This window comes from Armigeres subalbatus, chromosome 1 (assembly GCF_024139115.2).
Source record: "Armigeres subalbatus isolate Guangzhou_Male chromosome 1, GZ_Asu_2, whole genome shotgun sequence".
NCBI lineage: Eukaryota > Metazoa > Arthropoda > Insecta > Diptera > Culicidae > Armigeres > Armigeres subalbatus.
The window spans coordinates 184,312,977-184,385,065 of NC_085139.1; the positions used below are offsets into that span (position 1 = coordinate 184,312,977).

Consider the following 72,089-nt stretch of genomic DNA (forward strand, 5'->3'; position numbering starts at 1 on the left):
GTTTCGCGGCTATAATGCAAGACCATGCTGAGGGTGGTTGGGTTCGATTCCCGGTGCCGGTCTAGACAATTTTCGGTATGAAAATTGTCTTGACTTCCCTGGGCATAAAAGTACCATCGTGTTAGCCTCATGATATACGAATGCAAAAATGGTAACTTGGTTTAGAAACCTCGTGGTAATTAACTGTGGAAGTGCTGAATAAACACTAAGCAGCGAGGTGGCAATGTCCCAGTGGGGAATGTAATTCCAATACTACTTGATACTTGATACTTGATGGGCTACAGCTCTTCGATGAACCTACGCCGAATGGAGTATCCTTCTCCACTGGACTCGATCCTCGGCCAATCGCTTCCAGTCGCCCTGAACATTGAGCGCCCTCAGGTCCTCTTCAACTGCAAAAAGCCATCGTGTACGCGGCCTTCCACGAAACCTGCGGCCTCTTCGGGGTTCTCTACTAAATATTATCTTCGATCGACGTTCTCCGGCATACGAACAACGTGACCAGCCCACCGTAGTCTGCCGTGTTGTATAAGCTTAATAATATCCAGCCCTTTGTACACCTGGTACAATTCGTGATTCATGCGACGCCGCCAGATACCGTTCTCCTGTTTACCGTCGAGTATTGTCCGCAGCATCTTACCCTCAAACACTCCGAAAGCTCTCCGATCAGCCTCCTTTAACGTCCATGTCTCATGGCCGTATAAAGCCACCGGAAGAATCAGAATAGTCTACAGCGCGAGTTTTGTTTTCGTTTGCAGACTACGGGACTTAAGCTGGTTACGAAGTCCGTAATAAGCCCTATTTGCAGCTGCAATACGCCTTTTCACCTCGCGGGTAACATTATTATCGCACGTCACTAATGTTGCAAGATACACAAATTCTTCCACCACTTCGCTACCACTACCACTAATGAATTCACGTTGATTGCCAGCGACCATGTACTTCGTTTTGCTGGTATTGATCGTGAGTCCAATCCTCGCTGTCTCCCTCTTAAAAGGCGCAAAAGCCTTTTCCACGGCACGGCGATCAATTCCGATAATATCGATATCGTTCGCAAATCCCAGGAGCATATGTGATTTTGTGATAATGGTACCACTTCTTTGCACGCCAGCTCTCCTAATCGCTCCCTCGAGCGCTATATTGAACAGTAGATTTGAGAGAGCATCCCCCTTCTTTAATCCATCTAAGGTAACAAATGACGTCGATATTTCATCCGCAACCCTTACACTTGATTTCGATCCGTCCAACGTTATACGAATCAGCCGTATCAGTTTCGCCGGAAAACCATGTTCAAGCATAATTTGCCATAATGCATTCCGTTTCACTGAATCGTACGCCGCCTTGAAATCAATAAACAGATTATGTCTTAGGGTAAACATTTGATCCGTCGTTGATCGACCCTCACGAGTACCTGCTTGGTATTCACCGACGAAGGACTCTTCAAGCGGTCTCAATCTGTTGAACAGAATACGGGACATAATTTTGTACGCCGAATTAAGGAGGGTTATTCCCCGGTAATTGGCGCACTCCAGTCTTCCTAGTAGCACACATGTTCCACATATGTTACTGCAACTTTTATGTGACCTGATTCAGTCACATTAAAGTTGCTGCAACCATTTTTGTCTGACTTGTGTTACTCGGGCTGTGCCCTTTCTTAAAGAGAGGGCAAATGAGGCCGTCCAACCAGCTAGCAGGCATTTCCTCGTCTTCCCATATTTTCGACATAATATGGTGCAGAACTTCATAAAGCTGCTCACTGCCATGTTTGAGAAGTTCAGCCGGGAGTTGGTCCTTCCCCGCAGCCTTATTGTTTTTAAGCTCTTTAACAGCTTTCCATATCACGTTATCTTCGCCATATTTGCACATATTTTCAGAATTCTAATTCATTCTAAATACTTACGCTCCTCTAATGTGGATGTGTACTATACACATGTGGAAGTATTGGCTTGAGAAATGGATTGCGAGTGATTTGACTATGCGTCCAATTTGGGAATCTCGAGCTCGTTCAGTAGCCGCCAGGTTGCGAAGGCCGACGGAGGTCCTTCGTAGCTTAGTTGGTTAAAGCACCAGTCTAGCGTACTGTAGGGTCATGGGTTCGAGTCCCATCGAAGGGAAAGTGGTTACCTCCAATACATTTTCCAAATCAATATCTTCCACATAACGTACATATTCACATATGAGTTTTCATAATATTTCTGGAATAGATGACTTAGGAGTAACGCACCAGACAGTTCCAGGTGGGGAGGTTAATAGTTTTCTGCTTCTTGCTTTTTCCGAAAGGAAAGACCTTGAACTTTGAGGTAAGAAGATGAACAGAAATATCCCCACTCTCCAATACAGCTCTAAAATAGATACATGCCCCGTATGCTCGTAATGAAGCGTCGCTAAAGCCATGCGCCTCAAGAAGAATTGGTTGGAAGATTGTAATAACCCATCTTGGGACGGTAATGGAATCACCTGCAGCTAGTTCGCTCCTAAACTGCAGCCAACGATTTCGGAGATCGTCTTCTAAAGGTTCATCCCAAGTCTTTTTATACTCCCGAAGCTCCTGCCTGAAACACTTAGCGAGTACGATGACAGAATCAAGATCGAGTACGGAACGTACGTCTCGGAAGTCGAATGGAATACTTTCCAGGGTTTTGGGAGAATTCGTCCATGTAGAAATCCTTTGCAAGAACTACTGCAGCGACTGGATGCGATGATTGCCCTTGTTTGGCCAACTCCTGAAGGCACTTTGTGGCCAGATATGGTGCAGAAGATGTCCCGTACGTCACTGTCTTGAGTTGGAATATTCTAATCGGTTCACCGGGCTTGTCTTGCCACAGGATCTGCTGGAGGGGGCGGTCAACTGTATCCACCCAAATTTGTCGGTACATTTTTTCAATGTCGGAGATGATGGCAAACTTTGGCATTCGAAAACGCATAGTAATGCAAACTAGGTCCTCCTGAATCACTGGCCCCACCATCAAGGCGTCATTTAGGGATACCCCGGTATCTGTGACACAAGACGCATCAAAAAAGACCCGGAGCTCCGCAATGATGCGGAAGGAAGTAGGCTGCTGATGACCTCGACATATAAAAAGGAACTTTCTCCATGTGGCCTAGATCCAAATACTCCCTGATGAATTCTGAGTAGGCTGACTTTAGAGCCGGGTTCGCTTCGAGACGGCGACTCAGCGATAGCAGACGACGCTTGGCTACCTCGTAGGACCTTCCAAGCTGACTCAAGACTTCTGGCTTCTTCGGCAACGCTACTACGAAACGACCAGTATCGTCTCTGGTGGTGATTGCAGCAAAATGTTCTTCGCAAGCTGACTCCTCGATGGACATCGTGCTTGAAGATTGACACGACTCTATCTCCCAAAATCTTGAAATTGAATACTCTATCTAATAAAAGCGTACTACAGACATTGCCGGGGTGATTGGATTTGGATGTTGGCGTAGACCAACTCTACCGGAAACAACCCAACCCAGAGTGGTATTCTGGAGCACAGGCTGTCCTTGACCAAGCTTAATGAAACCTTCGCAGTACACTTCCATTCTGATGATCATACCTACAGAGGCTAGCTCGTGGAATTTAGGATCGGCGATTACGAAATTGGATAGTCATTCCGATGTGGAAACGTCGACGTTATTGGAAGGCAGATCACGAGTTATTTCACTCAGGACGAAAAACTTCAAATCTGCACTGGAATTAGTGCAGTGGGAATGAATTCTGAGGAAGACGGAATGGTTTGCTGTTGTTATGGAGCCTCCTATGCCACCGATACTATGGTGGTCCTTGGTCTTCCGTGTATGTAATCGCTGAACCGTGACTAGAGTTGTTTGCAGTAGCGCCGTTGACGGAATCTTTCGAATTTTGGCGACCAAGGAGGTGGAACGGTGGCTGAGCGACGGGGTAGCGGCAAGAAGTTAGACTACTGGAGTGGCTGGCAATGGAGGCGGGTTTGAAGCGTTTTGAAGTGTTTTGAAGACTTCTAGCGTTCTGTGATTGAGTTTGTTCGGAACTGGGTGATTGTTTGCTTGTTGGTGTAGCATTGCGTGGTGCCTTTGCCCACAAACACGACATTTCTTCTTCACTAGCTCATACCTTTCTGCTACGGACGCGTTGCAGAACACGTCACATTTGATGACGAAGTACGATACATGCTTGCAGAACGGACATGGCTTCGATGGAGTGGTTACGACGGAATGAATGTTGCTAAACTTTGGTTTGCGAGTTGTTGAAGGGGGATCGCAAGATCGAGGCTACAACGGTGCGATAGACTGGAGTACCGTAGCATGGCTCCTCAAGAACTGGAGTAGGTCTTTGTATTCCGGAACATCAGTTGACTTATGGTGGTTCTCCCATTGTTTGATTGTGGCAGAATCAAAGCGAGTGTAAATCATGTAAGCCAATACATTGGACTCTGTTTTTACACCATTTACACTTTCTCCATTTTCCACCAATCCTGAATGTTTTACGCATATTAATTACTGTGATTTTTTTTTAATTGTTTTGAATTTTTGAAACATGTTGCAAAGTTTTTTGTGGCAAATTGAAGTCAAACGAGCGAAAAAAAATCGTGTAAAAACAGAATTTTGTGTATTACACCCCAGCTATCAGTGTCAATCCCCGTTTTGTGTACCATTTTGAGATTCCGTTCAAAATCGTCTATTAGTCGCAAGAGAGAATCGTAGCATTCTCGTTTGACTGGATCGATAGAAAATAACTCATCCAGATACGTTTTGACTACGAGCTTCTTATTGTCAAATCGTTTTTGGATTAGGTCCCAGACAACCGGGTAATTTGCAGCAGTTGTTTCGATTGCCTCCACAATACGTTTGGCTTCCTTTGTTAGCGAGCCTACCCGGTAGGACATTTTGTTAACGTCGCACTAAGGAGTATTTCAGCCCAAACCCTGGCCAAAAGTCAAAAATAATATTTTTAGATATCTCCATATTATTTTTCGTTTTTGTACTCTCAAATAGTAATACTAACTTGCCCTGGGATTTTTGGATCAATATTGATTACTTGTAAGCAATGTTGGCCGCCAAAACTTCACCATAATTTACATGCTAGTTTTATCGCAACTGTCCATGAAGAAATGTTCATGTTTTATCGTGTTTTTCTGGGTTTTTATTGATTTTTAAGATGAAAATCAATGTAGGTACCAATAATGAGGGTATGTAAAATCCTTTTCAAGCATGATTTGATTCAAAATTGTTTAAGGTGATCCATAATGATGATATTAATTGTTAGCTTTTTTTACCTTTTCTACAATAATCTGTTTTACAAAATTAAACTTTTGATTAGGTTCCAAATCCGATCAAGCAACAAAATTGTCAGCGTTGGGAAGATTGGATTTTTCTCAATAAGCTCCATGAAAAACATTTCACGCATCCTCACGCAATCGTGAGTTGTTTTTATTTGAACATAGTGAAGTTTTGTAAGAAAAGCTAGGCGAACAAAACAAATATTTATGATTTTAGCGACAAAGCTCATAAAATGGTTCGCTTTCAGAGAAGGGCTGGACTTTGATGAAAAGCATACGCATTTTTCGGATGTGGAAGGTTGTTAAGAAATAAAGCGATTGAAGTACAACGAATTTATCTGATCTGCTCTATTGATTGTAATATCAATACATTATCCAGGGACTTTTAGATTATCCGATGACAAATTTATATAGTCGAAGTGAACAAACAAAGCACATCTTCGGAAATATTAGTAAGTAATAATTAAAGAATGAAAATTTACATAAAAATCATACTCAATGACAGAGTCGAGGAGGACACCACTCGTCGCAAGCACGCTGTAGTTCCCAAAGACAGCGTTCTTACGCCAAGTGGTGCTCTACCTAATAATAACAACTGACGTCGCCGGTGGTCATACTTCACTACTAGTTTAATACAAAGACCACAAAAACAAAAAAATACGCTTTGCTGTTAATTGAATGCATTTACAGCCAACAAAATGATTAGCATAGTTTTGGCCACGCTTTTACACTGCGTACTCCTATGTGCGTCGGACAAATTCGGGATGGAATCTATAAGGCTCTTGGCAAATGGCAGTAACCCCTGCGTAAATCTCTTTGTCTGCGAGTCTGTTACACGCTTTAAATGGATGAACCCAAGCCAAGCCAACTCCACGCGTTCGGAATACATAAGCCACGAAAACCTCACTCCAACTTGACGCGAGTTTCAGGACACTTACATGATACGTCCACCTTTTCCTTTCGCCCACCTATGGGGATTTTTCACTTTTCTTTCCCTTTCATGTGTGGTACCAAACTGTCAAATCGTATGTATTTTTCCTTCATTGATATTAAGCACCCTTTCCTCGCTAGCAAAAGATGTTCCGAAAGGCGACGACAGCGACAATCTTTATCTTGTGCCTAAAATATCTTTTATGCACATGGTCTAACGATATTGGGTTGGATTCTACCTACGCTGCCACGATGCGATCGTTGGTGCGATCGTTCGGTACGGTGATTATAAAAGTTATTCATATGGAGTGAGAGAACTATCTTTCCTAATCAAGTTCCACATTAGGATGGTCCAGGTGCTAGAATTCTATTTTGGGCTAATTCAATTCTTAACAGAATTCTTTCAAAAATTCCTTCAAAAATTTGTTTAAGAGTTATTTTAGAAACCTTTCCGGAATTTCCTTCAGGAATTCCTTAAGAAATATTTCTTTCATGTATTCCATCGGAAATTCCATACCATCGGCTAACTTAATTCTGCTGGAATTCCTTTCAGGAATTTCCGAAGGATGCGTTGGCATCATTATTGGTTTATTAATTTCAACAGTTGTACATATATGTCAAGAAATTATTCAACCCACGCACGGATCCTGGATGTCGAATTATACTTCCATCCCAGAAATCCCCTCCAGCCGCAGTCAACGTTAGTGGAGTTGTCAAATTGTGGTCATAATGGAAACAAATGGAATTAAGCATAAAACGTCGGGACAAGGTTCGAATTCGAAATAAAAGTTTTGGCGAACACATCCTTGCTATCGAGGAAGTTTTTCATCTGAGGAGAAATGGAGAATGTTTGGTTTCATAAATGAAAATAGCCTGTGGTCACAGTGACCTCTTCTTATACCTCTTTCGCTTCGGAGGTGGTATCCAGTGTCACATGTTTCTACTTCGGGGCGTCTGATCTAGCGTAAACGGACGACGACTGTATGTGATGGCGGGGAAGATGGTTGGATATGGCTGGAACAAGTAACTCGTCCTGCAATGAACTGAACCCCGATGGCACTTTGGCAGCAGCAGCAGCAGCCGCTTTGAGGTAATGTTCATTTTCTTCAACATTATTAAATATCACTTTAGATTTCCTTGCTAGAAGCCGCAGCACTTGGCGTATGTGAGTGTGGGAAGGAGTTCTACAGTAGAAGCAGGGAAAACTTTTTACCCGTTTTTTTTTTTGCGGTAGCCATCCGTGCCGTGTGCTATTTCTATACGTAGGATGCTTGTTCCTATATTAACCTCTTCAGTTGGGTCGGGAGAAAGCTTCAGTAACCAATAACCGATTTTACCAAGATTCGCATAGCTAAGCTTTTAGTAAAGATATATTTTGCCGCATTTTCTCGCAAAGTGATGTTTCGTCCAAAAGAGGGGAAGGGTAGCTTCTTCGTCTATTTTCCTTATTGTGAATTTGTTTGATATTCAGAAAAATATGTCGCAAGGAGGATGAATGCAAGAGCAGACACCCTACCTGGAATGTTCGCCGGCTGGAGCCAAAAGCTGTCACATTTCCGAGATGTTCTTCTCTATTCCAAACCGCACAAACTCACTCTCGCATCCAACTCCCGCTGGTTTGACGGTGATGCAGGAAGTCGAAATTAAATTGAGGGCATAAAGAGTGTGCAAAAGTTCTGCCCCTTCCACGTGGCCAACCGACAACGACGACGACGGTGTCATCCCATTCGGGAATCATCCTTCATCCGTCGCAGCCACCACACACCGGCCGGGACTTGGTTTTAGCTGACACACACGTGTAACTGGCCGGAGCAACGTGGCCATCACCGAAACGAGCGGTCAGCAGTTGTGCCAACGTCGTCGTCGTCCGTCCGCCCGTCCTGCATAGCTGAGTGAGCAATTTGTTTCTCCTTCGGCGGGCACATCTCAATCTAATAATACAATTACGCATTATGAGCTTTTCATTTGGGTGCCGGGGTGAGTGGGTTCGGTGGCGCACAAAGTTTGTCCAGTGCCTGGTGTAAAACGGCGTAAATAAGTAGGGCTCTTCAGTTGCAGTGCACTTGCATCTAATGCACACTTGCATCGAAATTGACAGCTGTGAGGTGAGCCGTGAATAAGGACCTACCATAATGGCAGTTGTCAAGAGAAGATGATCACTGTAACCGGCGGCTGACAAGGAGTGTGTTACGTTTTAAGAAGCAAGTGTCACGAGCAAAACCTCTCAAGATAAACAAACCTCTTGTACATGATTAATATGACAAGATCAATTCACAAAATATTTTTTGTAACAATCATAATTTTATTCTTGAAACAAATAACGCAATATCGTTTTGGGAAGACATCTCAATCTGTTTTATCGTTCTGGGTTTGAGAAAATTATTCAAGTTCTATTAGTTAAATGTCGTTACCTGTCATTAGACGAGTTTAGTACTTTTCCATTGATCCCACCACGTTTTTGAATTCTTTACATGAAGTCTTCACAGAGCACAACGTTTCGATATGTACCTGACGACAACAGATACTGAACAGGCTGTGCAATGTTTTCAACGTTCTGTGCAAAGTTATCCTAAATAGGATACAGCAGAAGATATACACAGCTCTCCGAAGGCAACAAGCAGGATTTCGTCTCGGAAGATCATGTGCGGACCATATTGATGAGTTCCGAATCATCCTGAAGCTGGTCAACGATTTCCAAGGGTCCCTTTATTTGGTATTCATTGACTACGAAAAAGCTTTCGATGGTCTGAACGGGAAAGGAACGTTTGGCTGAATCTCAATCGACCAAAAGCGTTTTCTTACCATTTTTGCATTCGTGTATCATGACGCTAACACGATGATACTTTTATGCCCCGGGAAATGGAAAAAAATCCAAACCAGTACATTTCCTGGATCGGACCGGAAATCGAACCCTCCCATCTTTAGCATCTTACCGCACGGCTAAGGAAGGTTGAATGCCACTTGACCGAATAACACCGAAAGTCTTCTAGTCGAATTCCATTTGGCCAAATTGAACGTTTGGCCGGAACAAACATACGGTAAAAAATGTCGTTCGGCCGAACTGCTGATTGGGCCAAAAAAGTTGTTTGCCCAAACAGGTCATTTTCTCGAAAATGCCGTTTGGCCAAAATGGTCGCTTGATAAAAAGAACCGAACAGGTCATTTAGCAAACATGGCATGTTCAAAGGAAGCTCCCAAATACGATGAGCTCATGGATTTTCAGAGTAATTAATGGTATGTGCTCCAGTCAACTGCTCCCGAAAATCCATTGCGATAGGATTTTTTTTCCATTGCTATAGGAATTTAGTACACACTTGAGCAGTGTTTCCCAACCGTTGGTCCATGACCCCCTAAGAGGATCGTGAGACCGTTATAAGGCGGCCGTGAAAACTGATTGCAAATTTTAGGACAACAACAACAATTAAAACTAGTGAATTCTAGTAATTTTACAAGTGTCACGCATGAGGGGAAATTGTTTTTTTTCGTGAGTAATTTTAGATCGGTCTTTACATTATTTTCAATTCTCACCAGTACTGCAAAAGTCGTGATCGTCATAAGACAGAGAGCAAAGGGCCTTTTTCTATCTCAGGCAACTCGAGACACCAATAAAAATTTTGTATGGTTTTTTATTTATTATCAAACTAAGGTCGGAGTGGCCTGTGCTGCACATAAAAGACTTCTCCATTCAGCTCGGTCCATGGCTGGCACTTCGCCAACCACGCAGTCTGCAGAGGGTCCACAAATCGTCCTCCACCTGATCGTTCCACCTTGCCCGCTGTGCACCTCGTTTTCTTGTTCCCGTCGGATCGTTGTCGTGTCGAGAACCATTTTCACCGGATTACTGTTCGACATTCTGGCTACGTGCCCGGCCCACCGTAGTCTTCCGATTTTCGCGGTGTGAACGATGGATGGTTCTCCCAACAGCTGATGCAACTCGTGGTTCATTCGCCTCCTCCACGTACCGTCCGCCATCTGCACCCCACCATAGATGGTACGCAACACTTTGCGTTGCGTTGCGTTGCGTTGCGTTGTAACGGAGTATTTCGTAGATTGCATACTGATAGTTGTCATGTATATTCTTTACCTTTCTTACCCCAATTGCTTATGGATTTCCATTTGGGATTCAATGGAAATCCAATTGGGGGTCCAAAATGATAAAACATGAAAGCTATCATTGCCGGCCACGCCCATCTTCTCCGTTACTAGGAAAGGGAAGGAAATGATGATATGACATCTACTTAACGAGAGGCCAGCGACTCACCGACGCCCTCATAGATGTCAAGGAATTGGATGGTGGGTAGGGTATGTGGTTTAGGAGTATCATTATAAGCAAATGATAGAAAATTTGTGGAAATACGTTGGGAGTGACTTTGCTAAGAAATTTATGTCACTCCATTATCCTTGCCGATGATTTTCCTCGGATGGGGCGAAGGTATTAGCCTTGCCCTGGCTAATAGCCTAGGTTTAAGCGCCTTTGCTCACTCTCTGAAACGAAAAAAGAGCAAAAAGAAATTAAATTCCCCTTCCCCCCTGATATGATAATGATTTTGATCAACAAATGAATTCAAGTTGGATGAATAAATGATCAAACGGCTGCAAACAAGCCTCTATTGTCGTAGCAGAAGCAAACCCGCCTCAATACGACAGGCAGAAGCACATGTTTGTGATTCAAACGCGATCGACTGTTGTTCAATTTCGATACACATAGTTGGGTAGAGAGAAAAGATGTGAAATATTGCCAAAGTAGGATTCGATGGATAGATAAATTCCTGATGATACAGGCTTCTGCGTTTATTCGTCAGCACAAGTTCATTTGTCAACAAAGTATTGTTGTCCCATATACAACAACTCTGTGTTGGTGCCGATCTACTGAACAGACGTTGATGCGAAAGCCTCCGATATCATTGAAACCGGTGAAATGTAGAAAATATTTTACAAGTCTGTACTTAAAATATGGACACAAACACCTGGAGACAACATAGAGTCAGCCCTTGCAACTACCGAGCGGCAACATACGCATACATCATTCACACAATGTCATATAAACTAATCTCCTAAGAACAGGGCACTCACAAATAATAGAAAAAAAATGTGCATAACTGGTACCCAATTTTTCAATTTACAATAAAAAAAACATGTTTCGTTACTGATAGTAATATGAAGATGATGAAAATGAGTTAAAAGGGTCTAATTGGTTGGATCTTACTTGAATAGTTCAATTATTGGCGCCCACTCCTCGAACGATGGTGTAGACTTGCATGGGATTCAAACAGCATCACTTCGCTTCACCGTCGGCTGCTCTTGAATAAGTCGCCTCAGTTCCACAACGCAGAATCCCGCTGTATGCCTCCTTAACCTTTCCCAGTACATACATGTCTCATCAATTTCGCTGAATCTTGGGCTGCATGAAATTCTTGGAATAGGTCCCCAGGGTGAGCTGATCCTTGTCTCCCATCGTTCAAAACAAATGTCACTCCTCGCTATACTTTGGATTGAAATTGTCCAGGTATGCTTTTTTTTTAAATTTATTTCACTTCATTTATTTTTTGACGTGAGGAAAAAGTTTTACGTCCGAATTTCACCAAAGCTTGCTGAGACTCATAGATGGTACGCAACACTTTCCTTTCAAAAACTCCCAGTGCGCGTTGGTCCTCCACGAGCATCGTCCAGGTCTCGTGTCCGTAGAGAACTACCGGTGTTATAAGCGTTTTGTAGATACTCAGTTTAGTACGGCGGCGAACTCTATTCGATCGGAGCGTTTTGCCGAGTCCAAAGTACGTACGATCTCCAGCCACTATGCGTCTCCGAATTTCTCTGCTGGTATCGTTATCGGCGGTCACCAGTGAGCCGACGTATGGCGAACACCTGGTCTGTGATAGAGCATTCACCCATAAATCCCGCCTGGTACTGCCCCACGAACTCTCTTGCAATTGGTGTTAGTGAGCGGCATAATATTTGGGAGAGTACCTTGTGGGCGGCGTTCAGCAATGTGATTGCGCGATAGTTGCTACAATCCAGCTTATCGCCCTTTTTTAGATGGGACACACGACACCTTCCATCAACTCCTGCGGAAGAACCTCATCCTCCCAGACCTTGGTAATCACCCAGTGCAGCGCTCTAGCCAGTGCTTCACCACCGTGTTTAAACAGCTCTCCTGGTAGTTGGTCAACTCCAGGGGCTTTGTTGTTTTTCAGCCGGCCGATCTCCTCCTGGGTTTCCTGGAGATTCGGATCCGGAAGTCGCATGTCCTGCACGCGTGCTCCTAGGTTCATTACCATACCGCCACCGTTGTCTGCCATATCGCCATTCAGGTGCTCTTCGTAGTGCTGCCGCCACCTTTGGATCACATCACGCTCGTTTGTAAGAAGGTTCCCGTTTATGTCCTTACACATATCGAGCTGTGGCACGTGGCCCTTACGTGAACGATTCAACTTCTCATAGAACTTTCGTGCGTTATTAGCGCGGTACAGTTCCTCCGTCTCCTCACGGTCTCGATCTTCCTGCTGACGCTTTTTCCTTCGGAAAATCGAGTTTGATGTGTGTTCCGCGCCCGTTTGTACCGTGCCTCGTTCGCCCTCGTGCGGTGTTGCAGCAATCTCGCCCATGCTGTATTCTTCTCCTCAACTAACTGCTCACATTCGCCGTCATACCAGTCGTTTCTCTGACCCGGAGCCACCGTGCCTAGTGCAGCGATTGCGGTGCTTCCAATGGCGGATCGAATATCTCTCCAGCCATCTTCAAGAGATGCTGCGCCTAGCTGCTCTTCCGTTGGGAGTGCCACTTCCAGCTGCTGCGCGATGTCTTGCACGTAGTCTACCGTCTTGTAGCCGCCCAATGTTAAGCCGCGGCGGACGTCTCCGACGCATGTTGATCACCGTCGAGAGTTTTGAGCGCAGGCATACTGCAACGAGGTAGTGGTCGGATTCAATATTCGCACTGCGGTAAGTGCGGACGTTCGTGATGTCGGAGAAGAATTTACCGTCGATTAGAACGTGGTCGATTTGGTTTTCCGTTTCTTGGTTAGGTGATCTCCATGTGGCCTTGTGGATATTTTTGCGGGGAAAGAAGGTGCTTTGGACTACCATTCCGCGGGAGGCTGCGAAGTTTATGCATCGTTGGCGGTTGTCATTCGATACGGTGTGCAGACTATCCGGTCCGATGACCGGTCTATACATTTCCTCCCTTCCTACCTGAGCGTTCATGTCGCTGATGACGATTTTGACGTCCCGCAGTAGGCATCCATCGTATGTCTGCTCTAGCTGCGCATAGAACGCTTCTTTCTCGTCGTCGGATCTCCCTTCGTGTGGGCAGTGCACGTTGATGATGTTATAGTTGAAGAAACGGCCTTTAATCCTCAGCTTGCACATCCTTGCGTTGATTGGCTGCCACCCAATCACGCGTTGGCGCATCTTTCCCAGCACTATGAAGCCGGTTCCCAGCTCGTTGGTGGTGCCACAGCTTTGGTAGAAGGTAGCCGCTCGATGCCCGCTATTCCACACTTTCTGTCCTGTCCAGCAGATTTCCTGCAGCGCTACTACATCGAAGTTGCGGGGATGTAATTCATCGTAGATTATCCTGTCGCAACCTGCGAAGCCTAGCGACTTGCAGTTCCATGTTCCAAGCTTCCAATCGTGATCCTTTATTCGTCGCCTAGGTCGTTGCCGATTGTATCGAGTCGTATTATCTTCTATGTCGTTCGTAATAGTTGTTTTTAAAGGTGGCTTATTGGGTCTGCGCAAACCTCCTATCTCGTCGGAGGGCCGTCGTGTCAGGGCTGTTTAGCGTCCCACCTAACACAAGGACTTGGGCTTGTGCGCTTTGAGCGGCACACGGTCGCTTTGGCGGAGCCTACTTGCGGATACATGCAGCTTTTTATAGAGGTTTAACAGGGCCCACTGTCAAACCCCACCACATCCTAGGCAGGCGCCACAACTCGCAGATGGCCTGGAGAGGGATCGTCAAGCCCTTGGACATAGTCCCTGCTGCTTTGTTGGGTTATAAAGGGTTGAAAAAAAAATATTAGATACTACCTTCGCAGTCGCTATGTTTATCTGAGGTGTGTGAAGTGGGTTGAACGCCCGCCTGAGTCTATAAGGGGGGACACAATAGTAAATTAAATACAATATGGCTAATCTGAGGAGTTCATAGTAGATTGAGCACTTGTCTGAGGCTACAAGAGCGGACGCAGTATCAAATTGAGAACAATATGATTAATCTGAGACGTTCATAGGAATGCGATAAGGCACCAAAGTGCCTCATCTGCGCCAGCAATAAGCAAGCCTGTAACCACTTTATGGGTGGATCTTCATGTCCGATTGGAGGATATCAGGCCATTCGGCCGAATGCCTTTTGGCCCAATAGTTAAAAAATTGAACTCAGTTTACGAGTGGCCCTTCTTTCTACTTCCTTCTTCTTTCTTCTTCCTTCTTCCTTCTTCTTGCTTCCTTCTTCCTTCTCCCTCCCTTCTTCTTCCTTCTTCCTTCTTACTTCTTCCTTCTTACTTCTTCCTTCTTACTTTTTTCTTCTTCCTTTTTTCCTCTTCCTTGTTCTTTCTTCCTCAATCTTTCTTCCTTCTTCTTTCTTTCTTTTTCCTTCTTCCTTCTTGCTTCTTCCTTCTTCCTTCTTTCTTCTTTCTTCCTCGTTCTTCTTTCTTCCTTCATCCTTCTTCTTTTTCCCGCTTCCTTCACTCTTCTTCCTTCTTCCTTCTTCCTTCGTCCTTCTTCCTTCGTCCTTCTTCCTTCTTCCTTGTTCCCTCTTCATTCTTCCTTCTTTCTTCTTCCTTCATACTTCTTCCTTTTCCTTCTTCCTTCTTGCTTCTCACTACTCACTTCTCACTTCATAATGAAACGTATTTCAACTATTCGGCCAAACGGTATTCGGCCAAATGACGTTCGGCCAAATGACCCTTTCGGCCAAATCGCATTCGGCCAAATGACCCTAAACCCATTAGAGAGACAAATGAGAAGAAGCCGTGCAAGTAACACAGCTGAATCTTAACCAGTATGCAACTGACCAGCAGCTGCTGTGGCAATCGGTTTCGGAGTCGAGGACCGATGTCGCCCTCCTGTCTGACCCGTACAACGTCCCTGTCGATAACGGCAATTCGGTGGCGGACGGGTCTAGGATGGCGGCTATATACACGACGGGACGGTACCCGATCCAAGAGGTAGTACACTCCTCTGCTGAGGGTGTCGAGATAGCCAAGATCAATAACACATAACACCCAGTGGACCGGTGGAAAAGTTTCCTTCTTACCGGAGCGGGAATCGAACAATCGCCCCATAGCCCATGCGTCTAGACGATTGACGTCGCAAACCGCACGGCCACGAAGCCCAAAGTTTAGTCATGGATTGACGTAACGTTTGTCTGTCCTGGTATGGCACCAGACTTGGACTGGAGGGTGGGTTAGGGCTACACACATAGTGATCATCTAGCAATTCGCTTTAAGATCAACTGGCGTGCATCATCCGAAGTCCGGAGATCCCTGTCAGTTCCGTGAGTGGAGAGCCAATCACTTCAACAGCGAAGTTTTCACCGCGGCCCTGGGACTGGAAGCCAACACTGAAGGTCTAAGCAGGGATGCGTTGGTAGCTGTCCTAACACGCGCGTGCGACGCCACCATGCCAGGAAATGGTAGACGCCCGGTATACTGGTGAAGTCCCGAGATCGCGGCCCTCCGATCAACCTGCCTCAAGGCTAGACGAAGGATGCAACGTGCCCGCACCAAGAATAAAAAAGCGGACCGCCGTGAACTGTTTCGAGCTGTGAAACTGGCCTTTAACAAGGTCATCAATAGCAGTAAAAGAGCGTGTTTCGACAACCTATGCAAAGGAGCCAACGCGAATCCGTGGGGTGACGCCTACAGGATAGTGATGGCCAAGATCAAAGGGAGCTCTTCACCCCCCGAAGTCCCTGGCCTCCTGCACCACAACGCAATATGGTCGCGGCCGAAATGGTGGCTCCGGTGACAAATGAAGAGTTACTCGCGGTGGCCAAATCCCTGGCAACGAACAAAGCTCCAGGGCCTTATGGAGTTCCAAACAGCACTCTCAAGGCAGCAATCATAGCGAACCCGAACATGTTCAGGCTAGCTATACAGAGATGCCTAGATGAGTGTAGATCCCCCGAAAGATGGAAAATACAGAAACTGGTGTTGTTGCCGAAGGCCGGGACACGACGGGCAAGTTGCTAGAGAGGATCATCCTCAACAGGCTGATCCCGTACTCAGAGGGTACGCAATTAGTTCGGTTTTCGCAAGGGTAAGTCCACGTTGGACGCTATTAACTCGGTGGTAAAGACCACCAAGATAGCGATTCAACAGAAACGGCAAGGTATTCGATACTGTGCGTTAGTGACACTTGATGTGAAGAACGCATTCAACAGCGCAAGCTGGAATGCCATCCCACTCTCGTTACACCGACTTAGCCTGCCGGTGGGCCAGTACCGGATTTGAGAACGCTATTTCCACAACTGTGTACTATTATACGAGACCGATTCCGATCAGAGAAGCGTACCTATTACCGCAGGAGCTCCGCAAGGTTCAATACTGGGCCCAGTATTACCCAACACGGTGGAGGATTGGATGAGCGGTAGAGGCATGGAGCTCGCTCAACATAAGACGAAGGTGGTTATCGTCAACAACCGCAAGTCGGTTCAACATGCAGTGAAAACTCCTTGGGGTCGTAATGGACGACAAGCTGACCTTCGCCAGCCATGTCGACTATGCGTGCAAGAGGGCTTCGACTGCAGTTGCGGTATTATCGAGGATGATGTCCAACAGTTCCAAGGTGTGTGCCAGTAGACGTAGGCCAAGGCATGGCAGAAGAGTGAGCGCATAGGTGTTAGCATGGACTGCATATGCCGAGATAGGAGGGTTGTAGCGTAGAACTGTCGGTACCTATCGCTATCGAAACCTCGAGGTATGGCAGAGCATAGTAGAGTGAGTATCCAAGTCAGCCTCACATGGTATGTTAAGGGCGAGTAAGTCCCACATGATGTGTCAGAGCGTGTGTCAGGAAGAGTGTCAGGGTGTGCTAGAGTGAGCACCCAAATAAGTCTCAGATTGGTGTGCAAGAGCGTGAATAAGATGGTAGGATGAGCATTGAAGTGATTCAAATTTTGACTTTTTTGCTCCCCGGTGCTTAAAAGACTGTATTTGCCATTTTAGTAAGCCTCCTAAATTGTCATCTAATTTGGATATAATTTGATTGCGCACACGTCATTTGAAGTTTGTATGAAAATTACTATGGACATCGCCAGTTATGTGAAAACTTGTCCCGTGAGAGGGACCTAGAACTCTTTAAATATAATCAGTGTGTCGACATTATAGAATACTTCCTAAGCTAAAAGACAGTTGTTGTTGTGAAGCGATTCGACTTTTGTATGCAAAGTTATAAAGCAAACAAATATGCTTATTATTGATATTGATATTATTCTTTTACGTGTTAAATTTAATTTCCCATGATTTATCGTATAAGCATAGGGGAGCAAAAAGTCAAAATTTGAATCAGTCTAGTGAGCATCCAAGTTAGTCTCGCATGGTGCATAAAGGGTCACCATCCAAGTTAGACTCATATGGTGCGTCAGAAAGAGGGTGTGTCAGAGGGTATGTTACAGAGAGCACCCAAGTAAGCCTCATACGGGATGAGTGCCTTTGTGAGCGTAAATGAGCGAGTACACTAAGTACTGCCTATCCCCCAGAAGTAATGCTGGAAGGCAGTTCCTGTGGGAACCAGGGTATTAGTAGAGAGGGTAACTCAAGTAACCTTTCGTTGCTTGGGTGGGTTTGTGGGTCCGGCGTTCCGTCAACCCCACTCCTTGAGTGATAATTTCAGGTGTCTGTTTGCCGATTTTCCTTCATCTCTCTGTAAAAAAGGCGTTTATAGTAGATTGATCATTCGTCTGAGGCCACGAGGGCGGACGCAGTATCAAATTGAGTACAATATGATTAATCTGAGGCGTTCATAGTAGATTGAGCACTTGTCTGAGGCCACGAGGGCGGACGCACATCAATGAACTCTTCTTAGAGATTTTCTTAAAGATGGCTTTAGCTATATAGTCAAGTATTTCATTACAACTAAAAAAGCACACAAATAATCATCCCCCATAACCACACGTTACAACGCATTGGAACGCGTTGGTTTCCTTTGAAGCCGCTCACTAAAGCAGTAGACATCACCTACGTCGAAGAGCACCTGAATGGCGATGTGGCAGACTACGGTGGCGGTATAGTAATGAACCTCGGATCACGCGCGCAGGACATGTGTCTTCTGACTCCGGATCTCCAGGAAATCCAGGAGTAGAGCGGCTGAAAAACAACAAAGCCCCTGGTGTTACCCAAACTGACTATCTACAAAACGCTTATTAGACCTGTAGTTCTCTACAGACACGAGACCTGAACAATGCTCGTGGAGGACCAACGCGTACTGGGAGTTTTCAAAAGAAAGGTGCTGCGTACCATAAATGGTGGGGTCCAGATGGCGGACGGTACGTTGATGAGGAGAAGGTTGAATTAGCTGTTGGGTGAACATTCCATCGTTCACATCGCGAAAATCGGAAGACTGCGGTGGCCCGGGCATGTAGCCAGAATGTCGGACAGAATTCCTGTGAAAATTGTTCTCGACAACCATTCAACGGGAGCAAGAAGGCGAGGTGCGCAGCGCGCAATCGGATCTAGATCTAGTGGAAGACGATTTGCGGATCCTCCGCAGACTGCGTGGTTGGCGACGTGCAGCCATTGACCGAGCTGAATGGCGAAGACTTTTGTGCACAGCACAGACCACTCCGGCCTTAGTCTGATAATAAATAAATAAAAATCAAACTCAACAACGCATCAGCGTGCATCGTCCACCGATTTTTTTTAATTGCATAAAACGATTGCATTGCAATTGCATTCTACCATCAAGATTTTAGAGCATAGTTTACCATCAGCTTAAGGTCTCCAGTTAGCATCACGAGTAAAGGCGTAGAATTTTCAACGTACAACGTTCAATGTTTCGTGATTGTCATCATTGGTCTAACTAGTCCCGATGCCTAGGCGGGGGGGCTATGGTCCCTTCATCTGTTTTCTCTGTTTTGAGCTTTTTTTCAAAAAATCTCGAACATATTACCACCTCATTAAGTTAGCTTAGTGTTAATGTGATAAATCAGGTAAATTGATAGCGTATGGCTATTGAGTCTAAGGGAGCATCCATAAATTACGTAACGATTATAACGATATGACATAGGGAGGAGGGGAGTTGAAAATGGCCCATTTTCGCGTTACGTAATTAATGGATATTCCCTAAGTGTAGTAGCGCAAAGCTAGTTCAGCATACTCAAAGGACAATATATGATGGATCGCCGTCAGGTTCCCACTGAGGCAGTGAATATTTTTGTATATTTCGTAAATATACTATTTACCAGGGATTCCGAATTTTTCAGAAATTTCAAAGGGAATATTCCAGCGATTCCGAAGGGAATACTCCAGGAATATGAACGGGAACGTTCCAGGGATTCCTATACAGGAATGTTCCAGAGACTCCGACGAAAAAATTTCATTTATTCAAGAGATTCCAAATGGAATTCCAACGTGAATGTTCCAGGGATTTCGTAGGTAATGTTACAGGGATGCAAAAGCAAATCGTATAAGGATTTCGAAGCTATCTGTCGGGGGATCCCGAGGCAAACCTTAGAGGGACTCCAAATTATTCCTCCAGCGATTCCGTAAAGAATCCTCCAGTGATTCCGAAGGGAATACTCCAGGTATGTTGAAGCAAATCGTTGAAGGATTTCGAAGCAAATCGTCCGAAGAAGTCCGAAGCAAACCGTCGATGTTTTCTGAGGCGAATCGTCAAATGATTCCCAAGCAATTCGTCGGGGGATTTCGAAGCAAATCGTCAGAGAATTCCGATTCAAAAGGTCGAGAGACTCCGAATTCAATATTCAATGGATTCCATATCGTCGAAGTATTCTGAAACAAATCGTCAAGGAATCCCGAGGCAAATATCCGAATGATTTCGAAAATATTCTTTGAACGACTCCGGAGAAATTCCGAAGCAAATCAACGAGAGATTCTGTAGCAGATCTTCCAAGGAATATGAAGGGTATCCCCCACAGATTCCTAAGGGTATTTCTCAACGATACCCAAAGAAATCCTGTGTGAAATCTTTTGGATTTCGTTTGGAATTCTTCGATGATTCTGAAAAAAAATTCTTTAGAGTTTCCAATGAAAATTCTTCTCGGAATCAGATGGAAATTCCTCTCGGATTCTGATGAGAATACTTCTCGAATGCTGATGGGAATAGTGGAGATTATCATGCTGCTAGGTAAGCGGTAGTCTGGTGATAAACTGTCATTCCAGTCCTTGATGGTTGACCACATATCTCTGACTGCTGGCGAATTAACACGATTGCTTTGATTGATACTTTGGTGACTCTCCGTTGTTTTTCAGTAAGTTTTATATTACTTTGATGCTTTCAACTATTAGATGTTGTCTTTTCATAATTAACACCAAGTGCATTTTCACTGCCACACATCAATCTTTCTCAGCAATGAGAAACAAGTTCATTTGTCTTCCACTTATTTCATTATGATAGGGTAAATAAGGGAGATAACTCTTTTGTCTTCAAACTTTTTCAATTAACCAACAGTTCATTTTAAAGTACGTGACTGAACTGATTAAGCGAAAAACTTTTGGTTAATTGGGATGTTGAAAATTGATATCACTGCTTACTAACTTTTCAAATCCTAGGGAGAGCTAATTATTATCTAGAGTGGGGTAAGCCCCCCTCTACCTCCCCCCCCCTTTATTTACGCCAAACAATTAGCATCCATGCTGATTGATTTTGATATGAATTGCACTGTGCATCACATTTGTTCTTTTATTGAAAAACTTGGCAAGCTTTTTGGCTTTCATCCACAACACTATCCAAGAAACGAATCATGTTTACGAATAACCACTAACCTTCAATCTTATCGTAAAAGAAATGGTGCCCTTCCGACGTCAATCAGCTTTCGGTAGATTTCCTTTACCTACCACAACTTTTGACAACCAACCGCATCCAACCAAGCCCGAAGTGGAACGGCAAAGTTCCTGACAGAACTCCGCTCATAGCTTCTGAGGTAACAAAAGAAAAACTTTCCAAATCGTGTGACATTTTGCGATTTATTTACATAAATAAATGTCACACTTGTTTCCATTTGAGTTTGGCACGCATAGATCGGACAAATATTCCACACAAGTACGCTAATGTTTCCATCCGTTTTGGGGTCAGATTGTTTTTGTTTCCATCTTCCTAACGCGGCGTAGACGAGACGCCTTGCTGATAACGAGGAAAATGATTTCCCGATATTGTTATGACAGATCTTGAACATGGCCCCAAATGCACTGGTCCATGTTTGACGGATGATTTATGGAGCCACATTTCAAACTGGAATTTGCCCCAATCAATATGGCAGACCGTTCCGGTGGGGCTAGCGTAAAATTAAATAATTTCTCTTCGATAGTTGAACGCGAATTCCTTTCGCCCCTGGGGTAGCAAAAAAAACGGATCGATTCAACTATTACCATATTTGGTTCCAAATTGCTCAAAATTGATATTACTACGATGCGATAGAAATCATGACTATGTCCATTCCAATGAATAAATAAGGGGAATTCGCGATGCGTATCTCAAGATATCTTCGGTTGTCACTTGTCAGACTCCATAATCGTGATTGGAGTAATTTCGTAATGTTATCAGTGCTGGAACAGTATCCTAGTCCTGGACTTCCAAACGCTGTTCCCAGTTCATTCGTGTTGTCATAACTTTGCAAGATGGTTTAGTTGCCTACATACTAAGGGTCAATGTCACTATTAAGCGGAGCTTACCCATACGCTTAAACCTGTTTAAGCACTAAACGGAATTAAATCAATTGGCTCTAAACTGAATTATAATTTGATGCGATATTGCTTCTTTAGATGAAATAGACGGAAGGTGCAAAATGAGGTCAAAATTTTACTTTTTATTGCAATTATGTTCCATTAATTTTTATTATTATTATTGTTCCAACAGACAAAAAAAGAAAAACCTATTGATTCCATAGCTTTTCTGTGCCTCTATGTCGGCATAGGTACAAGAAGGACAAAACCGGTAAAACTATCTCCTCCCTCTTGGAAGAAAATTAAAAAGGCAGTTTCCTAACTTGGCACTTTTCGTTTGCCCTTTCGCCGATCTCCGATTCCGTTTGTTCGTCGGTCTGTTCTTTCCACGTTCCCTAATGAAAAGTGGTTTTCACCCTCGCATCATTCTGTCAGGGATGGAATTCTTTTTCTGGAAGACCGAAGGGGGGGGGGGTCAGAGTAAGATTTGGCGCGTCGTCGCCGGTGGTCGGTAGAACGGTAGGTAAGGGAAATGTGTGAAAAGAAAAATTAACTAATTTTCAAAATGAATGCGGTTTCCCCGTGGCACTTTTGTCTTTGGCGCAACGAAGGTGATATGTGGGGGAATTTTTTAGTAGCAACTAAAATGACAAGGACAGCATAATGAATACTTTAGCAGAAAATATTTAAACTTTATGAAATGTATCAAATGAAAATTATATTTATTTTATATGGAAGAATTTCATCATTGTGTCTCTAGAACTAGTTGTACTTTAGACAAAATGTTCAATTCATTTGAGTGAATTAACTATTATAAGTTATTTTGATGCTTAACGCATCACCACGCCACCCCGTTCAAATTAAACATAACCATATGTTTGATCCAGCCACAATCATACTCCATCTTCCATTGTACGTAACAATGACACTGATGATTACTCCACTTATGTTGCCCTGGGCATAAATCACAAAACATATGTAAAGTTGTCTGTAGTTCAATTGCACATGCTGCGTTCGTTCTCTCCGGGGACAACTCGGTGCTGCTTAACGATTCCGAACTTAAGTTCCTTTGCCGTGTGGGACAACCCTGCTTACTCACAACATTTCAATATTTAATCATCGATGTTAAATTAATCGAAAACTCCCCGTAGAGGCACGCATTCAGTTGCAAGCCGAAGTGGATCCATCCTTCCTGCCCCGCCACCGCTGGCTGCTACAGCAAACGTTGAATTCGAGAATCCGAGTTCGAAGTTCCCATGTCGAACATCGATGTGGAGGGTCGGCAAGAAGGGGGCCTACAAAGTTGCCTCCGCCATGCACCACCGGAACGCACCGCAGCACAGCGGTTTGCCAGCAGCAGGTTATTATTTTGTCATCTTGTGGGATTTTTCGTTCCACGGTTCCAACATGAACAACAACACTATCTACTTGTACGGCTGCAGCGGCAGCACGAGTAAGAACAGTAGCAACTTTCCCACCGCCCCCTACCTACATGTACACGTGCTCAGATGACTGTACTACGGAGGATTTTCATACAAAAGGTAGTCAAAATATGTTACGATTTTGAGACTTGTAATGTTTGGTAGAATGGTTTTGTAAAAAATATTTTTTAAATTACATCATGAAAAAGGTCTTCGCTGTTGTACAACTTTGGATATCGCTTTGAAAATGATTCTAGAAAATCGCGCATATCCTTCCCGAACCCTCGACCTCGACTCTGACCTCTTTGGTGATGAACAGCGTCCGAAACTATCCGAGACAGCGTTGCCGAAATAGGATGACCTCGATGGGGCATCTCTTGAAGGCTGCTTGAATACAGCTGAAGCAGCAGAGTGCTCTGAGAATAGGTCGTATGTGCAAAAGAAAGTCCCTCTTTGCTTCCTTTCTCTTTTGATTATTACCGAATTATACTGCAAAATGGTGGGTTGACATCAAGGAAGGAGCGCCCAACAAAGCTCTGGTCCCCACAAGTCCCTATCTCACGCTTTCTTGGGTCGTCCGATGACAAAAGACCGCCAGCTAAGGGTTATGTACTTAGCTGGTAGTGCAGCCTGGGCACTGTTGTCCTTCTGACATCAGCTAGAGTGAGAAGGTACGCCTCGAGCGTCTGTTCACCAGGAGGTGCGGCTCAAACAGCGTCTGCCTGGTACCCAGCGGCTGATTAACGAAATGCTGTATCGCGTCAAATATACCTAAGGTGGCAGCCCCATCATCGCGATGTAGGTAACGTGACCCCAGTAAGCACTATAGGATTTCGGGCGGTCATTAATCGAAAATGTCATGTCTTCCGAATTATTTTAAAATATTTTCTCTCCATTGTCAATACTCTAATTAAGAGAAATTCTGAATTTGAAGTCTCTAGGTGCACTAGTTCCAAAGATATAAGGTGGCAAAGTCAGAAATGGGTAAAAAAGTTAGCAAATTTTCTGAAAAAATATTTTATTTTCAACTATTTATTGAAATATTTTTTAAATGTTTTTTCAATGTTAATACATCGTTACAAAGGTTATTGTATAAGCTTTTAAATGGTGTGCAAAACTAATGGTTACACTGTGAAAAAAAATTGAAAAAATGCGGAAGCAATATTTTTTCCAAAAACGACGCTATTTTCAACTTTGATAGTGAAGAACTTTTTTTCCTCAGGAATCCCCAGGTTCATTTATGATACATTAAGGACGAAGCTTCAACTAAAATGTCCCGAAGGAATTTCTTGCCAATATTTGTAACAGAGTTAAGTCCCTCTGATTTTTTTTCATTTGTTTTTTTACCGTGTTTTTCCTCTCTCGTACTCCAAGGTGAATGTACACTCCAAAAAGAATGTTTGATAGAAGGCCCGGAGACCCCTAGTGTTATATACCAACTAACTCAGCTCGTTAAGTTGAGGTGATGTCTGTATGTGTGTGCATGCGCGTCTGTATGTATGTGCGCAAAGAACGCAATCGCCATTTAGACACTTATTTGTGTCCGATTTTCTCGCAACAAGTTTCATTCGACGAAATCTAGTCCCATCGTTTCCTATTGAAAATGGGTCAGACTGAACTATGCGCTCAAAGGGTATGGTCAAAATACATTTATTGGTAATAACTTCGACTTTATTTATAACCATTTGAGCTCATTTAATTAACTTTTCAAAGGAGTAAATGAATAAAACCCCCAATGCAATGCAGCACAACGGTAACGGAAGGATTTAACAGTTCGCTCATATATTTCCTGTCAAATTTTACCGTTTCCGTCGCCATTCCGCTGAAATGCGTTTGGGGCTTGAGTGGTTTGAGTCATTCTCTAAACCTAATTTTCTGAGCTATTCATTAGCTACTGATGGAGAACTAAATATGAGATTTTATAATATGTAAATATTTATAAATCTCCTGGAATCAATAATTCCCGACATGTTTATTGCAAAAGTAAAGACGAACAATATCTTAGTTAGAACGGAGCGTATGAAATTCCTGCTAGTGTTCATGAATGTCTGGCTAATGGTAGGGAAATATTTATTCACTCATCTACACTTTGAGGTTCACTGGCTGAACAACCAGCGGAAAGTCAATATAAACAGTTGAAGAAATTTAGAACTCATAATGCAAGAAAATGATCAAGAGAGGCAAATGTTGACATTTTCCTTCGTGCCTTACATGAATCAGATCCATTTTAAGCTCGATTTGGATAACGAGGAGACGTTGGAAAAAAATTTTTCACTTAGTTATTCTTATGCCATGCGTAATTTTGTAATATTTGAAGATTTTCAAAAGTTCTTTATCTTCTAATACTTTAGATGAATTTATCTCATCTTCCATCGTTGATGGAATTGAAGAAAATATCATTGAAGACTTAAACCTTGACACAGAAAAGAATGATGCTGTATATAACTTGTAGAAATCATGAAAACAAATCAAAAGTAATTCAAATAGTGTTGTTATTTAAATTAAAAGAATTTTGCTTTTCGGAAGAATGGAGCATTCTTACATTCCACAATGAATGTCCACATTTTTTGAGAATATATTAATCTCATTTTGAATAACTTGTACACGTAAAAATGTCATGGGATTGCGATTTCTAATTTGCTAATACCCTTTTTCAAAAGTTATTTTCAATTCTGATTATTTGATTAACATTTAATGCTTTATGATCCTTCAGATCCTAGTACTTTGTCAATCAAATTGTCCAAAATACAAATTGTGAGGCATGAGAGTGAGAACAAAAAATATCACGGAATGTCATGAAATTAATGTCATTTAACATGATCGCCGCCATAATGTCCATAAATTGCTGAACTTAGTTTTTGTACAGCCCCCTTCCTTCTCCTTAAGAAAACGCACGAAATTTCAACTTCCCAAATAGGTTTGCTTTGTCACGTTAATCGAACCTATGAAAAAAATAATTACGTAATTCATAGACGATCCCCAAAGGGGGGGGGGGTTGGAAATTGTATATTCATGCTATTTCGACCATACACAGCTAAAACTAAGTGGAAAATCACTTTAAAAGTCCAATTTTATTTTTGACCGCTCGCTTGTATGGGGATCCCCCATAGTGGTAAGGTAGCTTACTGAAGCCTCTCAAATACCACGAAAAATGGAGATAGAAGAAGAACAAGTTATTAGTGAGGCGCAGGAAAAAATGGAGCAGAACGATATGCGGAGGTTTTATGAGTCTGTCAATGGCGTGCGGAGAAAGACAGCGCCATCTCCCGCCATGTGCAACGACCAACAAGGGAATTTGCTGACAGATAAAACTGAAGTGGCTGCCAGGTGGAAGCAACACTTCGAGACTTTGATGAATGGAGGAAGTGACGGTGCATCGGTGAACAGAATAAATATTAGCGACGATGGACAAACTGTGGAGTCACCTACACTAGATGAGGTTAAAAAAGCTGTCAAAGAGCTGAAAAACAATAAGGCTGCGGGGAAGGACCAGCTCCCGGCTGAACTTCTCAAACATGGCAGTGAGCAGCTTTATGAAGTTCTGCACCATATTATGTCGAAAATATGGGAAGACGGGAAATGCCTGCTAGCTGGTTGGACGGCCTTATTTGCCCTCTCTTTAAGAAAGGGCACATACTGGAGTGCGCCAATTACCGAGGAATAACCCTCCTTAATTCGGCGTACAAAATTATGTCCCGTATTCTGTTCAACAGATTGAGACCGCTTGAAGAGTCCTTCGTCAGCGAATACCAAGCAGGTTTTCGTGAGGGCCGATCAACGACGGATCAAATGTTTACCCTGAGACAAATCCTTGATAAATTCCGGGAGTACAACTTGCAGACACATCATCTGTTTATTGATTTCAAGGCGGCGTACGATTCAGTGAAACGGAATGAATTATGGCAAATTATGCTTGAACATGGTTTTCCGGCGAAACTGATACGGCTGATTCGTATAACGTTGGACGAATCGAAATCAAGTGCAAGGGTTGCGAATGAAATATCGACGTCATTTGTTACCTTAGATGGATTAAAACAGGGTGATGCACTCTCGAACCTACTGTTCAATATAGCGCTCGAGGGAGCGATTAGGAGAGCTGATGTGCAAAGAAGCGGTACCATTATCACAAAATCGCATATGCTCCTGGGATTTGCGGACGATATCGATGTTATCGGAATTGATCGCCGTGCCGTGAAAGAGGCTTTTGCGCCTTTTAAGAGGGAGACAGCGAGGATTGGACTCACGATCAATACCAGTAAAACGAAGTACATGGTCGCTGGCAATCAACATGGGTTCATTAGTGGTGGTGGTAGCGAAATAGTGCTGGATGGTGAAAAATTTGAAGTGGTAGAAGAATTTGTATATCTTGGAACATTAGTGACGTGCGATAATGATGTTACCCGCGAGGTGAAAAGGCGTATTGCAGCTGCAAATAGGGCTTATTACGGACTTCGTAACCAGCTTAAGTCCCGTAGTCTGCAAACGAAAACAAAACTCGCGCTGTATACTACTCTGATTCTTCCGGTGGCTTTGTACGGCTATGAAACATGGACGCTAAAGGAGGCTGATCGGAGAGCTCTCGGAGTGTTTGAGCGTAAGGTGCTGCGGACAATACTCGGCGGTAAACAGGATAACGGTATCTGGCGGCGTCGCATGAATCACGAATTGTACCAGGTGTATAAAAGGCTGGATATTATTAAGCTTATACAACACGGCAGACTATGGTGGGCTGGTCACGTTGTTCGTATGCCGGAAGAACGTCAAGCGAAGATAATATTTAGTAGAGAACCCGGAAGAGGCCGTAGGCTTTGTGGAAGGCCGCGTACACGATGGCTTCTTGCAGTTGAAGAGGACCTGAGGGCGCTCAATGTTCAGGGCGACTGGAAGCGATTGGCCCAGGATCGAGTCCAGTGGAGAAGGATACTCCATTCGGCGTAGGTTCATCGAAGAGCTGTAGCCCATCAAGTATCAAGTAAGTATACTAAAGATTACTTCAGATCTTTAGGCGGATATCTAAAGATTATTGCTTTGTCTAGCGTACTGAAGTTAAAATGTAGCAGAAAATGCTCTACTATTAGCGAAAGAAAGCGTGAACAAAGAGAGCCTCTGTTTTGCACATACGACCTATTATCAAAACAATCTAGCAACGGAGCTTTGGAGGGCAACGTTTGGTATGTAAGACAAGGCCGAAACAAGGCCAAGGAGAAGAAACGCCGCCTGGAAGAAGGAGAATGCAAGGGGCACAACAGCAGTGCCGTTCTCAACAAACAAGCATGTTCTATCAGAAGCTCAATGCATCACGGAAAGGCTTTTTGCCACCAACCGAGGATGATAGCATCTTGGTGGACGAACGATGAGTTGGTCGAAAGGTGGTACCAGCGCTTCGAAGAACACTCAAAAGCCGCTGATAGTAAAGGAAGTGAGGGTCAAGACCACGGAAACATTGACTACTTCAGTTCAGTTAGTCAGCCAGCCCCCATTTTGAGGGAAGTTCAGGATGCAATCCAACAACGTTAAAGCATCTGGTGAGGATGATATCAGACCTGAACTTAGTATGATGGGTATGGATAAGTTGGCCACTTGTCTGCCAGAGCGAAGAGCCAGAATCTGGGAAACAGAACAAATAGACGCGTAGTGCACCGAGCAAGGTGGAAGAAACAGGTACGAAACGGCACGTGGCGAGCGTAAGTAGCAAATGGAGAATGGAGAAATGTGGCCCCTAGCGCGACGGCAACACTTTCAATATCGCGACGAAACTTCTTTCGAATCACGGCTGGAATAGTGACGGAAATCTTTTCGGAATCGCGATGGGAGGTTTTCCGGGATCGCCAAGCGAATTCTTTTTGGAGCGCAACGGGGATCCTTTCGGGATCGCGATGGGAATTTTTTCGCGATCGCGACGGGAATCTGTTCGGGAGCGCAAGATTAATACTTTCAAAATCGCGACAAAACTACTTTTGAGATCGCGACGGAAATCCTTTTGGGGATCGTTACTGGAATTCTTCCGGAGTAGCTATGAGAATCCTTTCAGTATCACGACGGGAATCTTTTCGGGATTGCTACGAGATTACTCTCTGGATCACGTCTGGAATCTTTTTTGAAACGAATTATTTCTGGTTCGCGACCGGAATCCGGTAACTGCTAGAACAACTTTTTGACAAATCCACCACCCAATTACTTTATCACCAAGGATCAAGGATTGCATTTTCTCTCAACTGATCCAACCGGATCAAACGTCCACTTGAATGCAGAAGGCATCAGTGACGCACCAACCCGATCGAGGATTGGACTTTCTTTCAACTGATCCAACCGGATCAAACGTTCACAAGCCATCTGTGACGCACCAACCCGATCGAGGATTGAATTTTCTCTCAACTGATCCAACCGCATCAAACGACTTTCACGCGTGTGTAAATATCGTGTATGTATATGGATTGCTGCAATAAAATAACTTACGCGTTTTGTTAAAATTAAATTATGCTACTTTTATTTTGGTCAACATTATTCCCATAGTGACATCGTAGAGTTGAGGAATTTACAAAGTTCAATACAACAACTGCTTCGAGCTTCGGACTTGTTTACAAGCGAGAATGTCGTTTGGTTACCATTCCGCTGGCTTCCTCTGGCGCTGGCTGGCCGAGCTACTGCAATTTATGCGGATCATCGAGCTTGTGTCGAACTGATATGCCGCCGAGCATCGAACTAGGAACCGTGGATGCATGGTGGCTCATTCCTGGAACGTCTTATCCTGTGATTCTCTGGTTTGTTTATCGGTGCACACACGGACGTACAAGCACAATCTCGTGTACGAACCTCGCTAAGTATTCGCTGTAAGTTTCTCGAATATATACAACTTAGCAATGGTTTAAACGCTCCAGCGGGAAGTGCAAACGATGTTTTGATGCATTATTAATAATCACACAATGCGATTAATGATCTGCCTGACACTGCCATCAATATTACGGTTCCATAGTTGCACTGCAGCTTAAGGAAATGCGGTCATCAAAAGAAATCAATTGGTCATTAATAAACTACCTAAAGCACCCTCAACAAAATAAACCTGGGGTTTTAAAGTCGCTACTGCTTTTTCTTTAGTCACCTATAACTCCCTAGATCTTCATACCAAAGCGAAAAAAATGCTATCAACAAATATAGACTTCGGTTGATAAATACTTACAGTTTTTGCGTAATCTCTATATGATGATTGATTCTCTCAGCCATTGAGACGTCTTTCGAGAATAGTCCTTGATGCAAAAACCTTTGCCAAAATATCTGATTGGCACGGCAAATGCTGGGTGAAGTGTACTATTGGTACTTCGCGTACCTGAAGGAATAAAATAGACCCCATCTCGGGTTCTTAGTCTCTTACCCAGCAACTCCTATCCCTACCTCCTAGTGGTGCTGGCCGGGATACGAGCAACCTTAGGGAAGATCGGGTAACCAACCCCGGTGGGAACTATGGTCGTATGCTGACAGGGAAGGAGGGGGTTGCCCCTCTCCGGAGGTGCAAATCTTACTGAGCGTCTGTTCTCCATGTCAGGATCGGCTCACAACAGCGTCTGTTCTCCATGTTAGGGGCGGCTGATCATCGTCCGAGTGCCAGCGAGGGACTCTAAGTGAAACTGTGCACCATGGTCCACCGGGAATAAGGAGAAATGGTCCTCCGGAAATTTAGGGCGTTTGGTGTCATGCCCTGCAAGCCAGCCTTTAAAAAAAAAAAACATACGCAACGAACAATCAACAAGATAGTACGGACCGGAACCATCGGCGAAGACCACCGCGACGAAAAGGGACTAGCGATTGGAATCTCGGTTCGTGGAACTGCAAATCTATCAACTTCATCGGGAGCACACGCATACTCGCCGATGTGCTCAAGGACCGTAGATTCGTCATCGTAGCGCTGCAGGAGGTTTGTTGGAAGGTATCAATGGTGCGAACATTCACAGGTAATCATACCATCTACCTGTGCTGCGGCAACACACACGAGCTGGGAACAGCTTTTATAGTAATGGGAGATATGCAAAGGCGGGTGATCGGATGGTGGCCGATCAATGAAAGAATGTGCAGGTTGAGGATCAAAGGCCTGTTCTTCACCTTCAGCATAATCAACGTCCATAGCCCACATTCCGGAAGCACTTATGATGATAAGGACGCATTCTACACGCAGCTGGAACGAGAGTACGATAGCTGCCCAAGCCACGACGTCAAAATCAGCATAGGAGATTTGAACGCTCAGGTTGACCAAGAGGAGGTGTTTGGACCGACTGTTGAGAAGTTCAGCGCTCATCGACTGACGAACGAAAACGGCCCACGACAGTATAGACCACGTAGAGCTATGGAAAATTATGGACGAGAACAGCTTCCCTGGGAAGCTTACCAGACCGACCAAAGCAACGGTGGATGGTGTGCAAAACTGAGTGAAGATTTCGTGTGAACACTCCAGTTCGTTCGATTCACGCCGGAAACTAAGACAAGGTGATGGACTTTCGTGCCTGTTGTTCAACATTGCACTAGAAGGTGTCATGCGGAGAGCCGGGTGTAACAGCCGGGGTACGATTTTCAACAGATCCAGTCAATTTATTTGTTTCGCATTTTACAAAGGTGGCAGAACCGTACACCCGCCTGAAACGTGAAGCAACAAAAGTTGAACTGGTGGTGAATGCGTCAAAGACGAAAGACATGCTTGTGGGCAGAACCGAGCGCAACAGGACCCGCCTGGGAAGCAGTGTTACGAAAGACGGGGATACCTTCGAGGTGACCGAGGAATTCGTCTACCTCGAATCCTTGCTAACGGCTGATAACAATGTTAGTCGTGAAATACGAAGGTGCATCATCTATGGAAGTCGGGCCTACTACGGGCTCCAGAAGAAAAGATTCGCCACCGCATCAAATGTCCTCTACTGACATGAAATATGGACAATACTCGATGTTATTGCTCCTAATAACAATTTTCGGATTTTCCGGAAATTTAACACTCCGCTTCTTTATAGTTGATGTAGAGAGTTATAATTTCCCTGAAATATGAGTTCATTTTACATAGATGTTCACAGACTTTGAGGTTAGCTTACGTTTAGTGTTGTTTGGAGCTCAATTCGCTGTATAAACGGCATAAACTACCGATTTTAATAATCACTGCGTGATCCTAAACATTTTAAGCTTTCATTAGTCATTTAGATAATTTAGGATCATTGGGGAGGCTTTTTACCTTATTATACTTCTTAATAAACTAGGATTTCTACTCTAGTGTAACTCAATTACTAACACTTCAATCTGTAATAAAAATAAGGTTGAATATGCTATCAAATACGCTCCACATTTCAACTAACCGTTATAGAATATAATACTTGAATTCATTTAATTTATATTGTTTAAAGGCTTTCAGAAACACTTTCTATTTGATAGATCTATCTGATTGTTAACTTTCGGTGGCGAAGAAAAGTGGTCTTCCGAGATTTACAATATCAGTGTATATTTGTTGATATTTTAATATCCTGCATGGTGTGTAAAACAGGGCATTACTGTTTGTGTTGAGGTACATCGAGAAAATCTACTCACGTTTAGTCAAACTTTGTCTTCTATGTCCGTCCTATGTCCAAGTCCCTTTCTGGTAGTTTGAGGTCTGTTTATAAGTTCTTGATAGGTATATGTTTGTAAATATTACGTAATTTATATTCATTACCTGAAGGTCAATTTTTCATGCACTCAGCGATTTAGGTTAGCATTAGGTAGATATATATTGCATGAAATCTACATAAAATAGATAGTTTTATATTGATATAGTTGTAAGTTCAAGTATACTACCTTAGTTTAGAATAGTTTAAGCGAATAATATCAATATTTTAATAGGAATAATCAGTATAAAACAATATAATTCACTTTGTACTTCCTCGATGACTACACATGTCCACGTATGCTATTGTTATAATTCATATTGGTCATTAGTTGTCCATCTACCACTACTCGTCTATCATTTCTACGGTATAAGTATGATATACATATATTTGGATACAAGCACGATCATTATAATAGCTAGGAGCGACACAACGCCGAGGGGTTGTAACACTCCCCCCCGGTATGCCAACTCCAAAGCTTGGCTTACATACTTTCGCTCCAAATATCAAGAACTGCTAGTTTAACGGCAGGACGCTCATAAACACCTTTGCTAGTCTGTACCGTTGCGCTACGTGCCTGCTTTCCTTTTTCCACTATACCTATAACCCGGCCTTTGGGCCAACAGTTTCGGGGTAACTCTGGATCTACAATAACGACGACGTCGTCAACAGCTATGGGTTTGACCCTTTTGAACCATCTCGTTCGTCTAGTGATTTCAGGTAGATAGCTCCTGAGCCAACGCCTCCAGAACATGTTGGCCATTATCTGCGATGTCTGCCATCTTTTTCGCACCACGTGAACGCTGTCATCACATAGTGTTAGAGGTTTTGTTCCATCCGATGAACCTAATAAAAAATGGTTGGGTGTAAGGGCCACCTCCGATTCCTGATCCACAGGTACTTCAGTCAATGGGCGGCTGTTAAGCGTTGATTCTATCTGTACCAGTGTACTGCGCAATTCCTCGTCAGATGGTCGTTTGGTTTTGAGTACCTCAGTCAAATTTCGCTTGACCGATTGAATGAGCCGCTCCAGCAACCACCCATGTGCGGACTAGCCGGTGGGTTAAAGTGCCAGGACATAGTAGGCGTCGTAAATTCCTTCGCAATTTCATGCTTATCCAACGCGCGCAGAGCGTCGCGAAGTTCTTTAGATGCACCTACAAAATTAGTCCCTCTATCGCTGTAGAAGCAAACTGGAGACCCTCGGCGAGCTATAAAATTGTTCAACGCCATCATGCACGAGCTAGTGCTGAGGGAGTTGGCGACCTCAATATGAAGAGCCCGGACAGTAAGACACGTCATTAAGACCCCCCAACGCTTTTCGACTCTTCGCCCCACTATGACTTCGATGGGTCCAAAATAGTCCACCCCTACATGAGAGAAGGGTCGGGAGAATGCGGCCATTCTTGCCAATGGAAGTTCAGCCATTTCTGGAGGAGCAGGAGTTGCATCACGGTTACGACACCACTGGCAGCTATTTCTTATACTGCGTAGTGTTCGACGAAGTCTAGGGATGCAATAACGTCGGCGAACCTCGTTTATAACTGTCGCGTAATTTCGGTGGTGATATCTTTGGTGGAAATCAGCAAGAAGAAGACTTGTTACCGGGTGACTATCAGGTAATATTACCGGATATTTCTCATCAGGATACAGGAATGTACATTTCGCGGCTCTGCTGTTCATCCTCAATACGTTATCCTCACCCAGAAACGGACTCATCTTATAAATTCTGCTGTTAGTTGATAGTCGTTTTTGGTGTCCATCTCCGTTGGCATCGGCGAGTATCTTCAACTCCTCGTTGTATACATTTTGTTGGGCTTGGCGAAAATGATACATCTGAGCCCACTGTAGTTCAGCTGATACCAAAGGTCCATGTTGCGAAGATTGTTGATGTTGTTTCGCTCGTATGTTGTCCACAAACCGCTTCACATAAGCCGTAACTTTCAGCAATCGTTTCCAATTTGAATATTTAGTTGCAATGACAACCGGTTCTTCAGCTTTGATGTGGGTGTTGACGAGTGCGGTTGATCGAAGTTCTTCGGTTGTTGTTTCTTGGTTAGAATGAATGATGGGCCATTTTGGCTCCGGCTGCTTTAGGAATTCAGGCCCTTTGAACCAGCGATCGCTACATCTCAGCTGTATATGTTTCGTCCATTTAGTGCCGTCATCAGCTACATTCTGCTCCGATTTAATCCAGTTCCAATCGTTGACTTCGGTAATGTCCAGGATTTCGCTCACTCTTGCAGCCACGTATTGGCTGTACCGCCGGTGGTCGGAACGTAACCAACACAATACATTGCGGGAGTCACACCAGAAAAAACGTCGTAGTACATGAATGGACAATGATTTGATTATGCTATCGGCCAGCCTGGCACCGATTACGGCAGCTTGAAGCTCTGATCGAGGTGTTGACAGATACTTCAGGGGAGCAACACGCGTTTTCGCCGCTACCAAAGCACATTCGATATGCCCGTCCTCCTCGAACCGTAGATATACAACGGCAGCCATTTCGTTTTCTCCTGCATCAACAAATGTGTGCAATTGAACCCGATTACGATCACCTATGGACGTAATTTGACGGTAACATCGGGGAATTTGCAGTTCCTCTAATTTCGGTAAACGTTCTGTCCATGTTTTCCAGCTGTCTAACTGCTTGCCCTCTATCTGATCATCCCACTTCAGTCCTATGCGCCATACATCTTGAAGCGTGACCTTCAGAGCCATCAGGAAATGGGAGATAAGTCCTAACGGGTCAAATATACTCATAAGGATACGGAGCAGCTCTCGTTTTGTTGGAGGTCTGCTTCCATCAAACAGCTTCGCGTCAAATCGAGTCCAGCAGATCTTATAAATGAAGCAATCGGTTGATGTATTCCACCACATCCCCAAAACCACCAAATCCACCAAAACCTTTTCAGTAGCGTACTCCGCCACTATATTGAGAGCCATCTCATTCATCGGCTTTTCACCTAGAGCTTTCAAAACCTCGGTAGAATTGGACACCCAGTTCCTAATATCAAACCCACCTTGCGCGTGGATGTATTTTACCGAATTTGCTAGTTCAATAGCTTCAGCTTCAGTCTCCGTGCTAGCGAGCATGTCGTCGACATAATGTTTGTTCTCCACGGCCTCAACTGCTAACGGAAACTCTTCACGGAACCTCTGAGCGTTTTTGTTCTTAACGAACTGAGCAGTGGTCGGTGACGAGCATGCTCCGAAGATCATTACGGGGACTATGAATGTGCTTGGCTCGCGTTCGCTGCTATCTTCGTTCCAAAGAAACAGTTGATAAAACTGATCCTCAGGCCGTATACCTATCTGGAGAAACATCTCGCGAATGTCTCCGCAAATACCAACACGATATTCACGAAATTTGTGCAAGACAGCAACCAACGAACTCAGCAAATCCGGACCTGTTAACAGCACCGAGTTCAGACTAACTCCACGTACGGTTGCAGCAGCGTCCCATACAATCCGAATCTTCCCTGGCTTATTGGGATTAATGACCGGAAACGTTGGTAGATACCATACCTGTCCCTTTCTCGCTGCTAGCTCTTCCGGCACTACTTTTTTAATATACCCCTTTTGTTCATATTCGGCTAGTTTTGCATTGTACGCAAGTCTTAAATCGTTGTCTTTTGCTAAACGTCTTTGGAGGCATCTCAGTCGTTGCAAAGCCATCGGTCGGCTGTCGGGTAAACGAATACTATCGAAACGCCAAAGAAGACCGGTCTCGTATTTGTTTTCGACGGTGCGCGTGAGCGAATTTAAAAGCGATAATGCTCGTTCGTCGTCTATAGAAATAGTTGTGTTTGTCGGTTTCATTATCCCCAAACTGTCTAGGCAGAAATACTGCTTGACTTCCTGATGCAGTTGACTTTCGTTTTGTAGACTACACTCGCAGATGTGATAGCTGTAGTTCCCGTCAACTTTCTCTTGATTCGACCGCCATCCGAAGATCGTCCAACCTAGGCGAGTCTTGACGGCGATTGGTTCACCATCCTTGCCTTCACGACAGCGCCTCACCAACGAGATATTGGCATGTTTTACGCCTATCAAGATCCTCGGCCGTACACGATTGTACGACTTCACCGGAACTCCATCCAGATACGTGTATTTCCGCTTCAGAAACTCAACATCCAAGATCTGGCAAGGTAACTCAAGCGCAGAAACCGTTCGAGCTCCATTCAAATCAAATCGCTGCCCTTTCAGACTGGAAATTCCTAGATTTACTTGTCTTGACATGCCTTTAAAGCGATGAGTTCCTCCTGTCCATCTTAAACACAATGGCTTTGTATTTTCGACCAATTCCAATTCTTTTGAAATCTGCCCGTCCAATAACGTCAGTTCTGATCTAATCACGAAGAAAGCGAATCAGTCAACGTTCCGAACAACAATACGGGTAGATATCGGAATAACTCCACACCTGCTTCCACTTGATGAGTGTTGATGCTCCGCCCTTCGTTGGCTTTCCTTTGGCTGGAACAAGGAATTGGCTCACTCGGCACTGTAAGATTCTTATGAAGAAGAGAATTGTGTTTGAATGTGCACCCGTCAACTCCGCACGTTTTGCTGTTGCAGTTTCCTCCATGCTGTCGAAGACATCTACGGCAAATTCTGAATTCGCGAACTGCTGCCCATCTAGCTTCATACGAGAGATCAATGAAACGTTTACACTTCGCAACAGTGCGGCAGTTGCCCTTGCATGTAGGGCATACAGATGATTCACTCGTTGTGTTTCCACTCTCGGAGTATCGCACTCGATTTCCAGTTGTTGAACGTTGGCCAACAGTTTCCGAAGAAGAAGATGCGGCATGCGTGTTTATGAACGCCTTCCCTTGGCGTTTACCACGGTGCTCTTGGTCGAAATTGTAAGATTTTCGTGGATTTGCTGCAATGCTTGCATCTTCCGCGATAGAGAAGATCCAATCGGAAAATGTCATTAGGGTCACCCTTACAAGACTTTTGCTATGCCTCGCCCAGTCAAGTTTGATGGCAGAGGGAAGTTTACAAACAAGCTCCTGCATTAGCGTTACGTCCCGCATATACTCCTTACGTCCGCAAGCATCGATGACGGAACACAAGTTCTGAACCGCCAGTGCATAGTCTACTAGCTTTTCGATAGAATCAGCTCTTACTGGTGCCATGGAGAGAACTTTCTCCCGCAGAGAACTGATTATCATATGTGGCTGACCGAATCTGAGCTTCAAGACGCTAATCGCCTTTGAGACCATTGACGGATGCATGAGAAAGCTCCGAACGGCGGCAAACGCTTCATCTTTCAAACAATTCCGAAGTCGAATCATGTTCTCATTATCTCTATAACCGCACATCGAGGTTGTGCTTTGAAATGTTGATATGAACATCGGCCAATCTTCGGGATTCCCATTGAACTTTGGGAGGTCACATGGTACTGCTTGACGCGCAGCAATTTGTTCTCGCGAAAGAGTAGTGTTCATCCGCGAATCTCTCTGGTGTTTCGAAGCACCATGAACAGGGGTCGAACGTTCCCTCGGAGCAAATTGTCCCTGCTGATCATCAACACTTCTCTCTTCTGTTACGTTATCAGTTGAATCACTGACATCATCGTCATTACTGAGAGGACTCGTTCCAGAAGAGTCCTGTATGTCGTCTGCCGCATAATCGCAGCTTGAACTGGAGTCATCCTGTTCGCGTCCATCGCCATCATCAGCATCGTCCTCGGATACGCCATCGGATTTCTCCTGCCTTCGTAACCAACCTTTCACTTTAGCCAACGGATCGGTCACTCGGGCCCCAGGTACAGGGCAGCTTCGTACTTCTGCGACTTCCTCCATCAACTCGAATTTCTTCTTCATGAACTCCCTGCGCCGCTTCATCTCCTCCAGCATTAACGTTTCTTCGGCGGCACCTGCTGCATCTGCAGTTTCAGCGACAGTGCTGATTTGCATGATGTACTTGACACCAACGATTTTGCTTTGACCGTAGCATTCACTTTCTTATCGATTTCCGCCAGCAACATAGCATCCAAATTTCCTAAATTGTCACGATTAGTAGATTCCGGAATTGGTCGAAGGTCCTTGGAGGTAGAACCCTTCACCGATTTAGGTTTCCCAGGGTTAAACTTTGCACTCGTTTTGGTCGGCTTTGTTTTCCGCGCTGGGCTGTGGATTTTTTAGACGTCTTCTGCTTGACCTGGTTTTCCTCCGCGGTTTCACAATTCAGGCAAGACCATTCATAGTCTTCGATGTCCTCATTTACTCCTGCACAGATAGAATGGCATCATCACTTACAAGTAACACATTTGACCATCCGATTATCACCTACGGCACTGCACATAACACATTTTCTTCCCTTTGTTGAGGCTCGAATCCGGAAAGCTATCGGTGATTTATTATCAACTTCTCGCGATTCCGGCAGTTCACCGGCGACATAAATCTTACTTTTGGGCTTTGAGTCGATGGGGGGATCTTTATTGGGCTTATGCTTCTGAGAGGGACGTGTCTTTTCTGGTTTAAGCTTACCTTCAGCACCTCTACTGGTTGTTGGGGTATAATCTTTGTTCGGATTGGACATCTTCCACCTCTTCTAGTAAACGATAATAAAAGTTGTTAACTTTCGGTGGCGAAGAAAAGTGGTCTTCCGAGATTTACAATATCAGTGTATATTTGTTGATATTTTAATATCCTGCATGGTGTGTAAAACAGGGCATTACTGTTTGTGTTGAGGTACATCGAGAAAATCTACTCACGTTTAGTCAAACTTTGTCTTCTATGTCCGTCCTATGTCCAAGTCCCTTTCTGGTAGTTTGAGGTCTGTTTATAAGTTCTTGATAGGTATATGTTTGTAAATATTACGTAATTTATATTCATTACCTGAAGGTCAATTTTTCATGCACTCAGCGATTTAGGTTAGCATTAGGTAGATATATATTGCATGAAATCTACATAAAATAGATAGTTTTATATTGATATAGGGGTAATGACGGCTTTGGCAGGGTTTGTTCTATTATTGGCAGGGGGGTTTTTTATGACCGATTATGCTCAAATTTGGCCCAAACATTCTTTGCATATCAAAGAATATTGTGGCCAAATTTCATAAAATTCGGTCGACAAAAACCCCCCTGCCAATAATAGAACAAAACCTGCCAAAGCCGTCTGTTCCCCTAGTTGTAAGTTCAAGTATTTATTTATTTATCATCAGACTAAGGCCGGAGTGGCCTGTGCTGCACATAAAAGACTTCTCCATTCAGCTCGGTTCAAGGCTGCACTTCGCCAACCACGCAGTCTGCGGAGGGTCCGCAAGTCGTCCTCCACCTGATCGATCCACCTTGCCCGCTGTGCACCTCGCCTTCTTGTTCCCGTCGGATCGTTGTCGAGAACCATTTTCACCGGATTACTGTCCGACATTCTGGCTACGTGCCCGGCCCACCGCAGTCTTCCGATTTTCGCGGTGTGAACGATGGATGGTTCTCCCAACAGCTGATGCAATTCGTGGTTCATTCGCCTCCTCCACGTACCGTCCGCCATCTGCACCCCACCATAGATGGTACGCAACACTTTCCTTTCGAAAACTCCCAGTGCGCGTTGGTCCTCCACGAGCATCGTCCAGGTCTCGTGTCCGTAGAGAACTACCGGTCTTATAAGCGTTTTGTAGATAGTCAGTTTGGTACGGCGGCGAACTCTATTCGATCGGAGCGTCTTGCGGAGTCCAAAGTACGTACGATTTCCAGCCACTATGCGTCTCCGAATTTCTCTGCTGGTATCGTTATCGGCGGTCACCAGTGAGCCCAAGTACACGAATTCTTCAACCACCTCGATTTCGTCACCACCGATAGAAACTCGTGGTGGGTGGCTCACATTGACCTCTCTTGAGCCTCTTCCTATCATGTACTTCGTCTTCGACGTGTTGATGACTAGTCCAATCCGTTTAGCTTCGCTTTTCAGTCTGATGTAGGCTTCCTCCATCCTCTCAAAGTTACGTGCCATGATATCAATGTCGTCGGCGAAGCCAAATAACTGGACGGACTTCGTGAAAATCGTACCACTCGTGTCAATCCCTGCCCTTCGTATTACTCCCTCCAAAGCGATGTTGAATAGCAGACACGAAAGACCATCACCTTGCCGTAACCCTCTACGGGTTTCGAAGGGACTCGAAAATGCCCCTGAAACTCGAACTACGCACATCACCCGATCCATCGTCGCCTTGATCAACCGTATCAGTTTATCCGGAAATCCGTTTTCGTGCATTGACTGCCATAGCTGGTCCCGATCGATTGTATCATATGCGGCTTTGAAGTCGATAAATAGATGATGTGTGGGCACGTTGTATTCTCGGCATTTCTGCAATACCTGACGTATGGCGAACAAGACGTGGTGATGGTGGACATGATAGTTTGTTTGCCTCTGTGCGGTATTAAAAAGTTAATTATTTCGTGTGAAATTGTGCTTGTGCCACGGGAAAAATCTATTTAACGTGTGCCTATAGTGTTTTTTAATCAGGATAAGTAGGAGATATAATATCTCTGTGACTAATTTTCATATAATTTCGTAATTTATTACTCAACACAGCATCCCGCGAAGCCATAGTACAACCTATAGTTTCGTGCGGCAAGCTGTCGTTGTCGTTTTTGCACCTTTTATTTTTGCTTGTCTCTGTGTGCTGTGTAGTGTATCGTTGCATGTTTGCATCCACTGCGGTGTGGCGACGATATGGAATGTGAAAAGTGTAAAGTGGGGATCGCTATCAACGATTTCCCGTTGCGTTGTTGTCAGTGCGATAAGCACTTTCACGCCCGCTGTTCTCCTATCGAGAATAAGGCAGCAGCGAGGCTGATAACGGAGAACGTAAATGTGCTATTCAAGTGTTCGGACTGTCTGTCGAGTCGGTTTTGCGACGGACAGAATGTAAAGGTGTCGGACGTTACCCGTTTTGAGGAAGAGATGAAGAAAATTTCTTCTCTCTCCGAATCGATTGGTGGCATCCGAGATCACATTACTGCCCAGATAGACAGCGCGTTGAAGCTCGGTATGGAACAATTGGCAAGTAAATTGAATTGCGTTTTGGGTGAGGCTATTAGTGGCTTCCAAAAATCAGTTGGTCAAGAGTTGGAAAATATGAAAAGTTCATTTTTCAATTTAACTCGAATAAGAGCTTAGCTGCAATGAATATAATGCATGGTACATCTAGCACGGCTTCGGAGCCTGGTCAGAATCCCAGACCTAAAAGCGTAAGGTTCTTGATGACGTTAGCGATGCGTCGGAAAATTTGTTGACAGAAAACGTTAGTTTCATGGATGTTGTGAAAAGTAAAACTGGGAATAAAGTTAAAAGTACGAAAAAATTGCTGTAACGCAGGAAGCGAAAAGTAAACGTAAGGCTCGCCCGGTTATTGTGATTAAACCTAAAGAGTCCAACCAGAGTAGTGATGCTACTCGGAAATTTTTGAACGATAAATTAGATCCAAAAACACACAAAATCAGTAACTTTAGGAACGGGAAAGACGGCTCTATTATTGCTGAGTGTGCAACAGGATACAATGTAAATGTTGTGAAAGATGGCATTCAAAGCGATCTGGGTGAAAGCTACAATGCTGTTGTTCCCACATCGGTGCCAAGGCTTAAAGTGATGGGCATGTGCGATAATTATCCTCCGATGACTTCATCGAGATTTTAAAAATCAAAATGAAGACATCGCTATAAATGAAGTAAAGGTTATCAGGACGTACGAAAATCCACGTTTCAAGTACAACAAATACAATGTTGTGATTGAAGTCGATAAGGATACTCATAGTTGCTTGCTGACCGCGAAGAAAGTGAATATAAGGTTTGATCGGTGCCTTGTAGTTCCCGAAATTAGTGTTCTAAGATGCTTCCAATGTGGAGAATTTGGGCACATGAGTACGGAATGCAAGAATAGTATTGCGTGTTCTAAGTGCAGTGAAGGTCATAAAACATCTGATTGCACGTCAACTGCTTTGAAATGTATCAATTGTTTGAAAATGAATAAAGAACGTAAAATGAATCTGGACGTAAACCACGGAGCATTTAGTACTGAGTGTAAAGTTTATAAAAGGTTATTTGATCGTAAAAAGAGCAGCTTACGTTTCAATGAATAGCAAACCAAGTTCCAGTAGAAATGTGAATAATTTAGATATTTTGTATTTGAATATTGCTGGTTTGTCTACAAACTACGTTGCACTACGTAAGATTGTAGAAGATAAACGTCCACTTTTAGTATTTCTATCTGAAACTCATATTGTTAACTTAGAAGCATTTGATCAATATAGTATTCCGGGATATAGTGTTGCTGCTTGTCTATCACATTCGAGACACACCGGCGGAGTTGCTATTTATGTCAAAGAATCAGTTCAGTTCAAGCTTCAATTGAACGAAGTTTGCGATGGCAATTGGTTCTTAGGCATTGCAGTTGTACGTGGCATGAAGTTGGGTAATTACGGTATTTTATATCACTCTCCCAGTGCTAATGACCAGCATTTTTGGAAATTTTTGAAAACTGGTTAGAGTCGTTTATGGATCCTAGTAAATTAAATGTTATTGCTGGCGATTTTAATATCAATTGGTGTGACGATTCAAATTCGAATCATTTGAAGCGATTAGTTGACTTTTAATTTAAAACAAAAGTAAATGAGTATACGCGTATTTCTCGGCACAGTAGAACTTTGATTGATCATGTTTACTCTAACTTTGATTCTGTCACTAGTGTTACGAATTGTGATTTAAAAGTAACCGATCATGAAACACTAGTCATTAGCATTACAGATGACAGTAGTAATAATAACGATTTGGTAAAACTTAAGTGCTGGAGAAAATATTCGAAACAAGCAATTACGAGCCTTATCGAAACAAACGTGGATTTTCGAGAAAATACTGGTAATTTAGATCAAAGAGCAGCTGTTATCACGAGCGTCTTAAAATCCTGTACCAATCAGTTAGTTGAACAGAAATTAGTAACTTTGAATAATTCAAACAGCTGGTACAATCTAGATCTTTTACGTCTTAAACGTAAAAGAGATAAGTTGTACAAAAATGTCGTAAAAGTAATAATGAAAATCATTGGAATAGGTACCAGGTTGCGCGGAATAAATATTCGCAATGTTTAAAGCATACTCGATGCGAATATATTCAGAGGAAAATTTATCAGCATCAAAACAACAGCAAAGAGTTATGGAAAATATTAAAATCATTGTTAAAACCTAGTTCTTGTAAACCGCGATCCATAACTTTTAATGGCACATTAGAAGAGTCGGAAGAAGTAATCGCGTCTAAATTCAATGATTATTTTATTGAAAGCGTTTCAACCATTAACCGATCTATCGAGTTAGTGGATGAACCTGACGAAATAAAACAGCCAGTTAACAGTAACTTGAGATTCGAAGGTTTTCACCCCATTACATTTCAAGAACTTGAAACGATTTGTTTTAATCTAGGAAAAACGGCTGGTATTGATAATGTTAATGCTAAAATTATACAAGATTGCTTTCATGTCATCGGACACAACCTGCTGGACCTGATAAATGAATCATTGCAAACTGGGCACGTGCCGCAAGTTTGGAAGGAATCATAGTTATTCAATTCAAAAAGTTGCTGGAACAATTAAAGCCGAAGAGTTTCGTCCCATCAACATGTTGCACACAGTAGAGAAAATTTTAGAACTCGTTGTTAAAGGCCAGCTACTTATGTATTTAAATAGTAATAACTTGTTAACACCGGAACAATCGGGATACCGGGAGGGTCACTCCTGCGAAACCGCTTTGAACTTGGTATTATCTAAGTGGAAAGAAAGAATAGAGCGTAAAGATACGATTGTTGCTGTATTCTTGAATCTTAAACGCGCTTTTGTGAAAATTTCTAGGTCCTTATTGTTGAAAACTTTGGAGCGCTTTGGAATTTCAGGTTCTACATACAATTGGTTTAAAAGATATTTGTCTGACAGAACTCAACGGACTGCTGTAATGATTCTGTATCTCGTCCCGTGGAGAACACCCTAGGAGTGCCACAGAGAAGTGTATTGGGGCCTCTTTTGTTTATTATGTATATAAATTACATGCGACGGGTTTTACGTTTTTGTGATATAAACTTATTCGCAGATGATACTGTGTTATTCACTGCAGCTAGAGACTTAGAAGATGCGATTGAACGCTTGAATGAAGATTTGCATTTTTTAAGTAGATGGTTGAAGTACAAACAGTTGAAATTGAATATTAGTAAAACAAAGTACATAATTATTTCTCGAAATCGTTCAATTGATAATGTCTCAGTGAAAATTGATGAAGAGACACTTGATCGCGTACGGGAAATTAAATATCTTGGCGTGATTATTGATGATAAATTGAAATTTGACCAACATATTGACAATGTCATCAAGAAAATAGCCAAGAAGTATGGAATCCTCTGTCGACTGAAAAACGAATTAAATATTGCTAGCAAAATACAGTTGTACAAATCAATCATCTCTCCTCACTTGGACTTTTGCCCTTCCATTTTGTTTTTAGCAAATCAGACACAAATATCGAGATTGCAGCGTTTGCAGTATATTTTTAGGTGGTTGAGTTTGAGATGTAACAGATGCACTTCCTCAACTTTTTGGTTGGATGCTTTGCAGTGGCTCTCGGTGAAGCAAAGAATTGTGTATTTGACAATGGTGTTCATTTTTAAAGTAATTAACGGATTGCTGCCTCGATATTTGTGTGATCGAATTGAAAGAGGAAGTGACATTCATAGATATAACATTAGAAACGCGGAAGATATAAGAACACCATACTTTTGCATGGAGCTTCACAAAATTCTTTGTTTTTAAAGGTATCAATTATTTCAATTCGATGCCTACACATATCAAACGATGCAACGACATTATCACAGTTTAAGAGACTTTGTGTTTCACACGTAAAAGCTGCCTTTTAAGCAGCTACTTAGTTGACTTTTATAATTCAATAAATTTTGTATCTTGACGAAGTTTGACCTACGGATTGTTTGTTTGGACAATTGTATTTTATATTTATTGAGGCCATGATAAACTGTTTTGTTCGCCTCGATGATGATGATGGATTTTATATATATTGACGTAATTGTAATCTGACCTTTTTGTGTAGTCTACAAAAGTTTGAGTCTCGCGCGCAAGCAGATATGGATGATTTTTAAAATTTATGTACAGACTTGCGCATTTTCAACTGTTTGAATGATTCTTCGGATTAGTAATGGGCTATCTGGTAGAGTTTTGTTCCCGTGGTTGATACCGAAACTTTTGATATCGACGGAGCGGTAACACAAGTTTTAGTTTTGTTGACGACTTAGATTATTAATTTTATTGATGCTTACGAGTGATAAACGTGGTCTTGTATAAACATGAAACGCGATTCTTGGTGGAACTTTTGAAATCTGTGCGAGAGGTATCACAAGTTTTGCATTTTAGTATAAACTCGAAGTATCACTACCGATGCTTATGAGAATCTGTAGATGAAAACAACAGTTTTTTTTTTTAATTTACATTTTTTGCTGGATAGTAATGAAAAGTTATGTAATTCATATCTGTGATGGTAATCAGATCGTTTTTGTTTTTTGCAAATCTGATTAAATTGTTATTCTATCATTCAATTAATTATCTTAAAGATAAATCGTCTAGCTCAAACCTTTGTAGGGGTATGTGGCGGGACCATCATCATCATCATCATCATCATCTGGTCTGTGGTAGAGCGTTCACCCATAAATCCCGCCTGGTACTGCCCCACGAACTCTCTTGCAATTGGTGTTAGTCGACGGCATACAATTTGGGAGAGTACCTTGTAGGCGGCGTTCAGCAATGTGATTGCGCGGTAGTTGCTACAATCCAGCTTATCGCCCTTTTTGTAGATGAGACACACGACACCTTCCATCCACTCCTGCGACAGAACCTCATTCTCCCAAACCTTGGTAATTACCCAGTGCAGTGCTCTAGCCAGAGCCTCACCACCGTATTTAAACAGCTCTCCTGGAAGTTGGTCAACTCCAAGGGCTTTGTTGTTTTTCAGCCGGTCGATCTCCTCCTGGATTTCCTGGAGATTCGGAGCGGGAAATTATATGTCCTGTGCGCGTGCTCATAGGTTCTTTACCATACCACCACCGTTGTTGTCTGCATAATCACCATTCAGGTGTTCTTCGTAGTGCTGCCGCCACCTTTGGATCACCTCACCCTCGTTTGTAAGAAGGTTCCCGTTTATGTCCTTACACATATCGGGCTGCGGCACGTGGCCCTTACGTGAACGGTTCAACTTCTCATAGAACTTTCGTGCGTTATTAGCGCGATGCAGTTCCTCCGTCTCTTCACGGTCTCGATCTTCCTGCTGGCGCTTTTTCCTCCAGAAAATCGAGTTTTGTCTGTTCCGCGCCCGTTTGTATCGTGCCTCGTTCGCCCTCGTGCGGTGTTGCAGCAATCTCGCCCATGCTGCATTCTTCTCCTCAACTAACTGCTCACATTCGCCGTCATACCAGTCGTTTCTCTGATCCGGAGCCACCGTGCCTAGTGCAGCGGTTGCGGTGCTTCCAATGGCGGATCGAATATCTCTCCAGCCATCTTCAAGAGATGCTGCGCCTAGCTGCTCTTCCGTTGGGAGTGCCACTTCCAGCTGCTGCGCGTAGTCTTGGGCTAGTCTACCGTCTTGTAGCCGCCCAATGTTAAGCCGCGGCGGACGACTCCGACGCGTGTTGATCACCGTCGAGAGTTTTGAGCGCAGACATACTGCGACGAGGTAGTGGTCGGATTCAATATTCGCACTGCGGTAAGTGCGTACGTTCGTGATGTCGGAAAAGAATTTACCGTCGATTAGAACGTGGTCGATTTGGTTTTCCGTTACTTGATTAGGTGATTTCCATGTGGCCTTGTGGATATTCTTACGGTGGAAGAAAGTGCTTCGGACTACCATTCCGCGGGAGGCTGCAAAGTTTATGCATCGTTGGCCGTTGTCGTTCGATACGGTATGCAGACTATCCGGTCCGATGACCGGTCTATACATTTCCTCCCTTCCTACCTGAGCGTTCATGTCACCGATAACGATTTTGACGTCCCGCAGTGGGCATCCATCGTATGTCTGCTCCAGCTGCGCATAGAACGCTTCTTTCTCGTCGTCGGATCTCCCTTCGTGTGGGCAGTGCACGTTGATGATGCTATAGTTGAAGAAACGGCCTTTAATCCTCAGCTTGCACATCCTTGCGTTGATTGGCTGCCAACCAATCACGCGTTGGCGCATCTTTCCCAGCACTATGAAGCCGGTTCCCAGCTCGTTGGTGGTGCCACAGCTTTGGTAGAAGGTAGCCGCTCGATGCCCGCTTTTCCACACTTTCTGTCCTGTCCAGCAGATTTCCTGCAGCGCTACGACATCGAAGTTGCGGGGATGTAATTCATCGTAGATTATCCTGTCGCAACCTGCGAAGCCCTAGCGACTTGCAGTTCCATGTTCCAAGCTTCCAATCGTGATCTTTTATTCGTCGCCTGGGTCGTTGCCGATTGTATCGAGTCGTATTATCTTCTATGTTGTTCGTAATGGTTGTTTTTAAAGGCGGCTTATTGGGCCTGCGCAAACCTCCTGTCTCGTCGGAGGGCCGTCGTGTCAGGGCTGTTTAGCGTCCCACCTAACACCAGGACTTGGGCTTGTGCGCTTTGAGCGGCACACGGTCGCTTTGGCGGAGCCTACTTGCGGATTCATGCAGCTTTTTATAGAGGTTTAACAGGGCCCACTGTCAAACCCCACCACATCCTAGGCAGGCGCCACAACTCGCAGATGGCCTGGGGAGGGATCGTCAAGCCCTTGGACATAGTCCCTGCTGCCCCCGAGTTAGTTCAAGTATACTACCTTAGTTTAGAATAGTTTAAGCGAATAATATCAATATTTTAATAGGAATAATCAGTATAAAACAATATAATTCACTTTGTACTTCCTCGATGACTACACATGTCCACGTATGCTATTGTTATAATTCATATTGGTCATTAGTTGTCCATCTACCACTACTCGTCTATCATTTCTACGGTATAAGTATGATATACATATATTTGGATACAAGCACGATCATTATAATAGCTAGGAGCGACACAACGCCGAGGGGTTGTAACACTGATAGTGACGCACAGATACGACAATTCAATTGTGTTTTACGAATAGCATCTGTCAGCTTCGCAACTATGTAGTTCTATTGCCCCTTTCAGAGCTGGGTGTTTCTGTGGGTACTAAAGATGAATCGTCGGAAGCCGTAACACTCGAGGAGGACTTGCAAGCACTCGGAGTATTCGAGAGACGATGGCGGTGTGCAAAAAGACGGTCTGTGGCGGTGAAGAATGAACCAGGAGCTCACCCAACTTTACGGCGAACCCAGTATCCAGAAGGTAGCTAAATCCGGAAGGGTACTATGGGCAGGACATGTTGCAAGAATGCCGAACAGCAACCCTGCAAAGATGGTGTTCGCTTCCGATCCGGCAGGTACGAGACGGCGTGGAGCGCAGCGAGCGAGATGGGCAGACCAGGTGCAAAACGACTTGGCGAGCGTGGGGCGTATCCGAGGATGGAGAGATGCGGCCTCGAACCGTGTATTGTGGCGTCAAATTGTTGATTCAGTGTTATCTGTTTAGATGTAAACTAAATAAATGAATGACCCTGATCGTTGTTCCAATATTGAGAGTGGTACCCATGAAATCACGAAGTGAAACAACGTTTGATTCCTAAAAGTTCGTTCTTAAATAAAAACGAAATTATTTAGAATGTACCTGTCCCTCTTTTCAATAACAGAATTGAAAAAAAAATAAAAACTCCCCCTAACATACGATGAAAAGTGAGGATCATTTTACCATATACTACATTAGCCCTACTTTGAGCAAACCAAGCTCCCATTGAAGTACTAATTCATCTTCGAGACGTCATGTCTACTCAATATGTATGGTTTATTGGGCTTCAAATTGTCCATGAATATTGAAAATCGATAATGATTCTCACTATTAAATAGCTACCTCATACCCCATCTACATTCCCAACCACGATGATAACATATGGCAATGATCGTTGCCGCTTGCATCAATATGCATGGTATGCATTTCCAATTTGAATACAAATATGTATTTACAATATCCATAAGTAAATCTCGCACACAAAAGCTTCTTACTCTAACGCAAACGGTTCCTATATTCTCGAAAGGAAGGAAAAGGCAAGTAAAATCCTGTTTATGCTCTAATATTTTTCTTCAATTTCTGTTGTGATGGGAACTTCGGATGACGGCTGTTGCTGTTATTGTTTCATTCGTTGATTATAGATTTTGAGGGTGGCAAAGCCAACCGAGGCTTCGCTTAGACTGGCCCAGATTACTATGGGGAGAAAAAAATGTTGTCGAATTCCACGGGGCACCCCCCAGGATTGTGTCTTTGGGTGAGAAAATCAATCTCTGAAAATTTCAGCTCAATCGCTTGTTGCATAAGCTGGCGCATTTGATTTGAAGTTTGTATGGGGATTTCAGCCAAAATGTATAGGAAAATACACCTCCGTCACTCATTCGATCTGGAAATTGGTTCTGATTGCTCGATTGACCTCAGAATTGCAAAAACGGCAGTTGATATGCTACAGAACAATTTCACAGAACATTGCATGATGATTAAATGAACTTTTATATAATTTTCGGCTGATTTATTAGGAGCTGATTTGTGTATTTTTGGGTTTTTTATCGAATCGCATCAGCCGAAACCTATATAAAAGTTCATTTAATCATCATACAATGTTCTGTGAAATTGTTCTGTAGCATATCAACTGCCGTTTTTGCAATTCTGAGGTCAATCGAGCAATCAGAACCAATTTCCAGATCGAATGAGTGACGGAGGTGTATTTTCCTATACATTTTGGCTGAAATCTCCATACAAACTTCAAATCAAATGCGCCAGCTTATGCAACAAGCGATTGAGCTGAAATTTTCAGAGATTGATTTTCTCACCCAAAGACACAATCCTGGGGGGTGCCCCGTGGAATTAGACAACTTTTTGTTTCCTGGGCCAGTCTACTTCGCATTCGCCGTCGAAGTCGACTTCTGCAATATTGTAGCTCGCCAAATTGGAAAATTTATTCCTACTGCAATGCTGATCTACTATGTAGTTGTTTTTCCTGTTTTTTCGAGCGCGCTGGTTTCACGTTTCTTGCACCCGCTCACAGGACGACAAGAACAACCGAAATCAATTTCCCATGAGATGGAGATTCTCTGGGCGGATGATCCGGTGTGTCGTTCCAAGAAAAGAACGGCAAGAGATGTTAATTAATTACACCTGGGAAATTATATTCCGGCCAAAGGTAACAGAAAGAGCCAACACGAGCCCGTCCAAATTTGGGAGCTTTCCACCTGCCAAATGGTCGTAACCTTATATTTATTCAAAGGATTGGGCCAAAGCCGGGTATGGTCTCGTGCTACGAAAAACCAATAAAGGCTGGCCTTTGTTGAATAATTGAATCATTATCCGGTACATCGCATGTGTTCTTCGAGTAATTTTGTAATTTATTTGGCTGTGTTCGAACGCAATTTTCAATTCATATGGACACAGAGCTGTTACTTAAGGTACATCGTACAACTATTATATTAACTATTAGGAATATCAAATTTTGGGTGAACTTCAAGTTTAGCTTCCGGGACTCGCATGATTGTGTTCAACAACCATGCATTTCTCGATGGTATTTAAGATATCGACGGTTTCGTGCAATACAGACACAACACTACATATTTGTTTTCGATAGGATGCTAAAATTTAATCGTGCATAAAAAGAATAGCGACGTGAGACAGCTTAGGGTAAATGCATTGTTGAGGTTCTCTCCAACATACGTTACACGTTTGCTGCTGTCGTCTCGACTTTACGCCGCTGGGCCGCTGCATGCAAGGTTTCATTGACGCTCAACGAGACAAACACAGTTGCTTATGTAATAACATATGTAATAAGAGATAATTCCGATAAAGTTGTAGAACAAACTGATTGGAAGCAGTACAGCATTCATTAGGATGGTCTTCGTCCGAGTTAAACCACTGACGAAGTTAAACTGCCGTTCAGTGCAAGGAATATTTCTTTGAACATATCATACATAGTTCCCGAAACAAAAATAACTGCTGCGCAGATCGAGGATAGTCTAGTCACTTTCCAGTGTCAGTAACACACTATATTTTATTTCCGTTTCAGTGACGACGGGTGGCAATCTGCCTCGCAACTAACTTCTTGGATTATTATGAGTTGTTGCATAGTAAAGTAAGTAAATACATTCCACTAAAAGCTTAAAATAATTTTCGTATCAAAATGGCATCCAAGCGGAACGAGCGAAGTATTTTTATTGATTTAAAGAGGAAGATCGCAAGTATTCTTAGGGACGTGGCCTTCCTCAAGAAGTGCCAAAAGTAGAGGCTGACTCATGTTAGCCATAAGATTAAGATGGGATCCCAACATCCCAAAAACTATTAGAAAGAAAGCGGAATCGGATTTTATGAAGATGTCAATCAAGCACTACGCCAAGCTAGAGAGGTTGAACTTGGCGTGCTACAACTGCTACAACCTACATCTGAAGCTGGCAAAGGAGAATCCGGAATCGTTTGACCTATCCTTGAAGAAAGTAAAGCGGGCAGAAGAGTGCGAAGCGGACAGAAACTTCACAAGAAGAAATTGACCAATATACGAGGGAAATCAGCGACTAAAGGTACAGCAGCGACACAGCAGTTTACAGAGGAGCAATTAGCACACCTCAACAAGGGATTAGAATATGCGACTACGCAAAAAGTGGACGTGGAACAGATCACCCTGAATATGGAGACAGCAATTTCCTGAAAAAACCGAGCAACAGAATTAAAATACAGTGAGGAACATCGTAGCAGATGCCATCAAAGAAGGACAACACGGGACAACGAACATAGATGAGAGGAGGATTCTAAATGATCCCAAGGAAAAACCAGTATACTATGTAAAACCCGACTAAGGCAATGCATGAAGAGGATAACGACGAACAGATGACGACAAAAATCAACGGAGGACCATACAGGAATTTAAGACTGGATCCGCTACCAGGATTAACTAAACTAACAGACAAAACGATAAAGGAGTGTAAGGCGATCACCGGAGAAGCTCGAGTAAGGACAGCAAATCTGGTGCTACCAAGGATTAAAGGACTAGCAAAGATTCACAAAAAAGGGAAGGAGATGTGAAAAATAGTTTCATCAGTGGGCTCTCCTACTCAAAATCTGGCCAAATGGTTAGTGAAGGAGTTCCAAAGTATGCCGAAACCTTTACCCAGCAGGTCAGCCATTAACACCCAGGAGTTCGCTCAGAAGCTGTTGGAATCAGGACGCATCGAAGAAGAGGACATAATGGTATCATTCGACGTAGCGCTATTGTTTCCCAGCGTTCCAGTGAAAGACGCTCTGAATCTCTTGGAGGATTGGCTGCTAACACAAAGGACGGAAACAGCATGGCGAGGAAAGGTGAAGATGTACTTAAAGCTGGCAAGGCTATGCATGACGGAGAACTACTTCACATTCCGTGGAAGCTTCTACAAACAGACGAAGGGTGCACCGATGGGAAATCCGCTATCACCGTTTTTGTGCAAACTATTCAAGTGAGTAGAAGTAAGCGCCGTAGTAAATGAACCTAGAAGACGACCTTTCTGTTGAGGTCGAAATACGTATCTGTCAAAGGTACAATAAAGTGGAATTAAATGAATTATACAAACTCGTTTTATGACAAGTTCCGGAGGAACTTTCGGAGGAATTTCAAGGAATTCCTTGAGGAACTTCCGGGGGATTTACTGAAGAAACTTCCATAGGATACCCTGGACGAACTTCTGGAGGATCTTTCGAAGAACTTCCTGGAGGAACTTCCGAAGGAATTCGAGGAGGAACTTTCTTAATCGATTCGACTAAGATGGTGACGTTTTAGGTTTTGGCTTTCAACATCAAATCTTCCGAAGAAACTCCAAGAAGAATCCCTGAAGAAACTTTCATAGTTAATCCTAAAGGAACATTTTCCGAAGAAATCCGCAGATTTTTTATGCATAAAATTCGCTCACGCCGCCACCGATAAAATTTCAATCAGCGCTCAAGTCTGATATAAAGGGCCTGGGGTCAAACACTAGACCTGAAAAACTAATGTAAAACGAACAAAGATGTGAAATAAGTCCACAAATAACATGGAACACCATGGAACTCACCAACCTGGACGAAGTCGACCCGGTAATCACCGTCAGCGAGTTTTCTTCCGTTACGCCAGAAATTTGACATCCCCTTGGGCACAGAACCACCGGACAAGTTTCCGTTCCTTATCAGGTATCAGAACGTCGGCTCCAGGGGCACGTTCACCTCAATTTGGGAGATTTGTGTCATCGCCTTCACAGCCTTTCTCATCTCGCACCTGAGGGAAAAGTAGTGAACAAAACGGAAAGGATTATGGATGGAAAAAAATAGGAGTTACATATAAGATGATAAGAAGTTCCATAATTGGATTCACAACCATCACAGACAAATGATTCAACACGTTGAATATTTGCCATGTGATAGTTGAGGCAGTTACCTGTCAAGGCCTTGACTGAGACACTACAATTCTGTTTGGATAGATTAACTAAATAGTTTGCTACTACCGGAGATGGGTCTCGGATATACAATTTTGCTTGTCGACATGAATCCAAACTCTTCCAATATCGATTGTGCTGAGTGGAAAACGCTTCACTCAACACTTAGATCAGTGGTCCCCAGCATGCTTACTATCAAGGACCGCAATGAAGTTTTGAGCTGTTGAAGCGGGCCTCAGTATATTTGCAAGATTTGATAACAAAATATTTTATTTCTGTGAATCTTTTCAAACAAAATATGTACTGTCCTTACACATTTCATTCTTCAGACTTTATCACTATAGGGGAACTGTACCGGTTTTGGCCATGTTCCTAATTTGGCCAATTTTGCGAATAACTCCAAAAATAAAGCAATTCTCAAGGGTATTATTAGTTCCAACAAGAGATATATCCCTCACGCTTCAACTCTGCTTTCAACTGATCGATTATTTTGGAAAACTATGTATTTTCCAGGGTTGGCCAAATTAGGCACTAAGTTGGCCAAAACCGGTGCACTTCCCCTAGTACCTTTTTTGCAGTAGCGGACTTGACATAAGAAATTGTTTTTTCACCATAGCATATTGTCTGCTCAGATGGCAGAAAATATTCTATGCTGTTTTCCCAAATAATCATTTAATTTTGATCTTATGTTTTTCATACTCGAGGTTTGCTGTTCAATATAACTTTTCGTAGCAAATAACAAAGTGGTTCTTAAAATAAAACTCTGTTAGAATTCTGAGCGAGCAGCATCCGTTCGAGATTCTGAGCATAGATCGTTCGAGATTCTAAACAGAATCCGTCTGGAACTCTGAATCCGTTTGGGGTTCTTTAACATAATCTGTTTCAAATTCTGAAAAGAATTCATTCTGGAATCTGAACAGCATCCTATCAGAATTTTAAACAGAATCCGTTTCGGATTCGAAAGAGTATCCATTCGAGATTCTGAACAGAATTCCGGTCGAAATTCGGGGCAGAATCCTTTCGGAATTTGTTTTAAATTTTAAATAGAGTCAGTTTGGGTTTAGTTGATTGAGCTTCTTAAAAGAATCCGATTTAAGGTTCTGAACAGAATCTATTTGCGATTCTGAAAAAAATCAAATGGTATTCTGAACAGAATTCATTGATAATAGTCAAGTAGTTTCTGGAGCCAAATTTCAATTTAATTTCTCCAAAACCTAACTTATTTTGAGAAATAAAAACATTATTATTACGCAGCAGTGTATGACAACATCATTCTTTCTATAGTTCAATCTTGGGTTCCTTTAAATCTGCAAATAAAAACAAATTTGCTGTTATCATAACCTGAGGTGATAACATCGCAGTATATTTGCTGTCGGCCTACATATCATCTATGTATGAAGCTATGGATTTCATGAGCCATAATGATACAATGAAATGAACTATCCACGATATATAAATCGTGTTTCAACATCATAGTGATGTGAACTTGACAGATTCCCGAGTACACCGAGATATTCGGAATGATAAAAAGATTTCAATGTCATATATTGCTTATCAAAGGGCCACACGTAGTGTATTCTCAGAAAACCTTCGCGGGCCGCAGGAAAATCACTGACTTGGATATTGGAACTGCTGGCTCAGGATCAATAAAGTCTTGTGATGCTCCAGTGTGAGCTAACTCATCAGCCAATTCGTTCCCAGCTATGAAAGAATGACCAGGTACCCATATAAGGTGTAACATATTCACTGAATTCAGTTCCTCAATTTGAGTTCAACATGCGATTATTAACTTCGACCTTGAGTTGGCCGAAACGAGAGCTTTGATAGCTGCTTGGTTATCTAAACATAAGTAAGTATATTACCTTGCCCATAATGTGTTTCTGCAGTGCGAATTGCATTGTCTACCCAGTGAATGGGACTGTTCCAATATCAGCTCACGCGAGTAGATACCTGCACCCGCTCTACCTTCGAAGATGGAGCCATCAGTGTAACAAACAATGCTGTCCGACATACTTCTCTCCAAATAGTCAGAAGTCCACTCATCCCGCGAGGGGAATCGTGTTGAAATGTCCTATAAGGAAAACTACTAGCGAGTGTGAGATCACTTGGAGCTAGGACAGTTCTGTCCCAAACAACCATGAGCTGTAACCACGAAGTGTGTGGAGAACTGCAGTTTACATGATACATTTCCAAGAAACTGAGAACTGAATAATCGATAAGTACAAGAAAGTGCTTCTTGTTTGAGATGTATGTGCAGTGGTACCACGCCAAAAAAACCCTCGAGAGTAGCCGTGGGAGTCGAAGAAAACGCACCAGTCATTGCCATTAGGCACATTCTTTAGTAAGTCAAGTAAGTCAGTTACTTACTTATGAGTGCAGTTATCGCATACAGTCAGGTCACCCTTTTTGGGCACCTTCACTAAGATACCTTGCATCCAGTCGACCGGGAAAGTTGCGGTGTTCCAGATATTACGAAATAAACGATGCAGTAGTTGAGCGGATGTCATGGGGTCAGCTTTGAGCATCTCGGCTGATATGCGGTCGACCCCTGGGGCTTTATTCGATTTCATGCGATGAAGGCATTCTTGTAAGGTTTCGTACCCGTGTTCTAAATCTGGCAACGATTATCCTTACACTTATAGGTTCCACTTTATAAGCGCAGAGTGTGCCTGAGCGCTTAGTAGGAAGCCAACTCCGCGATGCCGGGGAGCGTGTTCACTTCGTAAACCAGTGTATAGCAGAACTTGTCCCGACGGCATTCTGTGTTCTCCAAAGTTTGGCCAACGGACTTCACTAAGTCCCATGATCTTAAGCTTCATGCGGCGTGCCTCATTGGCAAGTTGTGCCAAACCCTGCTGGGCTAGGGTTCAACTGTTCCATGTTCCTATTCGTGTCCGTTGTTGCGCGCTAAGAGTCGTTGCCGTAAAATCAGTCCGTATTCTTCCATTATCGGATTCTCGAACAAATTGATGTAGGATGTTGGCCCAAGGTTCCCTATCCACCGGGATAGGGCTGCCATCTTAGGTATAGCTTCCGGGGAATAGCATTTCATACTCAGCCGCTGGATGCCAGAACAGACGCTGTTGGAGCCGCACCTCCTTGGTAAACAGACGCTCGATCAGTCGGGTCAAATTTGTTTTAAGTCCCACCCAACACCAGGGCTAGTGCGCTTTGAGCGACACACGGTCGCTTTGATGGTGTTTATAAAAGTCACATAATTATTGCTCTAATATTGTCCAAAGAATGATGGGTTCATAAAGAGAATAAATAATACAAAAACGGTGAATATTCCGAGAATATTCCCAACTGGATATAGAGAACTCCTTTGCAGAACCCCTCTAATCGAATCTATTCCACCTGGTGAAAAGAAATTCAGTCGAATGATGTTTCGTCAATAGACATGACGTCGAATAGATTAGGCCATATGATCATTTGGTCGGAATTAAATAATTGAGTGAAAGAAAGAGTTTCAATGAAAAGAACTAGAAAACCATTTCCATTCGACTAAACGTCCTTTCGACAAAATGTCATTTGACCAAATGTCATTAGACTAAATGTTTCAAAGCCGACTACGATGAAATATTGGCAAAATAACATTAATATCATTGTTTTTTGACCATGTGCCATGTGCCATGACTGAAAAATAGATTAGAGGGTATCTCATCATCAGTACCGTGGTCCCCCGGTAATATGACCGCTTTTAATCTGATCACTTTTTAATTTGAGCCCCGTTTATTTGAACATCGTTCAAATTAAAAATGGTTCAAACGTCATTTAGCACGTAGAATTGAGAAAAGAAAAATGGAACATCGTGAAACGGAACGCAGAAACAAAACAAACCAGCTCAGAGAGCAGCCAGAAACCAGTTTTCCTGATGCAAATAGAGTAACCAGAAGTTCAAATAAAAAAATCTATTCAGTTAATTTGAATGAGGTAGATACCGTTCAAATTATCGGGGACCCACGGTACCTAATATTTTGCTATTTCTGTAGGTTTTCAATTTTTCTATAATCCACCAGGGTCTCCAGAAGTTTTCTGTTAGCTCAGGTGAAAAATCCTCATTGGTATCCGTATTCGTTTCTTTCGCTGCTGATTGAAACTTCCTCATGTCCACGGAATTCCTCTTATCAGTTTATCAATGTATCTTGTGGATTATTTATTCAAATTTAACCAAAAATCTATTTACGTATTATCCATTTGACTAATTACCTATTACCGACTAAACACTTTCAACATTCGACTGAATATCTTCATGTCCTTTCGACTAAATGTCCATTCGACCAAATGTCTATTCGACTAAATGTCTATTCGACTAAATGTCCATTTGACTAAATTTCCATTCGACTAAATGTCCATTCGACTAAATGTCCCTTCTACCAAATGTACTTTCGACTAAATGTCATTCGACTAAACGTCATTCGACGAAATGTCATTCGACGAACTGTCCCAAAGCCTTTAATTTCAGAGTCAAAAAGATGTAATGGGCGAATACCATTACGGTTAAGTTTTTCCGTGAAAAGTACAATAGATGTTTTATTCGGATTAGCCGAAAGGCCATATTGGTGACACCAACTTTCGACTGCCTGAAGAGCGTTTTGCATCAGGTCGAATAAAGTAGTAATACACAAACCGACTATCAATATTTGATAGTCGTCAGCAAATCCATAGGTAGGAAAACCGTCATTATTGAGTTATCTCAATAGCGTATCTGCAACGAGATACTACAAAAGTGGAGATAAAACTCCCCCTTGAGGGCATCCACAGACACTTAATATCCTAATCGCTGCTTGACGTAATGTCGAGTAGAAATGTCGGTTTTTAAGAATCTGGTGAATCCATTTGGTTATTATATTAGAGAGCCCATGACAACATGCGGCTTCCAATATTGCATCGAAAGATACGTTGTCAAAAGCACCCTCAATACCTAAGAACGCATCCAAGCATGATTCCTTTTGAGCAAATGCTTTCTCAATGCCGTAGACAACCTTCTGTAGAAGAGTAACGGGGGACTTTCCAGATTGATTAACATGATTAACATGAAGAGGCATGTATGCCAAACAGTCATCACGAATGTGAAGATCGATAATACGTTCTAAGCATTTCAGAAGAAATGAGGTCAGATTGATGGGTCTAAAACTCTTTACCTTATACGAATCACGTCTTCCTTTTGGGATAAACTTTACAGTGACATCCCGCCAGGATATGGGAATATACCTAGTAGCAAAACTGCATACTAAAACTTTTTTTCAAAACAATGCTCAAAACACCTCTGAAGAAGAACGGGATCCCATCCCATCTTTCTCTGAAGATTTGTAAGGAGCAAAACTGTTAAGAGCCCATTGAATCGATTCTGAAGTTATGATTCCACGAGCCTGAGCCCAAGACCCGTAGCTACATGAAAAGACATCAGGAACATCCGAAGATGTTATATCGACACATCCAGGGAAGTGCGTCACTGGACTGGACGAAGTGGCAAGTTGTGTTTGTGTAGGCTGACCATACGTACCGTATTTAACGGGACAGTCCCGTTTATTAGACCTTTCTGTGCTGTCCCGTCGTAATCTAAAAAATCTTCAATTTGTCCCGTTTTTTCATTGATTCTTTATCGATCATAAATGCATAGAAAGTGTTTTTTGTTGTGTCCTTATTAGTGAGATTTACAGCCCTCGGCTGGTTCGCAGTTGATGACAACAAATGCTTCTCCACGAGATTTTTCATTCAGTCAATGATTTTTTTTGCTTATTTCGGAGGCATTTAAATTTTTCCAATTTCATCAATGAATTGAACGGAATTAGAAACTAAGTGATGAACTTTGTTAAACTTAAAAATCACTCTAATAAAGAATAAAAAAAGGAATTGGAAACTTGGTAGGCAAGTATTAACATAGATAACGTAAATAAAATAAAGCGCAGGGTCATACATTCTAATTTTCAGATCAAGTTCACTTTCGATTATTCTTCTTGAATCTTCCGAAGTAGGTAGTTGATTTTCTTTTCAAATATGCTCTACCACATATTGATCAATCATTCAATGCTTTTCGAATCATTCAGTCTTTCTAAATATTTCGAAATTATCCACTGTAAAAAAACAACGGCATGAAAAAAAAATTTACCTATAAATCAACTGATCAAAATGGCGTTTCAGGAAGTTTCAAACCGAGGAAAAATTTGGTCGGATTAACGGCTAGGTCCCCACGTACTTTACGGCAAGCTCACACATCAGGAGCTTGTCTGCAAATTTCGCTCCCATGTATTTGGACGAGATTTATGGGATTTCGTTACGAAAAATTAGAAATTCGGCCCGATTTTAAATACAATACGGCGAAAATTTTCGAGAGTCCGATATGTAAACCAGACTATAAATAAGCCAGATTTTTTTTTTACTTTTCGCGACGAAATTCCATGAGTTCCGCTTTTTTTAGAGCACATGGGAAACAAATCAATGGACAAGATTTCCGCGGTATGAGGCCACTTTTAGCGTCGTTTAAATCAATTTCGATCTAATAGGACTGTAAATTAATTAGATTTGGGGTACTTTGACTATTGTTTGGTATTTTCAATTGTACATAATTGGAAAAGTTTTTGATATTGTTCAATAAAAAATACCTTAATGCATGTCTAAGAGTAGATTAAAATAAAATTTCGAAATTCCCCAATTTTTTAATATTGAAAGATGCGCAATTTTCTGTTCCTTTGTTTTTTTTTGTTCGCATCCTTTTGAAGCTTGAAATATTTGTAGTTAAATATTTTTCCACAACTAACTTAATACAATAAAAGGTTATGGTAATGAATGATTCACTCTAAAATATTTCTAATTTCTTACACGGAAAATGAAAATTAAGTTCATAAGTTTTGAAATTTCCACAGTTATTGTATTTTATCACAAGGTTTTTTGAAATGTCCCGTTTTGCAAGCGCGTTTGTCCCGATTTTCCACCTTAATGATCTGGTCAGCCTATGTTTGTGGGCCTTGGGTTGTCCGTATATCCTTGGGCAAACGGAGTCGTATCTGGTGAGCGTTCTTGCTGTCCTGTAATCGATGAGTTTCAGATCCTTGAGTCTTTTAAGAAATTGTTGTTTTTGCTCTGGTAGCCTGTTGTTGGGTCTCTGTTGGTCTTTCTGTACGTCTCTTCATCGTCAATCAGCGCTTTCATTTTTTGAATGTAGTCTGATTTGTACATGATTACGGTACGGTTGCCTTTGTCTGCTGACAGGATATAAACTTCCGGGTTTCGATTCAGGAAGCGAGTTGTAGTTTTCATAGCCGATTTGCAAAAACGAGCTATTGGGTCATGTGGTTTTATTATGTTGTAAAACCCATGTATGTAGTTTGTTATCGCGTTAACGACTCGACATCTGTTCCGGTTCTGAACATCTTTGTCGCTGTCAGTCTTCAAAATGCCTTCTATATCTGCCATAACATGATATATTGGGACCTGGTTGAGGTCCGCCGGTGGTAATGCGAATTTGGGGCCAAGACTCAGTAAATGCAACGTTTCATTCGGCACACTGACTGTGGTTGCATTATAAACGGCATTTTCATTGAACACACCAACTCTCATGGACGAAGTCATCCCGGCAATCACCGTCAGCGAGTTTTCTTCCGTTACGCCAGAAATTTGACATCCCCCCGGGCACAGAGCCACCAGACAAGTTTCCGTTCCTTACTCAGGCAAATAAAATAACAGACAAGATACAGGCCTATTCTTGGGGGAACCGAGCGATTATTGATCTATGTATCTATAAAAAGTTAAGCTTTCCGTGAGATAATCCTTGAATTGATGACAGTTAAGTATAACTCTCTCTTGCCCCCGTAAAGCTGGTAGATCACTTTTACGTAGTGTTTTACGGTGTAAGATCTACCAAACCGAGCCCTAGCTCAATCCATTTTCAAGCTAGGGCAATAAGTTGTGGTATTTCAAGGATTTATCGTATTTAGTCCTCTCTACCAATTACAGTTTTTGAATTATAACAAAATTAACTTTACCCTGCACATGGTTGAAAGACTCAAATTCCTCTCGTTTGAGACTTAATTATATGCAGCGGAAACAGATTTTCTAGCAATTATTTATAAAACCAGGGCCCATCAACCTAGGCTGAACTAACAGCTGGAAAAAGTTTGAGTTAGGGTTCTATGGATGTACTAACTCTTCATGAACTGGTAAACAATGGTAGTTTGAGGAACACACGGAAATTCTTGTTACTGAACAACTTCCCTAGATTGAAATGGTCTTGTAGATAGAGCTAAATCCCAGGTTTGTGGCTTTACTGGTGATATTCTAGAAGCAAGACAAGGATGTGGCTAGGGCTCCGATGCATGGCCAATTAACAGTATTACTGTTCTGTTTTCTCAAGGAAAGATTTAATAAGGGGCGCGCTTTCAATTAGATTGCTCTCTGTGAAGGGTCTAAATAGCGGGACCGTGTCATGTACTCTTGGGAAAACAAAACAAGAACTGTATCGAAACCGATACTTCATTGCTTCTCAATAGTAATGGAGTAATTCGACATGCACACTTAAACACTAAGGATACGGGGAATGCTACAATAGATCTAATAACTGGTCGCAGTAGCACACCCGAAAAGGAAAAAAATACTCTCTTTTTATCTCCAAAAACAACAGATTCATACAAACATTACTCCTTCAGTATCCAGTATTGAAAATCTATTGCAATGAAAGTAGATCAGTTTAAGCCGATGCATGAAGAGACCATACTCTAATTATTTAAGGGGGGAGGTGCCATTTTCTAATGTTCCATACGCTACGCATAATGATTAATTAGCATGAAAGAAATCGTACATGGGAAATGGTGGGTTAGATTTTCTAACAACGATTATCATCAATAAACCATATAAATAACTTATTTATACATAGCTCAGTATTTTGATTCCAATGATTAATCTACTTTATGAATACCACTTATCTACCACAGCCTGGAAGTCCACAGAAGCGACCAAACATCCATAACGACGCTTGACGTCTGTAGGAAGTTATCTTTTTTCCTGTCGGAGCGTGACTTTCCCCTTCACGTTCGTGTCGAGTGTCTTCTCGCGAAAAATAACGCGGTTGATTCAATTTAATGGATTTTCCACCCCGTCTTCCGCATGTCCAGTCTCCGGCTTTCTTCCACCGAGAGCATCCATCCGGTGGAAAAGCATCGCTGATTTCCTGAATTAATTAGCTGTCAATATTGAGGGGAATAATTATTCATTCACTTGCATCGCAAAGTGGTACCGCGGCGCCTCGTGTCTTTCGCTTTCTTTCGTGGAATTGTCTCTGGGTGCTTTTTGCGTCGGATTCCTTCGCCATGTCGTCTGGATTTAATGAAGGGAAAACTTTTCGACCCATGACACATTTTGGGATCGAAACATTTTTTTTTTCTCCATAGTTTGGCATCAACCGTGTGGACGAGTCGGTTAAAAGAAATGCATTACCGAGAGCATTCAGAAAACTCATCCCGAAACAGTTCAGTACACAATGCAAGGACATACGTCAAACTTTTATCTTCATGGGAAAAAACTGGATACAATTTTCATTTCGACTTTTTTCTACAGATTGCTATGGATAGGTTATATGATTAAATTTAATGAAGATTTTCAATAGAATACTCTTATAGGACTGTGGAAAACATGTGGTTTTTCAAATCTGCTTGTTCGAAAAAAAATTTCCCGGAATCATTTTTAGAATAAGGTACATATTGTTATAATGTAAGACCTGCTTAATTTTTTTGTAAATTCGTTTCAATTTAATAGATGAGTTCGAAGGGCACTACATTGTTGAGTGGATTATTCTGGGTATTCTTAGTGAGCCGCAATTGCTTTCGAACGTAGCAGCATTTAAGTTGAGGTACTGTTTCAAAAACTATCTGACAAAATGGTGTACTGGTACCAAAAAAATCGAATGTATCTATCTGGTTAATATAATGCATTTCTTATGATAAGCCATTTGATATTCAATACAATTTTTTCATCATGTACGTTTGTTATTTCCTATGAAAATTCAGCAGCATAATAGCACCTGTCTTATAGGTATAACAAAATGAAATCATAGAATGTTTTCATTTAAAAAAATATTTTTGCCAAAGCAGAGACCTAATGCTATGCATGAAAAATCTTACTATTACATTGATCTTAACTCAATACTTATACTTTTAATTTGCAATAAAACTTATAAGCTCTTTTTTTTTCTAATAAGGCTCAAACCATCAGTATGATGCTGTCAGTTGATTCCGGAGCATTCATGATTTTCGAGCAGAAAATGCAGCAATTCCCAACAATGTAATTAAATAGCGAAATTCCGTGAACAGCTCATCTGGAACCAATTTCCAGACGCGAAACATCCTACAATAGATTATCTTTTCTAGCCAAGCAATTGAACCGTGGCAGATGGTCGTCCGGCAACGATCTCGATCCCGTACGTAACATATTACGAACCACGTGCAACATCGATGAAACTGACACCGGGTTGATGGTGCACGACGACGGCGAACGACCGGAAAATTTTTCGGACCACCAATGAGGCGGAAAATGATTACGTTTTATTAGATAGTGGAAAGTCGATTCGAACGGATGTAGGTAGTTGGTCGAATATAATGTTCTTTTGAGAAAATGTGCTGAAGAACGCACGGTTTAGATCACAAGAAGAAAGATTATTGTTGCTGTAAGACTGAATACATGACAGATTTTTTTAAAATCGATAATAAACACATACATTATTTATTTCGGTTTTTCTTATCAATGTGACTTTTATGAGAAAATAGCATTTTTGCATTTCTACAAAAAGAAACTTCTTCATTATCCGTTTTCGCAATCTTAATGAAATGCCTTGAAAGTAAAAAGCTTTACCTTAAAGGTAAAAAGCATATACTATATCGTCGCTGTTACCACAAAGTTCTGTGAACAAATTTCAGTTTTCACTCATTTCTCCGAGATCTTGAGACTCTATCCTATAATGCGCTCATCATTTTTATCACAACTTTGAATTTATAAAACCTTGTCGTGAATACAGCTCCATTATGCTCAACGATCTTGAGCCGTTAGAGCAAAATAACAAATCGTCTTCCACTTGATCAATCCACCTTGTTCGCTACCCACCTTGTCATCTTGTGTCCGTAAGATCGTTGACAAGAATAAATTGCACCGGATTATTGCCCGACATTCTGGCTACAAGTCCGGCCCACCGAAGTCTTCAAATGTTTGCGGTCTGAACGATAGTTATCCAAAGAGCTGCTGCAACTCTTGGTTAATTTGTATAGCTGCTGCCGTAATTCTTTGTTTCGCGATGAGATCAATATTTCAGTGAGATGAAAAACGAAACAGTTTCACTACAATTTATTTGAAATGCTCGAACCAGCGGACATCGATAGCTGATCATTCGAGTATTTTAACAGTGTCTGTCGCTATCGTGACAAAACAGTGTTCAACTAAAAATCAAACATTGTGATTAAATTTATGATGGCCGCCTAAGTTTTGTTCATCGTTACAAATAAACGCTGCATTCTTTCTTTTTACAATGATATTCTAACACATAAAATCGGTGGAGAGCTGTTTGAGTTATGTCAGTTGTAGTGAGCTCAAAATGGACAATAAATGGCGCTTGGAAACATTTCTTGCATAAGTAACTGAAGAGTCGAATCTAAGGAGCAATTGATTAATCACCACCTTGGTCATCGAAATGTTGTTTAGGCCCAACCAACAACTGAAAATCTATTTCATTATTAAATCAATCTTGTTACTGAGCACAGCACACGTTTTTCTTTATAGGTTATGGGCCCAGATGCCTTAGGTTGCTGACTATAGAGCGAATTGTTTCAAGATTGGAAAGCTCGTTACAAGTTCACGGAAAACACGTACAGATGTCAAGTGCAGCAAAAGTTGGGATTGTTCAATTTGCCGGCGATGGATACGACGTATGTAAATCCCAGAAATTCCTTTCGAAAAATGCCCCAACGGAAGCGAGGCAGTTGGAAGCTTTCCAAGAAAAGGACGAAAAAGTCAAGGATCTTCTGTTGGCGTACATAGCCGATTCACATCTGGCGTACGTGCGTGATGAAAATACTGCAGAAGAAATGTGGAATACTCTGGCGAATTCGTTTGCGAAGAAGGGTTTTGCAACGCAAAGCTTTATTCGAAGATCTCTGGCAACGCTGAAGATGGTAGAAGGAACACAGTTAATGGACCATTTCCGCCGGTTTGATGAGTTGATCCGGCAATTGAAAGTAGCTGTGGCAACTGTTTCGGAGTTGGATGCCGTGAGTCAGTTGTTTATTTTATCGTATGATAACTAAAACTAGACACTGTAAAGTCACAATTGTGAACGGTCTTTCGGACGAATCAGGATCAGCTTTGGCAGTGAAACCGGTGAGAAGCAAGGAAAGAAGCTAGTTTCAAGTCAAATACTTCATTTGCGACGAAACAGGACATAAGAAATTCTCCTGTCCGAAGAAGAAGAAGAGGCATGGCAAGGCTTTAGTTGCGGTTGTACGATAGAGAAATTGCGTTAGTGCTGTCTCAGGAAGGAAGGTAGGGCATGAAGAATAAATCGTATATCAAATGGATCCCAGATTCAGGAGCAAGTCGGCATATGGTGTCGAATGAAGATTATTTTCAAGGTTTATGCAACTTCCACGAGCCTTTAATGATTGAGAGTACGAAGGAAGGTAAGAAGGTAACTGTTAGTCAAAGGAAGCGGAATGACAGTGTCCCTGGGAAATGTGCTTTTCGTGGAGAAACTTAAATTCAATTTGCTGTAAGCTGGTGTAAATGTAGATTTCAAGCCAGATCGAGCGATATTATCCAAGAATAATGAAACTGTAGCTGTGGCAATGCTACGCGGAAGTCTGTTTTATCTGAAGATGAGCTGTGTAACTCTTGACTCGGATATGGTGGCGAAACGAAATGAAAATGAGCTGTAGTTATGGCACAAACGATTTGGACACCTGAGTTTTAGGAACGTGTAACTTCTGAAACAGGACGAAATTGTTGAGGGAATTATTAAAATAGAGGCGGTAAAGGCAGACTTTGTCAGTGCTATGTTGAGAATTTTTTTTTTTTTTAATTCTTTATTAAAGTGTTTTTTGACCCTTCCTTCGGAAGTGTCTATAATTTCACTTTGTATGCGTTACGCAGGCATGTTACGTATTAATCTATCAATAAACCTCTTGAATTATGAAATAAAATGTATTGCAATTGAAACAAATTCACTTTAATATTGAAAATATAATTACAACAAGTGATATGATATGAAAATATGCTTATTTTTCGGATTTGTTTAAAAGAAACAATTGATTTTAATTGAGGAACAGATAGAAGCATGTACCACAAAACCTTCTCAGAAAAGCAAAAACGTAAAAATTTGAAGGGATTTCAAAAATTCCTTTAGTGAAAGCTAGATAACAAATGTGAGCATGTTTTGAGATACTAATAGACCTCTTATATGCATGTATGTGTGCGTATGTGTGCAAATTCTAAAATTTACTACCATATAAATCTCGCTCATTTTTAAGGTATTAAACATCATTAGTTTTACAAAATTAGGCAGTCATAAGGCAAAATATATGTTATTATTGAACGCTATTGAGTTTCGTTCAGATCAATGGCTGATTAAGTTAGTGCTGGATTAATTAATATCAAGGTCTCTGGAAATTACGAGTATATATGCTGCCAGCGTTACGATAGTTACTAACCAACCATGTTACCACATGCTACAATAGCTATTCAATCCAACGAGCGCCTGATAGATAGGCAACCTGACGTACATGATGATGATGGTTTGTTTTTGAGAGATATTAACTCAGGCGGTCATTCATTCCTATACCTGACGTACAGTGCGGAATCATTCGTTTTGTTGTCACTCAACCCATGGAATACGCCTTTTGGTAGGCAATTAATTTGTCATTTACACTTTCAATCGCCGTGGGAAGTTGAGTAGTTTTATCTCGTTTTAAATACTGGAGTCTGAAAATATTTCCTTTTAATTAAGGAAGGGTCAAAATCTCACTGTAGGTGGATTAATCTGGGTTTTTAATTTTAAAATTAAGTTCAACACTAAAGCTATGTTGAGAACAAAATGATCCAGTTATCGTTCAACAAGATTCGACCAAAAGCAACAATACCTTTGGAGCGCATCCATACGGATGTCGGTAGCCAGATAACACCGAAGACAATAGAACGATGCAGGGTTGGCATTGCGGCTGCAAAAAGAGCACCATCTGCGATACACATTCCGATGCGATGGTGTAAAGTATTATATCCCTATATATGTAGATGGCCCCACTACCACCGTGAGGCTACATGACCTGCCACCATGTATTGTGGATTTAGACCAAAACTGTTTGTATGACGCTGATGGACTGGCAGCAATGCCCACTTCCGACGAGATTCACACGGAAAAATAAAATAAATATGCAGCACTGCACGGTGTTATCTGTCACAAAATCGAGCTTGTTTTGTCGCTGACAACGTCGCTGGCACCAAATTGAAGTTCGGAAGTCGATTTCCGCACTTCCGAACGCTCTTCCGCCAATGTTTTGGTGGAAAACTCAAATTTTGTTCTGACGTTCATGATGTCGGAAGTAAGCTCGGAAGTGAAACGTCGGAAGTCGGAATTCAATTTAGTGCTGGCGCTGGTTTGGAAGAATTTCTTTCCTGGGATACCGAACGGTGTTAGAGTGATACGGATGAGGAAGAAAGTGCAAATACCATCGCGTATGGTGATAGACAACGAATCTACACTAGTAACAATTCGAGGCAAAAAACAAGTGACATCGAGCGCAGGAACTCTGCAAGAAAAACGAACAGCTTCTAACATCGCCGAACAACAGAGCAAAGACGGGGACGAAAACGAGTATCGCACCGATACAATTGAAGCTACCCCGCATGCGGCAGATCACAACATCAGCGACAACGATTCTAACGATGAGAACGACGACGAAGACGACGACGCACACAACAACCCACAATCCGGAACCACGGCAAAGAGACGGCTGTCGACTGGAACAAGCGAATCGATCGAGGCTAGATACGAACAAGATCGGAAAAGATCGTGTGATGATGAGAACTGCCGAGGAGAGTTGCAGAACAGTGGAGAAAATCTGTCCGATTCAGGTTCAGGATGGAAAGTGTACAACACTAGGTCGAAGAAGAAATGAAATGTTATATTGTAATGGGTAATGGGAGGGATATTTTTGGATACGGCATGAATGCACTCTAGCAGTGTGAAATGTCGCTAATAAAAACAAACAAACAAACAAACAGTACTTTGTGTCGTTTATTGACGATTACACCCATTTTGCTGTTATCTATTTCATGAAGCGAAAATGTCAAGTCTTCGAGTACTTCAAGGTGTTTTAAGCCATGGCGACCGCGAAGTTTGGATTAAAAATTGCAAATCTGCGATGCGACCTAGGAAGAGAGTACTTTTCAAAGGTGCAACATGCATATTACACGAAGCAAGGTTTTTAAGTGAAATCGAATTACCCCCCAACATAATAGAATTGCACAGAGATTCAATCGAACGGTTTCCGAGAAGATGAGGACTATATTGGCGGAGTCGGCCGTACCTGAGTTTATGTAGGGAGAAGCAGTGCTAAACGCAATGTACGTGACGAACCGAAATCCTCCGAAGCCTCGACTGAGAATGTAACACCTGTTGAGAATTGGTACGTTGAGAATCCAGATGTAAGCAAGCTTCGAGTATTTGGATGTCTTTCGTTTGCGTGGATTCCGTAACAGAAAAGGAGTAAGCTGCCGTAATCTAGAAAAGTGACGTAACAGCCATTTTACAACATGCATGTTTTCCATTTTTTTGTTAAAGAGCTCGATGAATAGTACTCGTTAACACCATTTTTGGAAAATGGCGTATACGTCACTTTTTCAGATTACGGCAATAAGTTGACGATTTCAATTTTTTTTAACATGAATACGTTGGTGAAGAAAACAATGATGAAGGTGCATCAGCACTCCCTCCGCAATTAAATGGGAACAACTGTGAAAAGCATGTTCCGAGGTCCAGTGGTCGGGAGCCCAGAGATCCAGGTTGGTTTGCTTACTTTATTGCCCCTTGTAGAGCACTTTCTGCTGCTATAGAATTTCAACAGGTACCCACAAGCGACGCAGCAGTCTACGGGCATCCAAATGAGTCGGAATTGAGAAAGGCAATCGATCTAAGATCTCTGGAGAAGAATCAAACCTGGACGATTGTGAAGTGCCCTGAATCCGTGAAACCGGTGTCCAGCAAATGGATTTTTACGTTATTGATGCTGAAGAGAATCCTGAGCGCATTATGGCCCGCTTAGTTGCCAAAGGATACCTGCAACGGAAACACGTTGATTATGAAGAGACATTTGCTCCGGTAGCAAAGCTTTCAAAAATTCGAACGATTCTGCCTGTTGTGATTCTGATGTCCAACATTCTGGCTACGTGCCAGGTGCCAGGTTCACCGCCAGGTTCCGATTTTCGCGGTGTGAACGATAGATGGTTCTCCCAACAGCTGATGCAACTCGTGGTTCATTCGCCTCCTCCACGTACCGTCCGCCATCTGCACCGGACCATAAATAGTACGCAGCACTTTCCTTTCAAAAACTCCCAGTGCGCCTTGGTACTCCACGAGCGTCGTCCAGGTCTCGTGTCCGTAGAGAACTACCGGTCTAATAAGCGTTTTGTAGATTGTCAGTTTGGTAAGGCGGCGAACTCTATTCGATCGGAGCGTTTTGCGGAGTCTAAAGTACGTACGATTTCCTGCCATGATGCTTCTCCGAATTTCTTTGCTGGTATCGTTATCGGAGGTCACCAGTGAGCCAAAGTACACGAATTCTTCAACCACTTCGATTTCGTCACCACCAATACAAACTTGTGGTGGGTGGCTTACGTTGTACTCTCTTGAGCCTCTTCCTATCATGTACTTCGTCTTCGACGTGTTGATGACTAGTCCAATCCGTTTAGCTTCGCTTTTCAATCTGATGTAGGCTTCCTCCATCATCTCAAAGCTACGTGCAATAATATCAATGTCGTCGGCGAAACCAAATAACTGGACGGACTTCGTGAAAATCGTACCACTCATGTCAATCCCTGACCTTCGTATTACTCCCTCCAAAGCGATGTTGAATAGCAAACACGAAAGACCATCACCTTGCCGTAACCCTCTGCGCGTTTCGAAGGGACTCGAGAATGCCTCTGAAACTCAAACTACGCACATCCCCCGATTCATCATCGTTTTGATCAACCGCGTCAGTTTATCCGGAAATCCGCGTTCGTGCATTAGCTGCCATAGCTGGTCCGAGCGATTGTATCATATGCGGCTTAGAAGTCGATAAATAGATGATGTGTGGGCACGTTGTATTCGCGGCATTTCTCCAATACCTGACGAACGGCGAAAACCTGTGATAGAGCGTTCTGTCTGTGATGGTCTGTGATAGAGCGTTCACCCATAAATCCCGCCTGGTACTGCCCCACGAACTCTTTTGCTATTGGTGTTAGTCGGCGGCATAAATTTTAGAAGAGTACTTT

The 72,089-nt window shown here is 42.6% G+C and overlaps 1 protein-coding gene across 1 annotated transcript; it reads right to left on the reverse strand.

Annotated features, from left to right (window-relative positions):
• Nucleotides 1-2,209: 2,209 nt before the first annotated feature.
• On the reverse strand, nucleotides 2,210-37,303 carry LOC134206806 (uncharacterized). Its single transcript, XM_062682535.1, has 3 exons — nucleotides 34,762-37,303; nucleotides 2,629-2,995; nucleotides 2,210-2,552 (listed from the first exon to the last, which is right to left on the reverse strand). The coding sequence occupies exons 1-3, from the start codon at nucleotides 37,301-37,303 to the stop codon at nucleotides 2,210-2,212; spliced, it is 3,252 nt and encodes a 1,083-aa protein (XP_062538519.1).
• Between the last annotated feature and the right edge of the window lie 34,786 nt (nucleotides 37,304-72,089).

Bases quoted from the DNA above. Each gene is read 5' to 3' on its own strand.
- LOC134206806 (XM_062682535.1), bottom strand. From the start codon at position 37,303: ATGTCAAGACAAGTAAATCTAGGAATTTCCAGTCTGAAAGGGCAGCGA. The intron at 2,996-34,761 runs GTGAGGATAACG...CTTGTGTCACAG, and splicing joins TAAGATGAGTCCGTTTCTGG to ATACCGGGGTATCCCTAAAT. The intron at 2,553-2,628 runs GTATTCCATTCG...TAAGTGTTTCAG, and splicing joins TTCTCCCAAAACCCTGGAAA to GCAGGAGCTTCGGGAGTATA.